At 43.7% G+C, this 64180-nt stretch overlaps 1 protein-coding gene across 3 annotated transcripts; it reads right to left on the bottom strand.

Annotated features, from left to right (window-relative positions):
* Window positions 1–4260: 4260 nt before the first annotated feature.
* On the bottom strand, window positions 4261–40655 carry LOC120052704 (serine/threonine-protein kinase TAO2-like). Of its 3 annotated transcripts, none has more exons than XM_038999767.1 (20): window positions 40187–40655; window positions 31691–31831; window positions 31475–31546; window positions 31162–31263; window positions 31040–31085; window positions 30664–30760; window positions 29086–29199; window positions 28818–28909; window positions 28007–28100; window positions 27707–27788; window positions 27431–27598; window positions 25479–25685; window positions 25093–25221; window positions 24443–24679; window positions 21325–21453; window positions 19618–19821; window positions 9713–9952; window positions 8948–9169; window positions 8395–8577; window positions 4261–8227 (listed from the first exon to the last, which is right to left on the bottom strand). In XM_038999767.1, exons 2-20 carry the CDS (start codon window positions 31820–31822, stop codon window positions 7307–7309), a joined length of 3471 nt encoding a protein of 1156 aa, XP_038855695.1. In that variant the 5' UTR covers window positions 31823–31831; window positions 40187–40655; the 3' UTR covers window positions 4261–7306. The 3 variants fall into 3 exon arrangements, with proteins under 3 accessions (XP_038855695.1, XP_038855697.1, XP_038855696.1); XM_038999769.1 differs by having other exon boundaries at window positions 8957–9169; XM_038999768.1 differs by having other exon boundaries at window positions 40512–40655.
* Between the last annotated feature and the right edge of the window lie 23525 nt (window positions 40656–64180).

Here is a 64180-nt window from a genome sequence, read left to right as displayed (position 1 = left end):
GGAGGATAAAATTATGGTCAGATTTGCCAAATGGAGGGCAGAGGAGAGCTTTGTATGTGTCTGCGTGTGGAGTAAAGGTGGCCTAGAGTTTTTTCCCCTTTGGTTGCACATTTAACATGCTGATAGAAATTAGGTCAAATGGATTTAAGTTTCCCTGCATTAAAGTCCCCGGCCACTAGGAGCTCCTCCTCTGGATGAGCGTTTTCCTGTTTTCTTATGGCGGTATACAGCTCATTGAGTGCGGTCTTAGTGCCAGCATCGGTCTGTGGTGGTATGTAGACAGCTACGAAAAATACAGATGAAAACTCTCTAGGTAGATAGTGTGGTCTACAGCTTTTCGTGAAACTACCTCAGGCGAGCAAAACCTCGAGACTTGCTTAGATATCGTGCACCAGCTGTTGTTGACAAATATACATAGCCGCCACCCCTTGTATTACCAGAGGCTGCTGTTCTATCCTTCCGATAGTGTGTAACCCGCCAGCTGTATGTTATTCATGTCATCGTTCAGCCACGACTCTGTGAAACATAAGATATTAGTTTTTAATGTCCCGTTGGTAGGATATACTTGCTTTTAGTTCGTCCAATTTATTTTCCAGCGATTGTACGTTGGCTAATAGCACGGATGGCAAAGGCAGATTAGCCACTCGTCGCCTGATCCTCACAAGGCACCCCGATCTCCTTCCGCGAAATCGCCGTCTCGTTCTCCTGCGAATGACGGGGATGAGGGCCTGTTCAGGTGTCTGGAATAAATCCCTCTCGACTCATTAAAGAAAAATTCTTAATCCAATTCAAGGTGAGTAATCGCTGTTCTGATGTCCAGAAGCTCTTTTCGGTCAAGAGACGGTAGCAGCAACATTATGTACAAAATAAGTTACAAACAATGCGAAAAAACTAACAAAATAGCACAGTTGTTAAAAGCCAATAAAATGGCAGCCATCCTCTCCGGCGCCATTATAGTTCTGTGTCTCTGTTGCTGAGCTCTACAGAGTGTTTGATCTCAACCTTCAGCTGTCGCTCCTGGATCATCTTCTGCACCTGTGCTTCCAGCTGAGCCCTCCTTTCTCCATACTTTTCCTAGAGGGACGGTGTGTTGAGCCTTGTAGTGTGTCTCAGTGCAGAACTGACTCACATATGCCTACAGAACATCTCCAGGAGTCTGTCATGCTTCTTACACATCCTGTCGTCCAGGCTCTCCATGGGGTCGATCAGCATGTGTCTCTTCAGGGCTGAGGCTGCAGGACGAGTCTCACAGAAAGAGGTTAGACACACCAGGAAAGAAAGAAGTGCCTTGCGCTTTGTCCCAGTGCAGACATCACAGGCCACTTCTCCAGACTTAATAGGGTGCTGGCCTGGGCTGCTGGTAGCTTTCCCTTAAACTGATTTCCTGAAATAAAAGTATCAACACAGATCTGGTCTCCTATCAAAAGTAATTTTACACAGTGGACACTGGCATATGTAATTGCTATCCCAGTACTTTCTGATGCAGGTCTCAGTGAACACGTCCATAGATAGAGCACTGGAACTGCTCTTCAGACAGCAGACTGCTGTAGGAAGCCATGTCTAGACAGAGACCAAAGATGAAATTATAAAGCTATATTACACAATTATAATGCATTTACTGGAATTATTGTTATAACTTGTGATAATACTTTATGAATAAACACATCCAGCCTAGTTGAAGTGATCAATACATTAAACTGGATACCAGTGGAGGCTGCTGAGAGGACGGCTCATAATGGCTGAAATGGAGTGTAATGGCGGGAATACATTTACATTTAAGTCATTTAGCAGACGCTCTTATCCAGAGCGACTTACAAATTTTACCTTTATTTAACTAGGCAAGTCAGATTAGAACAAATTCTTATTTTTCATTAACGGCCTAGGAACAGTGGGTTAACTGCCTTGTTCAGGGGCAGAACGACAGATTTTTACCTTGTCAGCTCGGGGATTCGATCTTGCAACCTTTCGGTTACTAGTCCAACGCTCTAACCACTAGGCTACCTGCCGCCCAGAGTGAATGGAATGATATCAAACACATGAACCCCAGGACCCCCCCCCATTCTTTTGTTTGTTGATACCATTCCATTCCGGCCATTATTATGAGCATTCCTCCCCTCAACTCTCCACTGCTGGATACCAACATTTCGGTGAAGTTCGTTTAGTTTAGTAAAACATTTTGCCTGCTTGACATTTCAAACTGAATAGGGACCAAACTTGAAATGGAATTTTATATTCAACACTCCTTGGCTACGTTAAAGTTTTCGATGTCAGATCTACTGAACAAAATAATAAACACAACATGCAACCATTTCAAAGATTTTACTGAGTTAATTCATATAAGGATATCAGTCAATTTAAATAAATCCATTAGGCCCTAATGTATGGATTTCACATGACTGGGCAGGGGTGCAGCCATGGGTGGGCCTTGGAGGGCATTTGCCCACCCACTTGGCAGCCAGGCCCAGCCAATAAGGAGGAGGTGGAGGTCCTGGGCTGGTGTGGTTACACGTGGTCTGCGGTTGCGAGGCTGGTTGGATGTACTACCAAATTCTCTAAAATGACATTGGAGACAGCTTACAGTGCATTTGGAAAGTATTCAGACCCCTTGACTTTTTCCACATTTTGTTGTTACAGCTTTATTTTCCCCCTCATTAATCTACACACAATAACAAAGCAAAAACAGATTTTTAGAAATGTTTGCAAGTGTATTAAAAATAAAAAACAGAAAAATCACATTTACGTAAGTATTCAGACCCTTTACTCAGTACTTTGTTGAAACACAATTAGCAGTGATTACAGCCTAGATTCTTCTTGGGTATGAAGCTACAAGCTTGGCACACCTGCATTTGGGGAGTTGACACCAGTCTCAACGTCAACAGTGAAGAGGTGACTCCGGGATGATGGCCTTCTAAGCAGAGTTGCAAAGAAAAAGCCATATCTTAGACTGGCCTATAAAAAAAAAGATTAAGATGGGCAAAAGAACACAGACACTGGACAGGAACTCTGCCTAGAAAGCCAGCATCCTGGAGTCGCCTCTTTGCTGTTGACGTTGAGACTGGTGTTTTGCGGGTACTATTTAATGAAGCTGCCAGTTGAGGCCTTGTGAGGCGTCTGTTTCTCAAACTAGACACTAATGTACTTGTCCTCTTGCACAGTTGTGCACCGGGACCTCCCAATCTTTCTATTCTGTTAGAGCCAGTTTGCGCTGTTCTGTGAAGGGAGTAGTACACAGCGTTGTACGAGATCTTCAGTTTCTAGCCAATTTCTCACATTGAATAGCCTTCATTTCTCAGAACAAGAATAGTCTGACAAGTTTCAGAAGAAAGTCTTTGTTTCTGGCCATTTTGAGCCTGTAATCAAACCCAAAAATGCTAATGCTCCAGATACTCAACTAGTCTAAAGAAGGCCAGTTTTATTGCTTCTTTAATCAGAACGGTTTTCAGCTGTGCTAACATAATTGCAAAAGGGTTTTCTAATGATCAATTAGCCTTTTAAAATAATAAACTTGGATTAGCTAACACAATGTGCCATTGGAACACAGGAGTGATGGTTGCTGATAATGGGCCTCTGTACGCCTATGTAGATATTCCATAAAGAAAAATCTGCCATTTCCAGCTACAGTAGTCATTTTCAACATTGTCAATGTTTACACTGCATTTCTGATCAATTTGATGTAATTTTAAACGGACAAAAAATGTGAATTTCTAAGAGACCCCAAACTTTTGAACGGTAGTATAATTATTTTTTTTAACCTGTTTTCACTGTCATTATGGGCTTTTATGTGTAGATAGATGAGGATTTTTATTTTGTCCATTGTAGAATAAAGCTGTAATTTAACAAAATGTGGAAAAAGTCAGGAGGCCTGAATACTTTTTGAATGTACTGTATGGTAGAGAAATGAACATTGAATTGTCTGGCAACAGCTCTGGTGGAAATTCCTTCATTCAGCATGCCAATTACACGCTCCCTCAAAACTTGAGACATCTGTGGCATTGTGGTGTATGACAAAACTGCACATTTTAAAGTGGCCTTTTATTGTCCACAGCACATGGTGCACCTGTGTAATGATCATGCCGTTTAACCACCTTGATATGCCACACCTGTCAGGTGGATGGATTATCTTGGCAAAGGAGAAATGCTCACTAATAGAGATGTAAACAAATGTGTGCATAAAATGAGAGAAGCTTTTTTTGTGCGTCTGGAACATTTCTGGGATTGTTTATTTCAGCTCATGAAACCAACACTTTACATGTTGCGTTTGTATTTTTGTTCAGTGTAATTAGCCTAGCACGCAAAGGCACACAAATGAGTACAAACATCAATCCCTGCAAACAAACTCCACTATCAACTCTCAAATATCTTATAGGAGTGCTGATCTAGGATCAGTTACACCTCTTCGATCATAACAAATAAGATTACATGGACAGGGAGGACTTGATTCTAGATCAGCTCCTCTACGGGCCCTGGAGTGGTTTTCCCCAAGTGAATTTCCTTTTAAAAAGGATGCACAAAATGTCATCTTTACCTTACATCTTTCATGGTTAGTTACACCAACTAATGTAGTTTGTGGGCATTCCTTTGAACTGACACACAATCCAACCAAGTAGGTACAAATGAAGACAGCATCAGGAAGTCACTTTTCCTTTTTTTATTTTTCAAAATGACTTGTGTTTCTGTACAACAAATTCTGTAGCAGACCGCTGCTCCACTTTGTATTGAACCTGAACGTAACTTGGCCTCCCTGTACAACAGTTCTATATCCCACCACACACATCCACTCCTCTTTCTATCAGATTCTCGCTCATCCCCGCCCCACCAACTGAGTTGTATCTCAATAGTCTTATGAGTCCCTCCCTCATCTCTCCGTTTGCAACGATGTGAAAGGACAGGTTAAAGTGAATTTCCACCAAAGTCCTTTCACCTGTGCTGTGTTTCCTATATGCCCGGTAAAGGGGATGAAACAAGGAAAATGAACTACTTTTGACTATTGAGACCCACCCCTAAGCGTACATCAGCACTACATATGGACAGCGACATCACATTCTGTCCCATCAGCTCGGTCTTCATGCCCTAGTCTAAAAATCACAGCCTCTGAAAACGAATCCAGCATGTTCCGTCGTGAACAACGTGTAAACTGAAGTAAACGACCCCAGACGTGTCGAGGTAACTTAGAGGTTAGAGTATCGAAATGCATCACTGGAGAACCAATGTTTCCCACCCCACCATTTTGTTGTAATGTTGGTGCTGTTCAGAGTTGGCAGTGTGAGTTTAGGAGCCAATGGTAGATGATTCTTCTACACATGGGCTCGGTTAGAATACTTTAAAAATGGCTCATTCCTTTCTTTTACTTGACTACTGATGAGTGGTAAGGTGAAAGCATAAGTGGCGACACTTAGCTTCAATCCAATTCTATCCAGAAATAACTCCCGCCTTCCTTTCTGGAAGTTAAGAAACGACAATGTAATATTCATATTCTAAGTTATTTATAATGTATGCACTTCCTTTTTTTTGGCTGTTTATATATTTTTAAAGACCAAATAAATTAAACCAACAAATTCAGAGTATTTTTGGTGGGGTGTAGTAGTGTATAGGATAAGTAATGTAGTGTACAATCAACAAGCTTGGCTGGTCCGTATCAACATGAACCACAAGAAGAGAGGTACAATATGGCACAAAACGTGCTGGATTACAGAGGCTGACTTTAGGAGACACTGTATGGTAGATCTAGAATTCATTATATTGACACATACAGCTAAAAACATGAACGGCCCCGTCCACATTTAATACTGGTTCTATAACACTACAACCTTTTGTGGTAATGCACTGCCCAGTAGACTCCGACCCTGAGACCAGAGGGAATGCTTGGGCAAAGGTAGTGTTTTTTCTTCTCTTTAAAAAATAATAAAAACAATGAATTTCCCCCCCCATAGCGCTCCATAACAGTAACATTGCTCTTACTCCCCACCTAGTGGTCAAAATTGGCAATTAAAACATTTAAAAAAATGTTTTCTTTAAACAAAATTAGTGTGTACAACAAACATTACAACTGCTCTAGTAGTAATAATAACAATAATAATAGCAAACATATCTATTTTCCCTCAAAACTATTTTCCAATTTCTATTCACATGGCAAAAGTATCATTATTATTACTCTACCAGCGTTTCAGAGTTAGTGCTTTTATGTACACTAAGTACAATGTAGGACAAAGATGTTGAACAGTGAACAATCTCCAATTTTACTGTCAAACTTCTGACAGGTATTATATACTTATATGCATTTCTATAAACATGTATGAATACAAATGCTTTCTGTACATCACTTTCATGCATTGAACTGTAATAACTGCTTTATGCACATGTACATTACACACACCTACCAGGCTGTGTGTCCAGGAATGGGTCAAGCATGAAAAAACTAAGCGAGCATTCAGCGCTGTACCCACACACCCACTTTCAGAATGTTCACAGGGAAATTATTGCTCGGCAGTGGCAGAGTTGTCTTGGGTCAGCCGAGCCACCGGATGGCAGTGTTACATTTGTCATCAATTTGAAAATCCTATTACCAAAAAAAAAAAACTTTCTGTAGTTGCCTCCCGAGGTTCAGCTCCTTGCTTCACCACAAATGGACAGTATATGACCTATCATTAACTAGTATGCTTCACGTGTTAGTTTCTGCGTTATTTACATAGTTTACATTGTATTTTATAGCACCCTCTTTCAAATAGAGCAGTATCGCCACAACCATTCATTTCTCTCAGTTTGATGTCAGCAGAGAAATTGCTGTTAAAACTCCCCTTTCCTCCCACTTGTATCCCTTCCATCTGTCTGTGCAGACATAATACTCTATGGTGTCTGTCTACTCTAAGCAGCTAGTCTGCTCAACTGACCTCTACTGATGGCCAGGCCAGTCGGACCATATTGTTAATAGCCCCACCCCCTCCCTCATCTAAACCCCTCCCTCCCCTGAATTTGTGAGAGATGACCTCTTCCAATAAAAACAATCCCCTTGAACAATAGGAACCGTGGACTTGCTTTGGCTCCACCCTTTGTGGTGGTAAACCTGTTAGCACCACCCCCTCCATGAACAAACACTCTTACAGAAGAGAGAGCAGGGACATTCAACCCCCCCGCCCGCCTACACACACACACTACTCACTGCATGGCATATCTCAAACTACACCCTATTCCCAATACGAGGGTTAGGGTGTCGTTTCAGACGCAGCCTCAGAGAAGGGGCAGGCTTGGTTTGTTCTCTTACCGCGCCCCTTTAAGACTGAGGGGTGGAGCCTATCGTTGCCCTTCCCCTTTAAGAGTAGGAGAGGTGGGATCCATTGGAGATGTGCGAGGTGACCGAGGTGCTCCGGCTCAGACCCCCCTCGCCCCCCCCTGCCCCGCCGGGCCCCCCTGAGGCCGTCCTCCTCAGGGGCTGGGGGCTGTTCCTCAGGGCCATCAGGCTGGGGCCCCTGGCCACCAAACCCCCGTATCCCCCTCCCTGGGAAGACGAGGAGGAGGAGGAGGAGGGCGGGGAGGAAGAGTAGAGGGAGATGGGTGGTGGGGGAGGCGGAGGTGGCAGGAGAGCGAGGGACTGGGCTGAGGCGTGTTGGGAGAGGTGGTGGTGATGAACTCCTCCTCCATGGTGGTGGTGGTGGTGGTGGTGTCCTCCTCCCCCCCCACCTCCCCACTCTCTCTCCCTGTCCCTCTCACGGTCCTCGCGCTCGCGGCTCTCTCGGTACAGGTGTGGCGTGCTCTGGTGGTGGTGGTGCTGGGGGAGGTAGTGTTGTTGCTGCTGCTGGTGATGGTGATGATGGTGGGAGGATGAGGAGGAAGATGAGGAGTTGGAGGAGTGGCCTCTACCACTCATGTTCATCTCACTATCCCTCCCCAGGCCGTGAGACGAAGTGATCGACTCGGCACGGCTGAACCCTCCTCCACCGCTGCAGCTGTTCTGGCTACGCCACGAAGGGGGCACCACCGAGTTCTGCACACCATGGCTCCAGTGGCTCCCGGAGCGAGGGACAGGGCGGGAGGGCCAGCCCCCGGGGCCAGAGGAGGGGCTGGGGTAGCCCTGGTTGAAGGCCTCGGCGGGGATGCCAGTCAGCGCCATGTTGCTGAAGCCAAGACGCATGCTCTCCGAGTCAAAAGCCTCGATCTCCCGAGCCTGGCGCTCCAGTAGAGTACGGATACGCTCTGAACGCTCGTTCTGCAGAGACAGCATCTCTTCCTCAATCTAAGAGAGGGGGGATGCAATAAGACTACAAACTGGTTGTGTCCCAATAATTTTTTAAATGGCCTATCCTTTTTGGTGTCATGTATATTGTACATATTCTCTTGCGCACACGCAACCCCCCCCCAACACACACAATCCCTTCAGACACCCCTCCACCCATCTCTCACCCGCTGTTCCAGCAGGGCCCTGCGGATGGACACCCTTTGCTCCAGGTCATTGGCCTCTCTCTCATGCTGGGAGTCTGTGTGGATCTTGATCTTGCTCTGGTAAGCGTTCAGCAGCTCCAACTCCTGCTGCAGCTGCATCCGCAGCACCTGGTACTCCGCTTCCTGGGTCTCATCCAATCGCAACTAAAGAAGGAAGAGGGGGAGGGCTGGACGTCAGTAGAGCACACCCTGGTCTAAATGGACAGTTTGGGGAAGTCTACCACTCAAAATGTGGTATTTGTAGTCCTAATTTGTAATTTTAGTAGTTCTAGAGCTTAGCATGGACGTTGTAGGTGTTTGATGAACTGAAATATGTTGGTATACATTTTTGGTGTAGCTGGTTTAATATGTAGTTGTGTAGTGGGTGTGATCTGCAGTGTGTGCGTGTCTTTGTGTGGGTTGTCTCTCAGCGTGTGTGTGTGTGTGTGTGTGTGTGTGTGTGTGTGTAGTTGTTCTGTAGTATAACGTCTTCGTAATTGTCAGGTGTAGGAGAGGTGCACGGTAGGGTCCTTGCCTTACTCACAGCCTGTGTGGACAGCATGTCGTTGATGGAGTGGTCGTACTGCTCGGCCAGGATGGCCAGTTTCCTGGTCTGCTCCTCCTTCAGCCTCTTGAGCACCGCCTTGTGGTCGGCCTTGGGAGTGCTCTCCAACAGGTGGTTCCTCAGGGCCTTGTACTGACGTGTCTGGATCTTACAAGTGTCCTGGAACTGACGCTTGATCTGGAGCTCCTTGGACTGGGAAGAAGTGAGAGGGGAGAGTGAGGGAAGGGAGAGGGGGAGTGAGGGAAGGGAGAGGGGGAGTGAGGGAAGGGAGAGGGGGAGTGAGGGAAGGGAGAGGGGGAGTGAGGGAAGGGAGAGGGGGAGTGAGGGAAGGGAGAGGGGGAGTGAGGGAAGGGAGAGGGGGAGTGAGGGAAGGGAGAGGGGGAGTGAGGGAAGGGAGAGGGGGAGTGAGGGAAGGGAGAGGGGGAGTGAGGGAAGGGAGAGGGGGAGTGAGGGAAGGGAGAGGGGGAGTGAGGGAAGGGAGAGGGGGAGTGAGGGAAGGGAGAGGGGGAGGGCGGGAAGGGAGAGGGGGAGGGCGGGAAGGGAGAGAGGGGCGGGGGCGGACGTGAGGGAAGAAAGGAGGGGCGGACGTGAGGGAAGAAAGGAGGGGCGGACGTGAGGGAAGAAAGGAGGGGCGGACGTGAGGGAAGAAAGGAGGGGCGGACGTGAGGGAAGAAAGGAGGGGCGGACGTGAGGGAAGAAAGGAGAGAGGGGGGAGTGAGGGAGGAGGAGCCTTACCTTGAGGCTCTTGGGCTGCTGGCGGACCTCCACGGTGTGTTTCTGCCGGAGCTCCTGCTCCCTCCTCTTGTTGTACTCCATCTGGTTGGTGAGCTCCGTCTGGTGCTGCGTGCGGATCAGGTCAGCCCGCGTACGCTGCACCGCCCCCAGCTGACGGAACTCCAGCTCCTGGGTGGACTCGTGGTGCCTCAGCAGCATGGCACACTCCAGGTCCCTCTGGGTCTGCTTCTTGTTCAGGTCCTGGGGGGGAGGGGGGAGGGGGGAGGAGAAAAATAAAAACAGGTATAGGAAGAAAGATGGAGAGAGGGAGAGGGAATGAGAGAAGGTAGGAAACGTGTCAAATAAGTGATCACAATACAATTAAATAGCTTGTCTGTGTAACACACGTCAAAAAAGTTGACACCTACTCATTCAAGTTATTTTCTTAATTTTTACTATTTTCTACATTGTAGAATAATAGTGAAGACATAATTATGCACACATGGAATCATGTAGTGACCAAAAAAATGTTTTAGCACACTTGGCACTCTCAACCAGCTTCACCTGGAATGGTTTCCCAACAATCTTGAAGGAGTTCCCACATAAGTTGAGCACTTGTTGGCTGCTTTTCCTTTACTCTGAGGTCCAACTCATCCCAAACCATCTCAATTGGGTTGAGGTTGGGTGATTGTGGAGGCCAGGTCATCTGATGCAGCACTCCATCACTCTCCTTCTTGGTCAGATGGGACTTACACAGCCTGGAGGTGTGTTGGTTCATTGTCCTGTTGAGAAACAAATGATAGTGGGACTAAGCCAAAACCAGATGGGATGGCGTATTGCTGCATAATGCTGTGGTAGCCATGCTGGTTAAGTGCGTCTTGAATTCTAAATAAATCACTGACTGTCACCAGCAAAGCACACCCACACCATAATCTCCTTATCCATGCTTCACGGTGGGAACCACAATTGCGGAGATCTGTTCACCTACTTTGCGTCTCACAAAGACATGGCGTTTGGAACCAAAAATCTCAAATTTGGACTCATCAGACCAAAAGGAGAGATTTCCACCGGTCTAATATCCATTGCTCGTGTTTCTTGGCAAAAGCAAGTCTTTTCTTATTGGTGTCCTTGTAGTGGTTTCTTTGCAGCAATTCGACCATGAAAGCCTGATTCACGCAGTCTCCTCTGAACAGTTGATGTTGAGATGGATCTGTTACTTGAACTCTGTGAAGCATTTATTTGGGCTGCAATTTCTGAGGCTGGTAACACTAATTAACTTATCCTCTGCAGCAGAGGTAACTCTGGGTCTTCCTTTCCTGTGGCGGCCCTCATGAGAGCTGGTTTCATCATAGCGCTTGATGGTTTTTGCGACTGCACTTGAAGACGCTTTCAAAGTTCTTGACATTTTCTGGATTGATTGACCTTCATGTCTTAAAGTAATGATGGACTGTAGTTTGTCTTTGCTTATTTAAGCTGTTCTTGCATAATATGGACTTGGTATTTTACCAAATAGGGATGGGCTCAAACGCATTAAGGAAAGGAATTCCACAAATTAATTCCATTATCAGCAACCATCACTCCTGTGTTCCAATGACAACAGTCTCAACGTCAACAGTGAAGAGGCGACTCCGGGATACTGGCCATCTAGGCAGAGTTCCTCTGTCCAGTGTCTGTTCTTTTGCCCATCTTAATCTTTACTTTTATTGGCCAGTCTGAGCTATGGCTTTTCTTTGCAACTGCCTAGAAGGCCAGCTTCCCGGAGTCGCCACTTCACGGTTGCCGTTGAGACTGGTGTTCTGCGGGTACTATTTAATTAAGCTGCCAGTTGAGGACTTGTGAGGCATCGGTTTCTCAAACTAGACACTCGAATGTACTTGTCCTCTTGCTCAGTTGTGCACCGGGGTCTCCCACTCCTCTTTCTATTCTGGTTAGAGACAGTTTGCGCAGTTCTGTGAAAGGAGTTGTACACAGCGTTGTACGAGATCTTCAGTTTCTTGGCAATTTCTAGCATGGAATAGTCTTCATTTCTAAGAACAAGAATAGACTGACGAGTTTCAGAAGTTACTTGTTTCTGGTCATTTGGAGCCCGTAATCGAACCCAAGAATGCTGAAAAATCCAGTCACTCAACTAGTCTAAAGAGGGCCAGTTTTATTGCTTATTTAATCAGAACAGTTTTCAGCTGTGCTAACATAATTGCAAAAGGGTTTTCTAATGATCAATTAGCCTTTTAAAATAATAAACTTGGATTAGCTAACACAATGTGCCATTGGAACACAGGAGTGATGGTTGCTGATAATGGGCCTCTACGCCAATGTAGATATTCCATTAAAAAATCTGCCGTTTCCAGCTATAATAGTCATTTACAACATTAACAATGTCTACACTGTATTTCTGATCAATTTGATGTTATTTTAAAATTGATACTTTTTTTGCTTTTCTTTCAAAAACAAGGACATTTCTAAATGACCCCAAACTTTTGAACGGTAGTGTGTGTGTGGTGTGCATGGATGCATGCACGTACATACGTATTTAGACAATTGCCTTGAGACATGGATTGTGTACAGTGGTTCATCCTTTAAAAGTTGCAGCGTACTGCAGCACAGCTTGCGTGGTGCCGCAGAATTCTATGGCAACCACTGGTACTATTAGTGCTAGTTTTACCACCAGAGGGCATCTTTAATTCTCTCTCGGAGGCCTGATGACTCCTTGCGGTACGACTACCTGGTCGTGCTGCTGCTCCAGTTTCAACTGTTCAGCTTGCGGCTATGGAACCCTGACCTGTTCACCAGACGTGCTACCTGTCCCAGACCTGCTGTTTTCAACTCTCTAGAGACAGCAGGAGTGGTAGAGATACTCTGAATGATCGGCTATGAAAATGTATCATTTACTCCTGAGGTGCTGACCTGTTGCACCCTCTACAACCACTGTGATTATTATTACTTGACCCTGCTGGTCATCTATGAACATTTGAACATCTTGGCCATGTTGTGTTATAATCTCCACCCGGCACAGCCAGAAGAGGACTGGCCACCCCTCATAGCCTGGTTCCTCTAGGTTTCTTCCTAGGTTCTGGCCTTTCATGGGAGTTTGTCCTAGCCACTGTGCTTCTACACCTGAATTGCTTGCTGTTTGGGGTTTTAGGCTGGGTTTCTGTACAGCACTTTGTGACATCAGCTGATTTTAGAAGGGCTTTATAAATACATTTGATTGATTTTATAGTCTTCAATAATGGCTGTACAAGACAATTTAAAATGTTTTTTGTAAGAACATAGTATATGGGACTGATTTGAATAAATCTTGCGGTGTTTCTATTTCAAGAAAAATGAAAAACCCTCTGGTTACGTTAGGATGGAACGGAAAATATGGAGCTGTACAACATGACGGTCGGAGTAGGCTACAGTACCTGGCTATTTCGCTAAAGAAACCCTGTGTCGTGCGAGCACGTGGGAGACCGGGGTTCAATTTCCCGACAGGGAGGAGGGAGTAGGCTTGTAAATAAGAATGTTCTTAACTGACTTGCCTAGTTAAATAAAGAGCTTAACATTTCCGCACCCATATGTTTTAATTCTAGTCTAATCAATTCCTAAACGGAGATCCAGTGAAAATAAAAATCTCTGATTTATCAACACCAGTCCCTTTGTCTCAGAGCAGCGCAAAACTAAAATAGTTGTTGTAGGCTTTTGCTTCAAATCCTATTTCTTCTAACTTCAATATGCCCTTTAAATAAATAAGACCTTCACCTGTTTTAACAGTACAATACTCAACACTAATGAGACTCATTTTGCCTCCGGCAGGCCTACAGTATATCGAAAATATGACCTGACTCTCCGCCAAAAATGACATACAGTTGAAGTCAGAAGTTTACATACACCTTTAAAAACTCAGTTTCTCAATTCCTGACATTTAATCCAACTAAGTATTCCCTGTCTTAAGTCAGTTAGGATGACCACTTTATTTTAAGAATGTGAAATGTCAGAATAATAGTAGAGAGAATGATTTATTTCAACTTTTATTTCATTCATCACATTCCCAGTGGGTCAGAAGTTGACATACACTCAATTAGAATTTTGGTAGCATTGCCTTTAAATTGTTTAACTTGGGTCAAACATTTTGGGTAGCCTTCCACAAGATTCCCACAATAAGTTGGGTCAATTTTGGCCCATTCCTCCTGACAGAGCTTGTGTAACTGAGTCAGGTTTGTAGGCCTCCTTGCCCGCACATGGTTTTTTAGTTCTGCCCACACATTTTCTATAGGATTGAGGTCAGGGCTTTGTGATGGCCACTCCAATACCTTGACATTGTTGTCCTTAAGCCATTTTGCCACAACTTTGGAAGTATGCTTGGGGTCATTGTCAATTTGGAAGACTAAGTTTTAACTTCCTGACTGATGTCTTGAGATGTTGCTTCAATATATCCACAATTTTCATTCCTCATGATGCCATCTATTTTGTGAAGTGCACCAGTCCCTCCTGCAGCAAAGCACCCCCACAACATGATGCTGCAACCCCCATGATTCACAATTGGGATGGTGTTCTTTCGGCTTGCAAGCCTCCCCCAATTTCCTCCAAACATAACGATGGCCGTTATGGCCATTTGTTTCATCAGACCAGAGGACATTTCTCCAAAAAGTACAATCTTTGTCCCCATGTGCAGTTGCAAACCGTAGTCTGGCTTTTTTAATGGCGGTTTTGGAGCAGTGGCTTCTTCCTTGCTAAGCGGCCTTTCAGGCTATGTCGATATACGACTTGTTTTACTGTGGATATAGATGCTTTTGTACCCGTTTCCTCCAGCATCTTCACAAGGTCCTTTGCTGTTTTACTGGGATTGATTTGCACTTTTCACACCAAAGTACATTAATCTCTAGAAGACAGAACGCGTCTCCTTCCTAAGCGGTATGACGGCTGCGTGGTCCCATGGTGTTTATACTTGCGTACTATTGTTTATACAGATGAACGTGATACTTTCAGGCGTTTGGAAATTGCTGCCAAGGATGAACCAGACTTGTGGAGATCTATTTTTTTCTTAGGTCTTGGCTGATTTCTTTTGATTTTCCCATGATGTCAAGCGAAGAGGCACTGAGTTTGAAGGTGGGCCTTGAAATACATCCACAGGTACACCTCCAATTGACTCAAATTATGTCTATTAGCCTATCAGAAGCTTCTAAAGCCATGACATCATTTTCTGGAATTTTCCAAGCTGTTTAAAGCACAGTCAACTTAGTGTATGTAAACTTCTGACCCACTGGAATTTGGATACTGTGAATTATAAGTGAAATAATCAGTCTGTAAAAAATTGTTGGAAAAATCACTTGTGTCATGCACACAGTAATGTCCTAACCAACTTGCCAAAACTATAGTTTGTTAACAAGAAATTTGTGGAGTGGTTGAAAAACGAGTTTTAATGACTCCAACATAAGTGTATGTAAATTTCCGACTTCAACTGTATAGAGGATTGGAGAATTCTAAATTAAAACCAAAAGCCGTCTCATGGGTCTCCCGGTGGCGGCCGGCACGGGTATCTGTAGCAATGCATTTTGCATTTTACAGACAGCTGCGCCACTGGGGAGGCCCCATCCACAAAGTATCAAAATACAGAGAAGCGTTGGTAAAGGTATATTGTCCTGCTAATAGCCCATAATGGGCAATTATAATACTGTACATGGTGTCCGGGTCAGCATAACAAAAACATTTCTTTATTAAAAGACAGAAAGAATGTTGGTACTTTTGATCCAAAGCCATGAATGAGTGAGTCACTCAGCTTTATGTAGGTGCCACTATATGACTGTGCCATCAACTTGATAATATAACGATATTTGAGGTTATTTCGTTTTCAAAAAACGAAAGTGAGCGATTGTAATCAGAATAAAAAGGCCAAAACATTTATTTCTGTTTCTAAGAGGGAGAGAAACGCTGGGCCAATTGTGTGCCGCCCTATGGGACTCCCAATCACGGTCGGATGTGATAAATAATAATAATACTTTTTGTTGTATTACTTGTTTTGTCTTTTCTGGTCGATTAAACTGAAATTCCAACCAATCATGGCCGGTTGTGATACAGCCAACCTAACTAAGAAATACATTTGACGATAGATTTCTCCCCCTACCCACCTTCTAGGCAAGTCTATTGTCCAGCTACCTGCTAATAGCCATAATGGCGCTGTACAACGTGACCGTGTGTGTTTGAAAGACTATTTTCCAGTAAACTACAATTTGTTTACCTTCATTAGACAACTTTGTTAAAATATTTCTGTAATTCAGTGATAATATTCCCCTAGTAATTAATTACGGATCCATAACTAAATCAACATCTGTATTTTGAAGACTATTTTTATCATTATTTTATTAACGAAAACATAAAGATGCCATTATTAGTTACATTGTTTTAGTTTGAACGTGCAGACTGGCACTAAGAACAGCGGGAACATTTCCCTAGTCAACGCCATTATTAGTGCAATGCCCCTTAAAGTGTTCCTCTGTGCTACCCAGTGTGGCGGTCCACCCCCCCCTCCCCCATGGGCTAGGTCCGTCTTCTGTGCATGGCTCTGCGGCCCATCCCCTGCCTTCGTGCCTTGAACCTCACGCGCTTTCAGTAGATACAGCTGCAGAACTGCAAGGCAATCCCAAGGTGTGCCACTCGGGAGTCATGACCAATAAATATATATTGTCTTGCTAATAACAGGGTTAATAATACATCTGTGAGAATATCCAAGGGGATTTTATATAAATTCTTAAATTAATAATAATTGCTTTGTTTAAAAAATATATATATATATTTTGGAGATTATTTATTTACTAATTTGTAAATAAAGCCAGTTAGTTATTTAGAATGATTTATTTCTGTTTTTAGAGGGAAAGAAACCAAAAACCTACAGTCATCTCACGGGTCTCCCAGTCGAGACCGGCACAGGTATTGAACCAGCATCTGTAACACAGCTTGCACTGCTATGCAGTGTCTTAAGACCGTTGCGCCACTCAAACGCTGTACAACGTGACTGGTCGGGAGTGGGCTACACTACTACAGTAAGAGAAAAATAATCCTAACAAAATAAAATAAAAACCTTAGTCTAACAACACTTTTAGCAAGTAATACTGAAGTCGTGCACAATTATCCGTTTCTATTTAGGTTTATGTCGCCCATTCACTGTCAGAGACACAGTAGGACCCAAAAGCATAATCAGTGCTCTAACTCCCTCTTGCGCTGGTCTGTAGCAATGAAGTTACCTCTAAGTACTGCGGGGGAGGGGTTAGAACACTGAATACGCTTTTGGTATTTAACCCCTTTTATGGCAAGCCTAAACAAGCTCAGGGGTAAAAAATAAGTCGCATGCACTCACTGTGTGCAATAATAGTGTTTATTTAACATGATTTTTGAATGACTACCTCATCTCTGTACCCCACACAAACAAATATCTGTAAGGTCCGTCAGTCGAGCAGTGAATTTCAAACACAGATTCAACCAGAGTTTTTCCAATGCCTCGCAAGGAAGGGCACCTATTAGTAGAGGGTAAAAAAAGCAGACATTGAATAACCCTAGCAGCCTAAAGTTTGCCTCTCTCTGTTTTCATTTAAAGTTACAATATGTCACTTCTTGGGTGCCTGACCAAATTCACATGGAAATGTGAGTTATTGTTCTGTCATTCTAATTGAAAGTAAGTTCTAGAAGTGGTAGATCTGTTCTGTGTGCCATTTCTATGCTTCCGTTAAGTTTTGTTTTTGCGTCTTTTACTTTCGATTTTTTACACTCGTTTCAAACAGGAGAAAATATATTTGTAGTTATTGAAAATATATTACATAGTTGCCTTCGGAAAGTATTCAGACCCCTTGACTTTTCCCACATTTTGTTATGTTACAGCTTTATTCTAAAATGGATTAAATAAAACTATTTCCTCAGCAATCTACACACAATACCCCATAATGGCAAAGTGAATACAGGTTTCAAAATGTTAAAAAACAAAACAGAAATACCCTATTTACATAAATATTCAGACCCTTTGCTATGAGACTCAATTTAGCTGAGGTGCATCCTGTTTCCATTGATCATTGTTGAGATGTTTCTACAACTTGATTGGAGTCCACCTGTGGTAAATTCAATTGACTGGACATGATTTGGAAAGGCACAAATATATAAAGGTCCCACAATTGACAGTGCATGTCAGAGCAAAAACCAAGCCAGGAGCTCAAAGGAATTGTCCGTAGAGCTCTGAGACAGGATTGTGTTGAGGCACAGATCTGGGGAAGTGTACCAAAACATTTCTGCAGCATTGAAAATCACCCAAAACACAGCGGCCTCCATCATTCTTAAAATGGAAGAGCCCTAGTGTTCCTCTGTGAAGATGGGAGAACCTTCCAGAAGGACAACCATCTCTGCAGCACTCCACCAATCAGGCCTTTATGGTAGAGTGGCCAGACGGAAGCCACTCCTCAATAAAAAGGCACATGACAGCCCGCTTGGAGTTTGCCAAAAGGCACCTAAAGACTTAGACCATGAGAAACAAAATTCTCTGGTCTGATGAAACCAAGATTGAGCTCTTTGGCCTGAATGCCAAGCGTGATGTCTGGAGGAAACCTGGCACCATCCCTACAGTGAAGCATGGTGGTGGCAGCATCATGCTGTGGGGATGGTTTTCAGCGGTAGGGACTAGGAGACGAGTCAAGATTGAGGCAAAGATGAACAAAGCAAAGTACAGAGATCCTTGATGAAAACCTGCTCCAGAGTGCTCAGGACCTCAGTCTGGGGTGAAGGTTCACCTTCTAACAGGACAAAAACCCTAAGCACACAGTCAAAACAACGCAGGAGTGGCTTCGGGACAAGTCTCAATGTCCTTGAGGCCCAGCCAGAGCACGGACTTAAACCCAATCGAACATCTTTGGAGAGACCTGAAAATAGCTGTGACTCTCCCCATACAACCTGACTGAGCTCGAAAGGATCTGCAAAGGATAATAGGAGAAACACCCCAAATACAGGTGTGCCAAGCTTGTAGTGTCATACCCAAGAAAACTCAAGGCTGTAATCACTGCCAAAGGTTCTTCAACAAAGTACTGAGTAAAGGGTCTGAATAATTATGCAAATATGATATTTCAGTTTTTAGCCCAAAAAACTGTTTTTGCTTTGTCATTATGGGGTATTGTGTGTAGATTGTTTTTCCTCAAACAATTTAATACATTTTTGAATAACAAAATGTGGAAAAAGTCAACGGGTCTGAATACTTTCCAAAGGCACTGTATGTATGTATGTATGTATGCATGTAGCTCATACCTATTCATGTATAACTTTATGACCTGGATTTCCTGTCTTTGAAATTAATTTATTTTCATTTGCGCTCGTTAGCATATTTAGCAAGCAGCCTCTATGGAAATGTGCTATTACTTGTACAAATTTTGTTATTTGTTAGCATTCTAGTAATAGACACCCAATGGGCTTTGTGTTTTTTGGCACCCCCTTGTGTAATAAGGCAGTAATACCGTAAATCCTGGGATGAGAGAAGGATGGAATGACAATATGAAAATATGGCGAATCACACAACTAAATCGAGGCAACAGTTGAATTAGATGTGACTTTGAAAAATTGCAAAATTGCCTATCAAATAAATGTTTTATCACATTAGCCATATTAGTTTTGGGAAGCCCAATTGATTCTGATTTGAGGCATATAAAGTTAACTTATGCTTGAAGTTGATAATGTTGGGGGGAGGTTCTAAGGGATATGCTATATGGTGATGGACAAATCTGCCAATTAAAACCGGCGGCTGTTTTCGCCGCTCCTGCCATAAGCTTCCATTCAACTTGATTTAAGTTCAGATCTGAGGCGTTGTGAAACCAGATGGTTTGACAGAGAGAGAGAGCCGGCTGGTGGACAAGACCTCTGAGCAGGTCAATCTCCCCCAGTAATATACCTATACTATAGGTACTACAATAGGCCTGCTATACCTCTCTGAGTAGGTCTTGTTCCAGGTTGTGTCGGGCCAGCAGCATCTTCCTCTTGTACTGGCGACACTGCAGCTCGTAGTACTGCCTCTGTCTCCTCAGCAGCCCCGCCTCCTCCTCTGCCTGCAGCTGCTGTAGACACTCCTTCTGACGCACCAGCCATTCCTGCTTCTCCCTCTTAGGGGTCGACTGGTTCTCATTCAGTTCCTAGTAGAAACACAAGGGGAAGGGTTAGAGGGTGACACCATCAACTCATCACAACACAGGGGGAAGGGTTAAAAGGGTAGGGACGTGACAAATGGCTCAAAATTCCACGTCAATTCACAATGCAGAGTAATGGTACTAATACGCATGTATGAACACTAGGGCCGGGCTATTAAGTTACATGTACCCCAGTCATATACCCTTGAAAGTGCCACGGCTATTGCATGTTTGTCTGTCTGTAAGGGTACACTAAGGCTTTTTAAAATGCAGACATAAAAACCTTCTCTGGAGATCGTTTCGAGGTGCCACTGAACAGGCATTTTACTTGTCTGTAAAGGAATGCCGCTATTGAAGCGGAACTAACGTCCATCACTTGGTGATCAGAACTGTCAATCAAATTATCTCAAGCTGCCTGCATCTTCCATAGCAAGCTAGCAAGGAACGGAGGGAGAGGGGCACAGTATAGGCAGGTCGGCCACCAGACAGACGGAGTCAGGCCTAGTGCACGGTTCTATCTATCGGCAATCAAAAGCTGTATCTCGCAATTTTTTGCACTAAATCAACTTCAGTAGAGCAGGGCCTATCAATGAATAGGCTAGGGGAAGAGACCGAACACACATTTGCATCATTAGCGAAGACAAAGAGCAGACGAGCCAGCTGCACTGTGATTAAACATTTGTAGGAGGGAAAAAAAACAAAGTTTTAGCCCTTAGGAATTTTTACTTTAAGGATCCCAATTTCATTTAGACGTTCACACCCCTAGTTAAAGGCTGACACCAGCCACCCTTGCTTCTCCCTCTTAAGGGTCGACTGGTTCTCATTCAGTTCCTAGTAGAAACAACACATGGGGAAGATTTAGAGTAGAGATCATCAACTAGATTCAGCCACGTCCCGATCTTTTCTTGAACGGATGGTCGGGGGGACCGGAACAAATAATTTGTAGACTGCAAATTAACCGCAAGAAGCCCAAACAGATACAATGTTTGATTAAAACGTAATAATTTAGAATCTTGCTTACATTTGTATATGATGACTTGTTTCTCTATTATGCGTTGGACTACTTGGGAACAGATTTCTAAATCAAAAAATGTAGAACCTGGAGCTGATTTCCTGGTGTTTTTACAGTCTTATGTGAAAGAAGAAAAAATACATTTGTTTTATATTTTGCTCAGAAAAATTAGAGGGCCCAAATAAAATTTGGCCTGTGCGCCACCAGTTGGGGAACCCTGGGTTAGAATGTGACACCAGCCAATCAAAACAACACATGGGGAAGGGTTAGAGGGTGACACCAGCCACTCCTGGGTCAGCCCCATGTGACTACAATTGTACTGTTGTCCTGTATGGTTGTAATAAGGTAGTCGTGTGGTTGGAATAAGGTAGTCGTGTGGTTGGAATAAGGTAGTCGTGTGGTTGGAATAAGGTAGTCGTGTGGTTGGAATAAGGTAGTCGTGTGGTTGGAATAAGGTAGTCGTGTGGTTGGAACATGTGGATGGAATAAGGTTGTACCTCTTTGAGCTGGTCCTTGCGCTGACGGTACTGGCGTTTCTGAGACTCCAGTAGACTGGTCAGCTCTTTCTTCTGCTGGCTCAGGATATGCTGCTGGAACTTCTTCTCCTCAGCTAGGGCTGCCTTGGTCTGGGGAGAGAGAGAGGGAGGCATTTGGTATTATATTAGGATCCCCATTAACTGTTGCAAAAGCAGCAGCTACTCTTCCCGGGGTCCTCACAAAACACAATAGCTTTTTTTAAAGCTTACATATCAATACATACACAAACTATCTAGGTCAAATAGGGAAGAGGCGTTGCTTTACCCGTAGTTCCTTGCAAAATTGGCTCTATATAATACTGTACACTTTCTTGATTTTGTCCTGGATTTGGGGAATGAAAAGACCCCCGGTGAGGTCAGAGCTGTTTGTAAGTGGCCTACGCAAACAATTTGGGATTTTCAACACGTTTCTTTTAAAAAGAAGTGATGCAATCAGTCTCTCCTCAACTCTTAGCCAAGAGACTGGCATGCATAGTACTTATATCAGCCCTCTGATTACAATGAAGTGCAAGACGTTCCGCTCTGTTCTGAGCCAGCTGCAGCTTAACTAGGTCTTTCCTTGCAGCACTTCACAAGACTGGACAATAATCAATATAAGACTAAACCAGAGGCTGGAGGACTTGCTTTTTGGAAAGTGGCGTCAAAAAAGCAGAGCATCTCTTTATTACAGACAGACCGCTCCTCATCATTACAACCATTGAATCTATATGTTTTGACTAGGGATGCACGATATATCGGTAAGCATATCGGACAATATTAGCTAAAGATGCCAACATCGGCTCGATGTCTAGTTTAACGCCGATGTGCAATAACGATGTCAAAGCTGGCGTGCATACCTATATAACGTAGGTAGATGACGCCACAAAAAAATACAGAGCTACACAGCATTCCTAACCTAGCCCACAATGTCTGCCGTGTGGATCTATTTAGAAGTTTCAAAGGAAGATAACAAAAAGGTAATATGCAACTAAGCGCACACTTTCAACAACTAAATAAGTTCAAGTCAAACAGTCATTTGAAAGAGTAAGAAAATATCATCGAGACATCCATTAACGGCAAGATAATGGAATTCATTGCCCTTGATAATCAACCGTTCTCTGTCGTGGATGATGTTGGCTTTTGCCGACTGGTCGAGCACCTTGAGCCCCGGTACACACTACCAAGTAGGTAACAGTAATGTTGAAACGCACATCCATGAGCTACTTGCTATGGGCGTCACTGCTATAAGCTTCACGACTGACATTTGGACCAGCGATGTCAGCCCCATGAGCATGCTGAGTCTGACAGCACAGTGGGTCGACGAGGATGTCGTACTGAGGAAAGCCGTATTGCATGCTTGAGAATGTGCTGGATCTCATAGCGCTGCTGCCATTTAAAATGGCATTTGTGAACATGAACACACTCCTAGCTCCACTCAAACTACTGACTCGAGAAATAAGCTTATCAACTGCGTCTGTAGCAGACGTGATACCCTCTGTCATGGCATTGAAACGCCTGCTCAACAAAACTGCCAACACAGACCATGGGGTTAAAACTTGCAAAAGTACTCAAGGCTGTCAAATGTATTTATAAAGCCCTTCTTAAATCAGCTGATGTCACAAAGTGCTGTACAGAAACCCAGCCTAAAACCCCAAACAGCAAGCAACGCAGGTGTAGAAGCACGGTGGCTAGGAAAAACTCCCTAGAAAGGCCGGAACCTAGGAAGAAACCTAAAGAGGAACCAGGCTATGAGGGGTGGCCAGTGCTCTTCTGGCTGTGCCGGGAAGATGTTCAAATGTTCATAGATGACCAGCAGGTCAAATAATAATAATCACAGTGGTTGTAGAAGTTGCAACAGGTCAGCACCTCAGGAGTAAATGTCACACTAACTTTACAAAATTCAAACTTGCAATGCTTTTCTTTCATTATTTGTATTTTTATACCTGAATACGATGGCTCACTGTTCGTTGTTGGCATTTCCTGTCTAAGTTTTCCTAATTTGCCAATAAAGTACTCATTAAAATAATTGGCAACATCAAATGGTTTTGTGATGAAAAAGCCATCTAATTCGATAAAAGATGGAGTTGAATTTGTCTTTTGCCCATAATTTCATTTAAAGTACTCCAAAGTGTTTTCCCCATCATTTGTTATATCATTGATCTAGGCTTCATAATACAGTTTCTTCTTTTTTGTTGTTGAGTTTAGTCACATCATTTCTCAATTTGTAGTAAGTCAGCCAGTCAGATGTGCAGCCAGACTTAGCCACTACTTTTGCTCCATCTCTTTCACCTCATCAATCCATGGAGCCTTAACAGTTCTAACAGGCCTCCCGGGTGGCGCAGTGGTCTAAGGCACTGCATCGCTGTGCCACCAGAGATTCTGGGTTCGAGCCCAGGCTCACAGCCGGCTGCGACCGGGAGGTCCATGGGGCGACGCAGAATTGGCCCAGCGTCGTCCGGGTTAGGGGGGGGTTTGGCCGGCAGGGATATCCCTGTCTCATCGCGCACTAGCGACTCCTGTGGCGGGCAGTGCACGCAGGTCACCAGGTGCACGGTGTTTCCTCCGACACATTGGTGCTTCCGGGTTGGATGTGTGTTGTGTCAAGAAGCAGTGCGGCTAGGTTGGGTTGTGTTTCAGAGGACGCATGGCTCTCAACCTTCGCTGCTCCCGAGTCCGTACGGGAGTTGCAGCGATGAGACAAGACTAACTACTACCAATTGGATACCACGAAATTGTGGAGAAAGAAAAAGGGGTATAAAAAACTGTTCTAACAGTCAGTTTCTTAACAGGTGCATGTTTATCAATAAATTGGAAGAAGCAATTTCATAAATGTATCAAGTGCAGTGTCTGGATGCTCCTTATTAATCACATAAGACCAACAAATATGATTTTTTTCATGCTCACAAGTCTCACAGCAAAATCTTTTGTATGATCTCTAATACACTATTTTAGGTCCAGCTTCTGGAACTTTGGCCTTCCTGGATATAGCCCCAATATTGGGATGAAGGGAGAAAAATACTACATTCTGTTCATCTGTTTCTTGCCCGGTTTGACCCCCTCTCCTAAACCCCAACTTTCCTCCAGTCCTGCCATCCCTCACCTCCTTCTCCAGGATGGCCTGGTGTTTCTTGCCCAGTTTGTCCCCCTCTCCTCCGAAGCTGTTCCTCTGGTTCTCCAACTCTTTGTCTAGTCTCAGCTGGTGCTCATCCATCTCAGCCTTCAGCTTGTTCTCCAGGCCCATCAACTGTTTCTGGTGCTGCCTCCTCATCCTCTTATAGCCGGACATCTGCTCCCTCAGCGCTGAGCCCTGCTCGTGCTCCTGGATCTGACGAGTGACCTGGAGAGATGGAAGGGGGGGGGGTTGAGAGAGTGGGGAGATAGAAATGGGAGGAAAAGAGAAAGGGGAGGAGAGAGAGAAAGGGGAGGAGAGAGAGTGGAAGAAAGAGTTTCAATAGTGTTTCAATAGTATCTGACATCTTTGAGTTTTCGATTGAGCCTGCCTGGAGAGAGAGGTGGGCGGGGTTTCCAGTTGTGGGACTGTTCCATTGGATCGCAGGCGAACTCAATCAAGCTTAGGCAAAGTAGCTGTAAGAAAACAAACAAGCGTTCATAGTAGTATGAGAGAGGGGTTAGGGGGTTGTGTTAGCAGTCGTATCAGAGAAAGAGAGGTTTAGGGGTTAGCGTTTGCGGTCATGTCAGAGAGAGTGGTTAGTGGTTGGGTCAGAGAGAGGGGTTTGGGGATGTGCTCACCAGGGAGGCCGTGCGGATGGTGGCGAAGTGGTCCCGGTTGCGGTAGTAGGCCCTGCGGCGGGCGGCTGACGAGGGCTGCTGCTGGTCTATCTCTGGCTGGTATGGGTCATCATAGATATTATCCTGACCCTGGGGGACAAGGAGAGAGAGAAAGAGAATTCAGGAGAGGGAAGTTTAATTAATGTCCACAAACAATTGCACACACCTGACATATTTACCACATACACACACCACCATATTCTCTCCCTCTAGCACACACACCACACACAACCTCTCTCAGACTTACAGCAGGGTGGTGTATAATGAAGGAGACTTCTCTCCCTCAGTCATCATAGCCATCTCCCCCCACCGCACCCAAACCCCATTCACACCTCTCTCAGACTTACGGTAGGGCGGTGTATAATGGAGGAGTTGGAGGTGACTGTGTGCTCTCCCTCGGTCATCATGGCCATCTCATTGCTGTCGTCGGAGCCGTCCGCCAGGCTGTTGACCGAGGAGCTCTGGGAGCTGGCGGAGATGGACATACTGGGCACAGACTGGGAACTCTCCATGCTGCCCACAGTGCCCGTACGCAGCAGGTACTGCTCCACCTCCTGGGTGAGAGGGAGGGGGAAGGAGAGAAGAAAAATAGAGACATTATACACAGACAGGCAGGCAGATACGGACAGTCAGAAACAGGCAGAGAGAGACACAGGCAGGCAGAAAGTTAACATAAGATACAGTGCCTTCAGAAAATATTCACACCCCTAGACTTATCCCAAAATGTTGTGTTACAGCCTGCATTTAAAACGGATTACGTTGAGATTGTCTCACTGGCCTACACACAATACCCCATAGTGTCAAAGTGTATTTGTTTAGACATTTTTACAAATTAAAAATTAAACGATGAAATGTCTTGAGTCAATAAGTATTCAACCTCTTACGGCAAGCCTAAATAAGTTCAGGAGAACAAATGTGCTTAACAGGTCATACGTTGCATGGATTCACTGTGTGCGATAACAGTGTTTCACATTATTTTTGAATGACTACCTCATCTCTGTACACACAAACAATTACTGAAGGCCCCTCAGCTAAGCAGTGAATTTCAAACACAGATTCAAGCACAAAGACCAAGGAGGTTTTCCAATGCTTTGCAAAGGAGGGAACCTATTGGTAGATGGGCAAAAATAAAAAAGCAGACATTGAATATCCCTTTGAGCATGCTGAAGTTATTAATTACACTTTGGATGTATCAATACACCCAGTCACTACAAAGATACAGGCGTGTTTCCTAACTCAGTTGCCGGAGAGGAAGAAAACCGCTCAGGGATTTCACCATGAGGCCAATGGTAACATTAAAACAGAGTTTACATGGCTGTGACAGGAGAAAACTGAGGATGGATCAACATTGTCATTTAGGTTAGTGTTGTGGATTAACTACAGAGTGAAAAGGAAGCCTGTACAGAATAAAATATTCAAAGACATACATCCTGTTTGCAATAAGGCACTAAAGTAAAACTGCAAAAAATGTGGCAAAGAAACATAACACTTTGTATTCAGGACAAAGTTATGTTTGGGGCAAATCCAACATCACTTCATATTTTCAAGCATGGTGGTGGCTGCATCGTGTTATGGTATGCTCGTCATTGGCAAAGACTAGGGAGTTTTTTAGGATACAAAGAAACGGAAAAGAGCTAAGCACAGGCACAATCCTAGAGGAACACCTTGTTCAGTCTCTATTCCAACAGACACTGGGAGACAAATTCACCTTTCAGCAGGACAATAACTTCAAACAGGGCCAAATATACACTGGACATGCTTACCAAGACGACATTGAATGTTCCTGAGTTAGTTGACGTAAATAGGCTTGAAAATCTATGGCAAGACTTGAAAATGGCTGTCTAGAATTTATCAACAACCAACTTGACAGAGCTTAAATTATTTGTTTAAATAATAAATGTGCAAATAAGTGATCCAGGTGTGCAAATCTCTTAAGAGACTTACCCAGAAAGACTCACAGCTGTAATCGCTGCCAAAGGTGATTCTAACATGAATCAACTCAGGGGTGTGAATACTTATGTAAATTAGATATCTGTATTTTATTTTCAATAAATCAGCTAACATTTATAAAAACATGTTTTCACTTTGTCATTATGGGGTATTGTGTGTAGATAGTGGAGAAAAAAAAGGTTGTAACAACAAAACGTGAATAAGTCAAGTGGTATAAATAATTTCTGAAGGCACTGTAAGTGATCAACCCAGATCTGCCCTAACAAGTGTGCCCCATAACTCCTCCTCCCCACCATACAACCAGAGGAGGTCCATCATGGACCTTACTAACATGGGGGGGAGCCCCTACCTCCTCCTCCTCGCCTCCCTCTGGGGTGGGTCCGTTGTGGGCTTCGTGGAAGAGGATCTTCTTCATCTTCCTGTACTGGAGGTTGTCCAGCTCCCGCACTGCGTCCTTGGTCCTCGCTATGAGGTCCATCACCGCCGTTAGGGGACGCTCACGACACAGAAACCGGTGCTACAGACAGGGGAAGGAGGGGAAAAAGGGGGGGGGGGGTGTGCAAAGAGTTAGAGAGAGAAACTGAGGAAGAGGAAGAAGAAAAAGGTGTGTGTGCTGCACTCTTACATTCAGCAACACATCAGAGATAGGCCTGTCTTGTGGAATCTTCTGTAGACAGGAGTCCACAAAGTTACGGAAATAATCAGACCTACGGCACGAGAGAGAAGAGAGTTCAGTCAGAGAGAAGACAGAAAGAGAGCTGATGAGTGAAAGAGAGCTGGTGAGTGAGCGAAAGAGCGTTAAGAGACAACGAGACAGTGATGTAAAGGAGAGATTCAAAAGTTCAAGAGTTAAGCAAGAGAGGTTAGGTGAATGACAAACGGATAAGGGAGTGGAGAAATGTACATGAGGAAGAGTGACGCTCACCAGTGATTGGACGCTAGGATTGGGCTCTCATTCTGGGCGATGTGGTATAAGGCACTCATAGCATTCATATTGAACAGAGGAGGCTTCCTCTCCGCTAAAGAAAGAAAGAAAGAAAGAAAGAAAGAAAGAAAGAAAGAAAGAAAGAAAGAAAGAAAGAAAGAAAGAAAGAAAGAAAGAAAGAAAGAAAGAAAGAAAGAAAGAAAGAAAGAAAGAAAGAAAGAAAGAAAGAAAGAAAGAAAGAAAGAAAGAAAGAAAGAAAGAAAGAAAGAAAGAAAGAAAGAAAGAAAGAAAGAAAGAAAGAAAGAAAGAAAGAAAGAAAGAAAGAGAGAGAGAGAGAGAGAGAGAGAGAGAGAGAGAGAGAGAGAGAGAGAGAGAGAAAGGGTATAGAAAGAAGAGAGATCAATCGAGAGAAGGAAAGGGAGATAGAGAGAAAGTGACCAAGTGATAGAGAGAGAAGGGAGAGAGAGGACATGTTAGCTAACAGCCAAAGCAGCTTAGTGCTGAGTCTCTTAAATCCCAGTAACAATGCCGGGACAAACATACACAACATAGACTATTTCCAACTCCCAGGGGTTAGGGATTTGGTCAGACCACTCAGACAGGGGTCACACTGAGGGCCTGGGGTCAAAGTTCACTGTGGAGCCATTTGCCAAGACACCTTCATATTTCCTATATTATACTACATTGTTAGATCTCTTTCTTGATGTGGTGTCCAAGGGCGACATTCCCTCTCTACAGTACCATAGAGATTGTGAATAGTTTGTTGCCATGAAGATCCTAGAGAGTGGTTTCTTGCCATGGCGATGCCTACCCAGCTCTATACAGGTGATGCCCAGAGACCAGACGTCCACCTTGCCGTCGTACTGACCCTCGTCCATCGCTAGGATCACCTCCGGAGCCATCCTGGAAAAAGAGTGAACCATCTCCTTTATAATCAGCCACTGGTTAAAAAGAGTGTACCATCCCTTGTGTGTAGGGCAGGGGGTGGGGGAGGATTTGGAGATTCACAGGAGAAAACCAGCAGTACTTTGGCCCACAGGGAATTGAATAGTCCACAGTTTGCGGTTCTAGCTCCTCACCAGTAGGGGGTTCCTACAAAGGAGTTGGCGGGGGCAACAATGGAGGCAGAGCCAAAGTCTCCCAGCTTCACCTGGCCAGGCTCTGTCAGGAGGATGTTCCCCGCCTTCACATCCCTGAGAGGAGAGATGTTAACACAACGTTAACAGCGCAGAGACAACGACGTTGAACATATTCACTTAAACCAGGGTTGGGCAAACGTTTTGGCTCGGGGGCCACAACGAGATTTCAAAATTCAACGGAGGGCCACAGAGATTTTATAAAGGGGACCGATTTGTTTGTCAAAATTCATTTGCGGGACAGAAAAAGGGCAGCTATTTGAAAATAAATAAATAATGTATATATAGTCCACAGTATATAGGTAAATTATAATTTCTGCATACTTTCTATACAATTGTAGACACTCAAGAGCGGCCTTGCAATAGTGACATACCCTATATAGCATATATGGTATAAAAGAGGCCAGGGCCCGGTTTCCCAAAAGCATCTTAAGGTTAAGTTCCTCGTTAGAACCTTCATAGGGGAATCGTTAAATCGCCAAGCAATTGTTATTAACGTTGTACATGAAAATGCTCGTAATCTAACGCCTACCTCAGACCACTTGTAGAACAGCTAATTGTGTCATTACATGCTTTTTTTGCCCTCCCGAATCACTTTATACACAGATCTCAGCTAAAACAGAATCACATGGTTTATCCACCTCTCTGCCTGCGAAAAACTTCAGAACAAAGTTGACTACAAATACGTTGCCAATGTCTTTGCAATTGATACAAACAAGCAACGTATAAAAATATGCTTAGAACGAAAACAGAGTTGAATGCACAAAAATATAAACAGTAAGCTTATAGGCCTATTTCAATTATATCAAAATACATTTCATGTTCAATCAATCGAGTTTTATTTTGCTACTTGTAGGCTACCGTCTATAACTTGTCTCAATATATTATGTGCGTAATGTGCCAAATCTGTGATTTTTTGCCTTTTTATTGGGTAAGCATTAGAGTAAACTGCCTCAATATTTGCAGCCGTAGGTGGTAATCTCTTTCTCTGCGTCAGTATTGTGAAATAACTCAAATGTTAAGGAAATATTTGAATGGAGAAAGCTGTTCCGAGAGCAGCGCTCCTTTTCCTTCGATCCTATTCGTGACAACACATGCACCAACGACGCACTTGTAGTGGTGTTTTGGAAAACTCATGTTACGTCTTCGGCCGTTGTAGGAAAGATCCATTGTTAAAAACACTTGTAAGCCCAAGTTCCATCGCTATTGGGAAAATGAGCCCAGGCTATTAAGGCCACAATGGAATGATTATCCAACGACGGCATGATTATTGAAACGGCACTGAGTAAAATCCCTGAGACGTTACTGAGATATTGTAGAACCAATGATGACAGACTAGACTGAAAGACATAGCATTGAAAACGGAACAGGAATTGAACAGCCAGAATTGCTCTAAGACACTGCACAGTGACAGCATATGGACAACACAGTAGCATGGACCAAGAGGTCGTAGTAGTTGTTTGACTAAGTTGCTTTGGATAAAAGCATCTGCTAAAATGGCATATATTTTTATAATATTACCTATGGATCATGTTGTGGGAGTGAAGATAGGCCAAGCCCAGTAGTGCACCATGGGTAATAGCAGCTATTTCCACCTCCTGTAGTGGCTTCTTGTGAACTACAGACACAGAAAGACAGACACACACAAAAAGACAGAGACACACAAAAAGACAGAGACACACAGAAAGACAGAGACACAGAGACACACAGAAAGACAGAGACACACAGAAAGACAGAGACACACAGAAAGACAGAGACACACAGAAAGACAGAGACACACAGAAAGACAGAGACACACACAGAGAGAGTCTAGTTATAAACAAAGCTTCAAAAACATGCTAAACACCCTTAAACATGACTCAAAATAATCCCTGCAGTTGTTCTCTGGTGTACTAACCTTCTAGAAGATCGGAGGCTGAGCCTAAACAGTACTCCATCACCAGCTGAGAGAGAGAGGGGACAGATTATTAGTAGACACTCAAATAGTGTACTGGGGGCACACACACTGCTAATACTGACCCATGCTGTGTGTTCTCTGAGGTAGCATCCTCTGTACTCGATGGTGTTGGGATGACGGAGCTTCTGGAGGAACTTCACCTCCTTGATGATATCCTGCCATTTCTGAGGAGAACGACGAGAGAGCAGGGGTTAATACCAAACATCAGGCCACAGGGAATCATGGAAAATAGACAAAAAAGTTGATTATTTAGGGACAATTCTAATCCATTCTTGAAAAGCCTGAGGGTCCTGAGTGTGCAGGCTTTTGTTCCAGCCAAGCACTAACACATCCATTTCTATTCATCAACTTAAGTGTGCGCGCGCCTAGGCTCACCTCGTTGGACTGCTTGCCGGTGTAGGACATCTTCTTGATGGCCACCACCTCGTTGTTGCGCACATCTCGGGCCTGTCGGACACAGCATCGAGAAGGACAGACACACTTCATACAAACTCTCAAAACACCTTGTTACACACTTTGATAAGGAGAGCGAACACACACACACTTTCTTAATCAAAACTCTCCCCTCCCCCTAATATAAGGTCCCCTTACGAAGTAGACGGCCCCGAAACTGCCATGGCCGATCTCTCGGAGGTCAGCGAAAAGCTTCTCGGGGTCATCTCTGTAGAAGAGCTCAGCCACATCCGGGTCCTTTAGATTGCCCGCCCGCACACTCGAGGGCATAGCCAGGGCCTGGTGGACAGAAAGAGAAAATTAGGAGGGAATTCTTTTTTTTTTTTAAGGGGGGTGAAGGGGGAGAAAGGTGGATATGGTGGGAAAAGAAAGTGAGAAGGACAGAACAGAGAGTGGAAGAGAAAATGCACGAGACAAGGTAGAGAGAGAAGAAGGGTAGTGGAATAGAGGAAGAGGTAGAGAGAGAGAGAGAAAGAGGAGTAAAGAAGGGTATAGAGATAGAAAGGCAGAGAACAAGTGCGGAGAGAGAGAAACCGAAAGAGGGGGAGGTTAGTTCTCACAAAGTGCACTTAATAACAAACCCATATTAAAAATGTATAAAACGCGTCTCAACCTCGGCAGAGAGTGCTAGCGTACATATTATGGTGATGGATACACAAACTTTCACTACAGCTCGCATGGCATGTGCGCACACACACTTAACAGTCCCTCTAACTGTAAATCAAAGTGCTGTGAGAGCAGAGACATGGTTTACTCATAACTTAAGGCGCTACACATAGGATTGTATTTTTATTTTTGCATTGTAATTTCATAAAATGGCCATAATATATCTGCAGTGATTGTGGAATGATAGTGTTTCACAGTATTACTTACACGCCAGTGTTGTGATTGGCTGGGATATTCGCCTATTGATTTCTCCCACTGTTAAACTGGGAAAGCTGTTTTGACTTTGTGGCTGTGTTATCTAGTGGAAATCGCTCTCATTTGCTTGTTGCTAAAATTATACACTGCTTGCTCAATTTCAGTTTCTGTGAGAAAACAAGCAATGAATAGCGTAGGGAATCATTGTACCATCTAAATCGCTAGAAACATATTTCCAATAGCAGATATTGTTTTACAGCTGTTTGAAGCTGGTGGACCAACACCGAAAGTAAAAGGCTCAAGCCCAGAAAACACAGCCACAAATTCAGAACAGATGCCGCCAAGGAGTGAGAAATCATTAGGCGATTATCACAGCCAATCACAACACTGACAGGTAAGTAATACTGTGAAACATTACACAATTACAGCAGATATATTATGGAAATTCTGGAATTACAATAAAGATCCTGTTTGCTACCTATCAACACGGACTGATCCTTTTCAGTTGAACTTCCACCTGACAGGTGTGGCATATCATGAAGCTGATTAAACAACATGATCATTACAGGTGCTGGGGAGAATAAAAGGCCACTAAAATGTGCAGTTGTGTCAAACAACACAATGCCACAGATGTCTCAATTTGAGGGAGTGTGCAATTGGCATGGTGACTGCAGGAATGTCCAACAGAGCTGTTGTCAGAGAATTTAACATTAATTTCTCTACCACAAGCCGCCTCCAACATCATTTTAGAGAAATAACAGTACGTCCAGTACTGTGGCGGTCACGAAATTTAGTCAGCCGATGATTGTCAAGCAAATAACTGTTGGTCTCAGGGGAATTGACCGTTAATAACAAACACATTTAGTATCTCCTGGCTTTCACATATACCCTACAAGCCACCGATGTAGACTTTTGGAACATCTACAGTTTAGAAAGTCAAATAAATCCATGTAATATAGCCTACACCTGCACAATAAATCAATTATTTATTTTAGACATGTCTAAAGAAACATGATATGAAAAAAATGTAGTCTATTTCAGAAGAACAGAAAAGCATACTCGGAGTTGTCCTTACGTTAGGTCCTGATCTGGCTATGCCAAATTGCTGTGGGTTACAATAGCTCAAGATTTGCTTAAAGTGGCATTTTATAGTAGTGACGCACCGATATGACATTTTTGGCCGATACCGATATCCAATATTTTCCTTGCCAAAAAAACGATAGCGATATTAAAAAAATTTGCGGCCTTTTAAGCATTCTAGTACAGTTAAATAGTTAACGCACACACATGGACGCAGCGGTATAAGGCACTGCATCTCAGTGCAAGAGGCGTTACTACAGTCCCTGGTTTGAATCCAGGCTGTAACACATCCCATTTTGAATATTCCCCAAAATGTGCAACCCTAACCACTAGCATCAAAAACCTTTACGCAATGTGGCTGACGCAACAGATCAAAACTTTTAGCTTAAAATGTTGATAGCCTAATAGTTTATTTCTTCACATTATAAGCGCAGCAATGCACACATGGGAGTAGGCTATAAGCACAAATGTTCTATTAGCTGGAACACCCCATAATCAAAAGTGACCTGCTTTTATTATAAAAGATGCATTAAGGTGAAAATGATCTACCCCAAACTTGATACTCACACGCTGCTTATGCCAGTTAGGCTCTACACCCCTTGTAAAGGAGATTAATGTGTTTAATTTAAAGAAGTTATTGGCCCGTTCGGTTGTGACACAAACCTTATCAAAACATAGGTCTATGGGTGCGACTATGATTCGAAAAAGTCACACAAAAAAGGAATTGATATATAATTTAAAAGTGACAGACTAATATTGTCACCCATCAGACTATTGTTGATTTAATCTCGTCTTTACATATACTAAATAATAATAACATTAAAATAAATAGTTGCAGTCAGAAGTTTACATACACTTAGGTTGGAGTCATTAAAACTTGTTTTTCAACCACTCCACAAATTTCTTGTTAACAAACTATAGTTTTGGCAAGTCGGTTAGGACATCTACTTTGTGCATGACAAGTAATTTTTCCAACAATTGTTTACAGACAGATTATTTCACTGTATCACAATTCCAGTGGGTCACAAGTTTACATATACTAAATTGACCGTGCCGTTAACCAGCTTGGAAAAATCCAGAAAATGTCATGCTTTAGAAGCTTCTGATAGGCTAATTGACATAATTTGAGTCAATTGGAGGTGTACCTGTGGATGTATTTCAAGGCCTACCTTCAAACTCAGTGCCTCTTTGCTTGACATCATGGGAAAATCAAAAGAAACCAACCAAGACCTCAGAAAACAATTGTGGACCTCCACAAGTGCGGTTCATCCTTGGGAGCAATTTCCAAACGTCTGAAGGTACCACGTTCATCTGTCCAAACAAAAGTAAGCAAGTATAAACACCATGGGACCACGCAGCCGTCATAACGCTCAGGAAGGAGACGCGTTCTGTCTCCTAGAGATGAACGTATTTTGGTGCGAAAATCGCAAATCAATCCCAGAACAGCAGCAAAAGGACCCTGTGAAGATGCTGGAGTAAAACAAGTCCTATATCAACATAACCTGAAAGGCCGCTGAGCAAGGAAGAAGCCACTGCTCCAAAACCTCCATAAAAAAAGCTAGACTACAGTTTGCAACTGCACATGGGGACAAAGATCGTACTTTTTGGAGAAATGTCCTCTGGTCCAATGAAACAAAAATAGAACTGTTTGACCATAATGACCATCGTTATGTTTGGAGGAAAAAGGGGGAGGCTTGCAAGCCGAAGAACACCATCCCAACCGTGAAGCACAGGGGTTGCAGCATCATGTGTGGGTGCTTTGCTGCAGGAGGGACTGGTGCACTTCACAAAATAGATGGCATCATGAGGATGGACAATTATGTGGATATATTGAAGCAACATCTCAAGACATCAGTCAGGAGGTTAAAGCATGGTCGCAAATGGGTCTTCCAAATGGACAATGACCCCAAGCATACTTCCAAAGTTGTGGCAAAATGGCTTAAGGACAACAAAGTCAAGGTATTGGAGTGGCCATCACAAAGCCCTGACCTCAATCCTATAGAACATTTGTGGGTGGAACTGAAAAAGCGTGTGCGAGCAAGGAGGCCTTACAAACCTGACTCAGTTACACCAGCTCTGTCAGGAGGAATGGGCCAAAATTCACCCAACGTATTGTGGGAAGCTTGTGGAAGGCTACCCAAAATGTTTGACCCAAGTTAAACAATTTAAAGGCAATGCTACCAAATACTAATTGAGTGTATGTAAACGTCTGACCCACTGGGAATGTGATGAAAGAAATAAAAGCTTATAAATAAATCACTCTACAATTATTCTGACATTTCAAATTCTTAAAATAAAGTGGTGATCCATTTATGTCAGCCAGGTAGGCTAGACTCTTGTTGTAAAGATAAGCAATGTGCTTAATATTAGGAAAGTTCTGAAACAAATATAGTATGCCTAGCCTATAGAAAGCTGATGGGATCCTCTTTTTAAGCGAGACCATCACTCTTTTCTCACGCAATTGCATAGCCTATAGAAATGTTGAGCAACTTGAGCTCATGGGCTCTCATGAAATGTTTGATTAGATTTCTGAATACAGTTACCTTGACGTCAGAGTGATTAGAGGGACAATAGAGTGCTGAGTGACAGGCAGTTAGCAAGTTTGGTAGGCTACTAATGACCAGCCGAAAAATCAGCTTGTAGAAGCCTAATTACCGTGACTAAACGGTCACATGGTATTTGACTGCCTTCATGACCGCCGGTGAGGCGGTAATACGGTAACTGTAACAGCCCTACGTCCAACCGGCCTCACAACCGCAGACCATGTGTAACCCCACCAGCCCAGGACCTCCACATCCGGCTTCTTCACCTGCGGTCTCATCTGAGGTCAGGAACCTGGACAGCTTATGAAACTGAGGAATATTTCTGTCTGTAATAAGGCCCTTGTGGGGAAAACTCAATCTGATTGGCTGGGCCTGGCTCCCAAGTGGGTGGGCCTATACCCTTCCAGGCCCCCCCATGGCTGCACCACTGCCCAGTCACGTGAAATCCATAGATGAGGGCCTAATTTATTTTAAATAGACTGACGTTCTTCTATGAACTGTAACTGTAAAATCTTTGAAATTGTTGTTTGTTGCGTTTAAATTGTTCGGTATATTTTATAATTTCTTAATTTTTATTTTATAAAAATGACATTCCCCCCGCCCGTGTTAAATGTTCAATTATCTAAAAATGTGTAAACTCAGATTCTTATTTGCATGTTGTAGCTTAGACCCTATTTTAAATCATCTGCGTTTTGTTACAGTGGGGAGAACAAGTATTTGACACACTGCCGATTTTGCAGGTTTTCCTACTTACAAAGCATGTAGAGGTCTGTAATTTTTATCATAGGTACACTTCAACTGTGAGAGACGGACTCTAAAACAAAAATCCAGAAAATCCCATTGTATGATTTTTAAGTAATTAATTTGCATTTTACAGAAATTCATGTTAGCAGGCAATATTAAACAGCGCTGTTTATGACTTCAACCCTATCATCTCCCGAGATTAGACTGTCAATACTAAAGTGCCTATAAGAACATCCAATAGTCAAAGGTATATAAAAATACAAATGGTATAGAGAGAAATAGTCGACGCGTCATTTTTCCTATAATAACTACAACCTAAAACTCCTTAACTGGGAATATTGAAGAACTGGGAATATTGAACCACCAGCTTTCATATGTTCTCATGTTCTGAGCAAGGAACTTAAACGTTAGCTTTTTTACATGGCACATATTGCACTTTTACTTTCTTCTCCAACACTGGATTTTTGCATTATTTAAACCAAATTGAAAAGTTTATTATTTATTTTAGACTAAATAGATTTGATGTATAATATTAAGTTAAAATAAGTGTTCATTCAGTATTGTTGTAATTGTCATTATAATATATATATATAAATAAAAATCAGCATCAGCTTTTTTTGGTCCTCCAATAATTGGTATCGGTGTTGAAAAGAGATTTTTGGTTCCAACCGCTGTGTCTTTGTGAGACGCAGAGTAGGTGAACGGATGATCTCCACATGTGTGGTTCCCACTGTGAAGCATGGAGGTGGTGGTGTGATGGTGCTTTGCTGGTGACAGTGATTTACTTAGAAATCTGCAGCGATAACGCCATCCCTTCTGGTTTGCGCTTAGTGGGACTATCATTTGTTTCTCGACAGGACAATGACCCAACACACCTCCAGGCTGTATAAGGGCTATTTGACCAAGGAGAGCGATGCATCAGATCACCCGGCCTCCAACCAATTGAGATGGTCTGGGTTGAGTTGGACCGCAGAGTGAAGGAAAAGCAAGTGCTCAGAGCCAACAAGTGCTCAGTATATGTGGGAACTCCTTCAAGACTGTTGGAAGAGCATTCCAGGTGAAGCTGGTTGAGAGAAGGCCAAGAATGTATGAAGCTGTCATCAAGGCAAAGGTTGACTACATTGAAGAATCTAAAATATATTTTGATTTGTTTAACACTTTTTTGGTTACTACATGATTCCATGTGTTATTTCATAGTTTTGATGTCTTCACTATTATTATACAATGTAGAACACAGTAAAAATGTAAATCCTTGAATGAGGTGTAAACTTGACTGATACTGTATATTTTTTAAACAAATATTACAATAGTTTCACAACCATGTTTGTAAGCTTTTAAAATGACAGAAAACTCAACTGTTCATCTTGTCCAGTGATGAAGACATGGATGTCTCATGGTATGGTGGAGTATGCAAAATGGGTAGACTTTGAGCACCTTTATCTCCTGAATGTTTTGGCATTCAGGTCCAAAAAGTAACTTTCTGACCAAATCTTCCACAGGCAAACATGTATAGAAAGTTAAGTTTGAATCAAAAGGGATGCTGTCAAAAAGTGATTGAATTCAAATGGATTTACCCGGCACCTATATTTCCCATTCATTCAAGATTGATTTCTGACCTGCAGATATCTAATAGATTTGCAAATGGTGTGGAATATCATGACATGTAGCCTAACCACCGGACAAATTTAAATTTTGATGATGAACTATCCCGTTAAACAGCCAAGTCCCTATTCAAACACTCTTCAAATGCCTCCTCCTTCCTCCCTCAAAATAATAATTGATCTCACATGGTTGTATAGGTGCGAGCATGGCCTTCCACCTTCATGACATGTGAGATCAGTGATTAGCCTATTTCAAGGAATAAAGAAAGTAAGGATGCATAAGTCTTGGTTGGTTTTGAGTGTGACCGCTGGAGAGAAAAGAGCAGAGCTAACGTAACCAGCTCCAGTGATTCAGTCTGGAGTGAATGCATCAAGACATCGCCCCAGGGCCCCCACTGGGCTTGGGATGCTCTCTTTAAAGCAAACCTTTAAACTAATGTGTGTGAGACAAGTGTTTGTGAGTGTGCAAGAGTGTGTAGAGGAGTGGGGTGTGTGTGGAAAGGACATGCCATGTCTGTACATTATATGGACTGTATGGTCTTTATAGAAATCCAGTGAACCAAACCCACCGCTTTAGAGTAAAATATTCAATATGCTACGCTGTTACACAATAGCAGTCTATTGGTGCTCAATTCGAGACTTATGTTAGCACAGAAGACCTACATCTTGATCTAGTTAACTGCGATGTCATCAGTGGCTGCACGGAGCATATCACCGATAGGTGTTGTCAAGTAATATAGGTGTTGTCAAGTAATAAACACTAGGGAGATATTGAGCTGTTGTGAATTCATGGCCTATAGTTTTGGATTGAAATTGATCCAATTCTCCAACGTTACACTAATTTCCATTCCTATTTTTCCCCATTTTGTTCTAGTATGTATTCACCCTTTTTACAGTGTGATGTGAATCATAGTAAAGTAGGTAGCTAGTAACTAAACTGTGGATAAATGAACGTGGAGGACTGTGCATTCAAATCTGCTCTAGCCATGTAGCTAGAAAAACTAATTCTGGAAGAAAGGAATTGGGTCATGGAATGCTTGGCTACAATAAAACCATAATGTGTCATTCACTTATTTCTATGGTGTCATGGAATATAATTAGTCTTGAGTGACAGACAGGGTTCAAACCCGGGTCTCGCCCTAGGTTGAGGATGGGATATACAGTATTTTCAACTAGGACCCAGGCTTGGCCTTGCCTCGCAATGCACTTAATTTGTATTTTTATTTAACTAGGCAAGTCAGTTAAGAATAAATTCTAAAATACAATGAGTCTCACTCACTTTCAACTTTGTTAAACTACACGTGTACAAGTCAGTGTATGCTCAAATAAGTGTGGTCATTTAGATAACTATCTAGCTAGTTATCCATATTAGACAATGTCATAGTTAGGATGATACTGTAAAGAAACAGGCAGGGTGCAGGTCTCGAACCCTCGTCCTTCTAGCCCGAAGTCCAGCGCGCTATCGACTGTGCCCCAAAAGCATGCTCAAGCGGCAGGGTCGTTACAATACATTATTTTTTTGGGCTCAAGCATGTCACTGTCAACTGCTCTTAAGTTTAGTATGTTGGCTAATTAGCTATCCATGGATGTCTGCAAACACCATACAGTCGTTAGTTTAGCTAGCTAGTTAGCTGTGCCTTGCCAGCAACGGTAGTTAACGTTAGCTGGTTAGCTAGCTAGTCAATTCATAAGTAACCTATTTTGATGCTGAATACACGCTAAGGCCAGAATCGCAAACTGGCTAAATAGCGCTAAGACGTACGGCTAACTAGCTACCGTTGTTGACAATAAATTGCAACACTTACCACGGCTTGTTATGATCCCGCTCTAGCTACGAAAAATATTAATTCTCCAATACTAGTAACGTTAGTGGTGGTCTCTTCAACGGGGCGTCTCAAATCGACGTACGATTCATTGTCATCGATTTCCTTCTCACATACATCCGACGACGAATTTGATTTGTTCTCAATGTCCTAGGCTGGCTATCGGTAGGGCTGAGCATAAACTGTCTAACTGACTAGCTACTTAATCCGTCCCGAACTGGTTAGCCACTAGCCAGTTAGCTTAGCTGGCTAACTACTAGCTAACGTTAGCTGTATACGGGGTGCGGCTGGTCTTCTTCCACCTCACCTGCTCCCTTTCCTTTCATATCGTATTGTATCACTACATCCGTCTTTCCGCCAAGTCTCTACAATTTCTAATATGCTTCTCCCCGTCAGTGTTTTTCTGTCTCACCCCCTTTTTTTGTTCAGAAAAAAAGCCAAGATGGCTGTGAGTGGGGCGGGAGCGGAAACCGGAAGTAAGGCGCATGGTTGTCAAATATTTGTATAACTAAATCTCATTGTTCTATCTGTGTGGGTGGCTTCTTCTTATTCGTGTCCGCTTCCGGCGCACTAGACGCTGTAATGCGAATTGCTGCCTTTCTCAGGCTGGAGAGTGAAATATACACCTGTAGGTGCAGGCAGGTGGACTAAAGAAACAACAACAACTTGCTATTTCGCCCTGCCTGTCATTTGTGCCCAAAATAGCTACAAGGAAAAATGTGGTTACACATTACACCCAACTCAGTCAGCTCACCGAAAAATATCCTCCTATCCTCAGCATACTGTCTGCAATATAACACAACATGCTTCAGTCTCTACCTCCCCACATTCCTTACACTTTCCATCTGGGTTTTTCCCCACTAGCAATCCACAATGCCCCAACCTCAGCCTTGTCTAAAGAAGCCCATTCCTCATTTCCCTCCCAAGATACATATAAGCCTCACATAATTCTGGATTGAGAAAAACTGCCTACCCCCCTCGTCTCTCTTCCACTCACATTGCCACTCCTGGGTCAACCCCTCTGCTATGATGCTCCTACATTCCATCCCCCTTAACGGGACCATCACATCTACCTCCTCACTCTTCAAAGCAGCCTTCGTCACCATGAGCTGGGACCCACAGAAAACCTACCTTACACCCTTTCTGCCCCACCTTATTAAGAGCCATCAACAGCTATATTATCAGGTCTGGGCGTGCATTTGACTTCCCTTCTCTCAGCGCAACCAGATTAGCAGCAGAGTTTGAACACAAATTACCCTTTTAGGCCCCACCTCTTCCACCCATCCCAATGACCACTCTACTGCTTGTATTTCAGCAGAGAAGAATGACGCCCTGTCAGACAGCCGCCTCCGCTGGTGTATCTGAAACTGGGGAACATGCATCCCAAACCCTGCTGTCCCACTGCCTGGATCCTATCAAATCAAATCAAATGTTATTGGTCACATACACATGGTTAGCAGATGTTAATGTGTGTGGCGAAATGCTTGTGCTTCTAATCAAATCAAATTGTATTAGTCACATGCACCGAATACAACAGGTATTACAACAACCTTACAGTGAAATGCTTACTTACGAGACCCTAACCGACAGCGCAGTTTCAAAAAATACAGATAAGAATAAGAGATAAAAGTAACAAGTAATTACAGAGGAACAGTAAAAAATAACAATATATACAGGGGGTTAGTTGAGGTAGTATGTACATGTAGGTAGAGTAAATTAAAGTGACTATGCATAGATGACAACAGAGAGTGGCAGTGGTGTGGAGAAGGGAGGGGGGGCAATGTGAATAGTCTGGGTAGCCATTTGACTAGATGTTCAGGAGTCTTACGGCTTGGGGGTAGAAGCCTCTTGGACCTAGACTTGGTGCTCCGGTACCGCTTGCCGTGTGGTAGCAGAGATAACAGTCTATGACTTGGGTGGCTAGAGTCTGACAATTTTCAGGACCTTCCTCTGACACCGCCTGAAATAGAGGTCCTGGAGGGCAGGAAGCTTGCCCCCAGTGATGTACTGGGCCGTTCGCACTACCCTCTGTAGTGCTTTGCGGTCGGAGGCCGAGCAGTTTCCATACCAGGCAGATGCAACCAGTCAGGATGCTCTTGATGGTGCAGCTGTAGAACCTTTTGAGGATCTGAGGACCCATGCCAAATCTTTTTCAGTCTCCTGAGGGGGAATAGGTTTTGTCGTGCCCGCTTCATGACTGTCATGGTGTGCTTGGACCATGTTAGTTTGTTGGTGATGTGGACACCAAGGAACTTGAAGCTCTCAACCTGCTCCAGTGCAGCCCCGTCGATGAGAATGGGGGCGTGCTCAGTCCTCTTTTTCCTGTAGTCCACAATCATCTCCTTTGTCTTGATCACGTTGAGGGAGAGGTTATTATCCTGGCACCACACGGCCAGGTTTCTGACCTACTCCCTATAGGCCGTCTCGTTGTTGTCGGTGAACACACTGTTGTGTCATCGGCAAATTTAATGATGTTGTTGGAGTCGTGCCTGGTTGTGCAGTCATGAGTGAACAGGGAGTACTGGAGGGGGCTGAGCACGCACCCCTGAGGGGCCCCTGTGTTGAGGATCAGCATGGCGGATGTGTTGTTACCTACCCTTACCACCTGGGGGCGGCCCGTCAGGATGTCCAGGATCCAGTTGCAGAGGGAGGTGTTTAGTCCCAGGGTCCTTAGCTTAGTGATGAGCTTTGAAGGCACTATGGTGTTGAACGCTGAGCTGTAGTCAATGAATAGCATTCTCACATAGGTGTTCCCTTTGTCCAGGTGGGAAAGGGTAGTGTGAAATGCAATAGAGACTGCATCATCTGTGGATCTGTTGGGGCGGTATGCAAATTGAGTGGGTCTAGGGTTTCTGGGATGATGGTGTTGATGTGAGCCATGACCATCCTTTCAAAGCACTTCATGGCTACAGACGTGAGTGCTACGGGTCAGTAGTCATTTAGGCAGGTTACCTTAGTGTTCTTGGGCACAGGCACAATGGTGGTCTGCTTAAAACATGTTGGTATTACAGACTCGGACAGGGAGAGGTTGAAAATGTCAGTGAAGACACTTGCTAGTTGGTCAGCGCATGCTCACAGTACACGTCCTGGTAATCCGTCTGGCCCTGCTGCCTTGTGTATGTTGACCTGTCTAAAGGTCTTACTCACATCGGCTGTGGAGAGCGTGATCACACAGTCTTCCGGTAAAGCTGGTGCTCTCATACATGTTTCAGTGTTATTTGCCTCGAAGCGAGCATAGAAGTAGTTTAGCTTGTCCGGTAGGCTCGTGTCACTGGGCAGCTCTCGGCTGTGCTTCCCTTTGTAGTCTGTAATGGTTTGCAGGCCCTGCCACATCCGACGAGCGTCAGAGCCGGTGTAGTACGACTCGATCTTAGTCCTGTACTGACGCTTTGCCTATTTGATAGTTCGTCGGAGGGCATAGCGGGATTTCTTATAAGCTTCCGGGTTAGAGTCCCGCTCCTTGAAAGCGGCAGCTCTAGCCTTTAGCTCAGTGCGGATGCTGCCTGTAATCCATGGTTTATGGTTGGGTATGTACGTACAGTCAGTGGGGACGACGTCATCGATGCACTTATTGATGAAGCCAATGACAGATGTAGTGTTCTCCTCAATGCCATTGGAGGAATCTCAGAACATATTCCAGTCTGTGCTATCAAAACAGTCCTGTTTTGAGCGATGGCCGAGCGGCGTAGGCAAGGTGCAGTAGATGGGATAAGATGCAATAGATGGTATAAGATACAGTAAATACATATGAGATGAGTAATGTAAGATATGTAAACATTATTAAAGTGGCATTGTTTAAAGTGACTAGTGATTCTCTATGTAGGCAGCAGCCTCTCTGAGTTACTGATGGCTGTTTAACAGTCTGATGGCCTTGAGATAGAAGCTGTTTTTCAGTCTCTTGGTCCCAGTTTTGATGCACCTGTACTGACCTCGCCTTCTGGATGGTAGTGGGGTGAACAGGCAGTGGCTCAGGTGGTTGTTGTCCTTGATGATCTTTTTGGCCTTCCTGTGACATCGGGGGCTGTAGGTGTCCTGGAGGGCAGGTAGTTTGCCCTCGGTGATGCGTTGGGTGTACCGCACCACCCTCTGGAGAGCCTTGCGTTTTGAGGGCCGTACCAAGTGGTAATACAGCCCGACAGGATACTCTCAATTGTGCATCTGTAAAAGTCGGTTTTAGGTGACAAGACAGACAAGACAGACAAACCTCCTGAGGTTGAAGAGGCGCTGTTGCGCCTTCTTCACCACACTGTCTGTGTGGGTGGACCATTTAAATTTGTTTGTGATGTGTACACAGAGGAACTTAAAACTTTCCACCTTCTCCACTACTGTCCCTTTGATGTGGATAGGGGGGGTGCAGAGGGACTGCTGTTTCCTGAAGTCCACGATCATCTCCTTTGTTTTGTTGACGTTGAGTGAGAGGTTGTTTTCCTTACACCACACTCCGAGTGCCCTCACCTCCTCCCTGTAGGCTGTCTCGTCGTTGTTGGTAATCAAGCCCATTACTGTTGTGTCGTCTGCAAACTTGATGATTGCGTTGGGGGCGTGCATGGCCACGCAGTCATGGGTGAACAGGGAGTACAGGAGGCACCCTTATGGGGCCCCAGTGTTGAGGGTCAGCGACGTGGAGATGTTGTTTCCTACCTGATAGTCCTTTAGGATCCTTTTGGCAAACTCCAAGCGGGCTGTCATGTGCCTTTTACTGAGGAGTGGCTTCCATCTGGCCACTGGTCGTAGCTGAATCAGAATTAGTTAGGTAACATAGATAAATAAGATGTTTTATTTATTTTCATACTATGCTTACTTTATACTTGTCATTAGAATGTCTTCTTTTGGACTATACTGTTGGCAGTTGCATTTTCCTATCTCCTCTAGGGAAAAGTCACTTGGGGCCCAGAGAGGGGAGAGGTCAGGCTTGTCTTTTACATGTCTGGTAATATGCAGAATATCAGAAAGGGAGAAGTCACGTTTGAACATTGTCTTGCATATGTGAATATATCTGTGAAACCATGTGAAGGGCTCCACTATGTCTGTACTCCAGTCATACCCTCCTTTTCCCATTGGGGGGAGGAGTATGGCAGTGTCTGGAACCATTATACCACCCCTCTGATGTGAACTTATCTTTCATAGTATATGACCTAGAGGCTCACTCCCCTCAGGGAGCTTGTCCAGGGGTGGGTTGTATTTGAGATGGGAGTATCTCGAATTGACAATTGATATATGCCATTGGATGAGGTAATGTTTTGGTAATATGAAGTACCAAGAACGAGAAGTAGAACCTCGTCTAAGAGACCAAACTGAACGATAATTTATAGCTAATGCTATCTGGCTATGGGATACTCCTCTTTCAAGTAAAAGGCTCTTTGTGAAGTTCCTAAGATCTGTGGTTCGTCATGTGAGTTGAGAGGGGTGTATCTTGGCTATAAAAGATACTAAAAATTGTTTTCTAAGCACTCAGAGAATTCATTTATAGACACTGAATTGACCTGAGAGTCAAAGGGCTATGGTGAAGCTCATATAAGTAAAGATGGAGTTTAAAATATAACTCTGACTTGTGTGTGGTGTCATGATGTTGCCTGCTTGGGTACTGCAAACCCCATCCCCCTCTCCCTGCCTCTCCCTTTCCACCACAACCCATGCGGTGATCACAGAGAGGTCGTAAATTCCTGAGAATCTCCTCATGGCCCAACAGTATTAGACAGAGGGTAAACTTTCAGAACAAAGGAATTCTCTTCCACCTCACAGAACTTGAGGACCCGCCCCTGAGCCAGTTGGGTCAGAGACCATGGGACAGTCCCTCTCTGCTATCTGAATAAAAGCCAACTCTAAGAAATTACCATTAAACCATGTTTTTCTCCATTAGGAGGAGAACGAAGGTTGAGTACCATTGCTGAATCTTTAACCATACCACGTGGTTAAACTCTTATACTAATAATAACAAGTCTTTGATATTGACTACTAGTCTGCAGCTAGGAATTCGGTATCATTGAACGCGAAGAAAGACAACCGCCGAAACATCCATTCTATAACGAATGTCACTCTGAACTCTCCACAATAACTACGACAGAAGGAACTCCAACATATATGACGCCCCCTGTGAGGGATCTAAGATAGAATTAGACTCTGCTGTGTAATTGTACAATTGTACAAACAGACTGCTTTCTATAAAAATTGGTTGCGTGTGTGTATTCCTATTTGAAGAGGCTACATTGCGCCTGCGGTAGCGGTCTTTTAGCGTCAGAGCAGTGAGTGGTAAATTCCAGATTTAGTCCGTTAGGCCAAACGGTACTATTTCTGTCGGTACTATTTCTGTCGGTCAATATTAACTTCTAGAGCCAATAAGGTTAGAAATTAGAAGATATTCGTTCGGTGACCGAGCCGGAGTAATTTGTCAGCCTACCACACTAAACCAGTGTGGACTGACTACAGGCATAGTTGTATTTATGTACCGTGTCGCTCCGGTCAACATAACGCAAGCAAAGTAGGCCGAAGGGTTTAATGTGAGACGTCACTAGTAAACCTACCCTCTCCATGGCGAGAAGGACCCTATTTTTGCTTAGAACGTGATATTTTTGAACAACATAGGGTAAGTAAGCACGAGGTGGGAAATCCACGGGTTTTTACTTTCTGTGCGCTGTTTAAATTCCTCAGCCTCGCGCGACGGAAGTCCCGCCCTTTGTACTTCCGTTTGATTTCAGCATTCTGCATCACTGGTGGTGAACAATCGCAAGTACAGCTCTTAAAAGAAGTGGCGAATATCCAAACGTGGATCACGTTTAAATAATCCAGCAATCTCAATTGTTTGGGTCTCATTCAATTTATTTATTTAAATTGTCGGACATACCTTTCTAGGTTCTTCCAATTAAATGAGACATCTGAAACTTCTCATATTAACCTAGATTAAGCACTTCTCAGGTTAATTAAAGTTTAATTCACAAATTGCCTATACAGGTTTGATTTATCATTAAATTGATCAATCAGTAAAATTTGGGTTTTTCAAAACCCATTCAGTAATCCAGTACTGACAGAAGCCCCGCCCCAGCGGGAATCCCATGTGGTTTCGGCCTTAGGGAGAAGTGCCACAGTGTTGAATGTGCCCAACATTTGGTCTACTGTTTACACTTATGATATCCAATCAACAGAGATTTTATGGATTATCGTCTCATTCAATTTAATAAGTTAAATTGTTGAACATAATTTAATGTTCTTCCAATCAAATGAGACACTTTTAAACTTATCATATTAACCTAGATGAAGCCACATCTCATGTTAATTAAAGTTTAATACCCAGATAGCCTACACAGGTAGGATTAATCATTGGCATTGATTAATTAATTCAATTTGCTTTTGTAAATTCATTCACGTCCAACTTCCACATTACTGGTACAGTACTGGTAGTTCGTCAACATCTATAAATAGATTAAACTTGTCTTTGCAGCTTCCAATATATTCCAAAACCAAGTTTAGGAAAATTAGGAAAAACATTTTTCCTTTCAAAATGTTCTAATAATGTGCAAGCAATCAGAGGGGGTAATCCCCACCCGCCCGCTAATTAGTGAACCTCCACCCGCAAATGTATTGATCTCTGACCTCAGCAGCGATACCAACACTAATTATGCCCTTAGTGGAAAAGCAGACAACACTTTCCAAAATCAACCATCAGGCGCAGGCCTCGTAAAGGTTCTCTCCAGTCTAGCCCTGATGTCTTGCCACCCGAGATTGGCATCTGTCCAATACCGCAGTGCACAGCCGAAGCACGAGCAGGTGATGGTAGACATGGAGGGACAGGTGGAGAGAACCGGGAAACTAATGACAAATGCAGAAAATGGAAAAATTCTGCTAGCTATGGAACTGCGCTTGAAAACTGAACAATTAAATAAAATTGCAAAAACGTATGACGATGAACAAGCACAAGCTCTTCAACAAAATCGTTTTCTACAGGAACAAAATCAAATGCTACTGGAACAACTTGATTTATACAAAACTAAATACGATGATGTCCACGCCAAACTAGATAAATCTGAAGAGTTATCTACAAACAGGAGCGCTCAACTTGATAACATGCATGCAGTTATGTTGAACGTTACTCAAAATAACACGGTTCTACTCAAAACGCTGCAGACCAAAGACGATCAGTTAATGAACATAATGACAAAGTTGGATGACAAATCAGCAGAACTCATTGAAGTCGCTGACCAAATGAATGATGAGAGAACTCAGGTGATGAAGATGGAAATATTGATTTCTAAGCAAGCAGCGGAAATCTCATCACTGAATCTCTCGCTCCGTACTCGAGACCTCTATTTGCAAACCATGACAGATAAGTTTGAGACCGAAAGGAGCAAGTGTGACACTCACGTGTCCAAAATCAGTACTCTAAGCGCTCAAGTGGACTCTGCAATGCAGCAGAATACCACCCTTAGGTACCATCTGGATGAAGTCCAGAATGGTCACGCTCTACAGCGCGACTACCAATCCAAGCAACCGGAGCCCTGTACTCACAGGAGTAAAGACGATAGGTTTCAGACCTTGCCTCCCGGATGTGTCCCTCAGTCTTCTCCTCTTGGCCATTCGGCACTGAGTAATATTGCACCTCTTGGCCAACAACAACAAGGCTTGGCTTCTTCTCTTGGCCTTTCGGCCCCAATCTCTCCACAGGATGAAGCCAACCCTCTCCGCCCGCTTGGCGCGGAATACCTTGACAAACTCGTCAAGTATTTCCCCACCTTTGACCCCGTTCCAGGTCAGCCAAACGATACTGAGACGTTCCTAACTGACATAGAGGACGCGTTGGATGGCTACCCGAACGCTACAGGTTCTGACAGGGTTTACCTGTTGAAGCGAACGTCAAATAGACACATGACAAGGTTCATTCGTCTACAACAGCAACACGTGCTAAATGACTACGCTAAACTTGCCACAGCTTTGAAAGTAGAATTCAGTGGTTCTGCGACTCGCAAACACAATAGCTGGCTATTACCGTTACACAAGCTCGGAACGAACACCCACAAGCTTACTATCATAGGCTTCGTTCAGCTTACTTTGGCCTACTCACTGAAACAGGCATGGAAGACCTGTTACCTTTTAAACAAATGTTCCTGTCGAACATGTATCCTACCTTCATTACCTACTTGGGCCCTGCCGCCCACGTTGGCTTGCCTATCTTACAGAGAGCTTGCAAGCACAGCTTTTGAGGCATCAAAAGTTCACAACGCTAAGAGCCCTGACCACTCGGTTTTGAAGTTTGACCAGGAGCACTCACTCCAGCTAGAGGGTGCATTATCAGGTATTGGAGCGTTGAGAGATGACGCACAACAACAGTTTCTACCACAAAACCATGATTCCAATAACCTCCGCGGTCGAAATAACTGTAAAGTACGTCGCAATCAACACGACTACCGCTACAATCGACCTGTTCGCTACGTTCCTGCACCCAACCCACAAAAAGTGTCAGAGCACAAGGGTAACAAAGGGTTGAAGGACAATCAAAACGTAGACCAATGTTCTCCAGAAGTTCCACTACGGGAAGAACTAAAGCGAGAACAATTTGAGAAAAAGGTAAAACGCTTCGTTAAAGCCAAGCCCACTCAAAATCGGAAAAGTCAATCTGCTTCCACCTTGAACAGAAATGGCACATCACGTCGTTGCGAACAATCACTCCACTTTGTGGGGAATATGTCCACTAACCACGAATCTAAACGCCCGTACCTGGAAACAGTCCTGGAGGACTGCTTAACTTGTCATGCCCTAATTGATTCGGGTGCGACAATATCACTCATCTCTCAAACATTGTTTGATGATCTAAAAAGGTCTTTGAAGCCAACTAAACGTTGGTTAAAAGTGGAACGATGCGACACTACACTTTGAGGGGTCACTCAGACTACCTCGCCTCTCACATTGAGAGTCATGCTGAAACTACACTTCAAGGACGTATCGCTCATTCACCCTGTGTATGTCACCAGCCTCGAAACCGTACCCCTGCTACTTGGAGCACACTTGATGGATCGGTTACTCCCATTGATGGATTGGAAAACCAACCAGGTATGGTCACAGGCCACCCTGCCTTCTCCACTGACCACACTGTCTTCCCCTAACGCTAGCTGCAACGCAGTCAGTCACGAGGGATATCTGTCAAAAGCACCCCTTGGGAAAAAGACGTTTAAAAACCTCTTGGGGCAGAATCCGATCCAAGGAGATATTACGATATCTCGACACATTCCATCAGCCAACCTGATTGACCATTCTTTTCATGATTTCGAGCCAACTGTCTTTGTTAATAAGCAACTTCCCTCCTCCGTGCAGTTGTGCAATACGGTAGTTGAGATGAACTCCTCTTGCCCTTCAGACATTTCCGCAAGCACTGCGGCCGTCTCAGCAAGAAAAACATTGATGCGCAGAGTATACTCTGCTTCCGATGATACACCTTCCTCTTTGTTGGGGACTGTCAACCCTTACAATGACACTAATGGCGTCAGTCCAGCAACTGACCCGATGATTCCCACTGGTGAAACACTTTGCGATATCACAGACCGATATCCTCGTCTCAGTTCGCAGGTACTGAAGAGGTTTCCACACGCGGACGCGGTGGTGACTGACATGCCTCGACAGCCACTGAGCGTTTTGAAGCACAAACACCAGGAGATTTGGTTGAAAGGTTACAGCCATTCTCATAACAACGCGGCCGCTGACCACTCGTACATCGGGTCCGATCTTTTCATTTGCGCCTCGGACACCAACACCACCCGCTGGTGGGGGGGTCCCGAGACACAAAGGGGGGGAATAGTAGCCCAGACCCATGATGAGCCTCATCGAGGCCGGTGGGGGGGTCAAGACTACGGACAACACCGTACGAGGCCGCCAGAGCATAAATCAAATCTAGTTGTAAACTCCCCGATGAGAACATTGAGGAGCAGACAGGCCCCTAGACGGGGATTATCTTAGAGCACATCTAAAATAGTACTGAGGTGTACCGCACTGGTCGTAAAGGAAGTCCAGTGGACTTGTCCACCTCCAAAACAAATGGCAAAAATAATCATTCCTTGCCATGTGTAGGTTCAACTACAATACAACTAGTAAAATGCTCCAATCATGTGTTCCGGTAGTATAATATTTCAAAATAAATCGGTAGGATAACTGGTCCCTTTGAGCACCAGTACCAATACCAGCAACAGTCAGTCTAGCTACAATCAGTAAGGAGGTTAGAGATCTAACCAATCAAATTACCCTTGACAATAGCGACATAGGAGTCACTCAGAGTGCAACACAGGGAAGGGAATCTCCAGTGCACTCTTCCAATGGTTAACACACATGCCACTAATAAATAGAATCCTTCATTCAGGAGTAAAATTATTAGAATCATTAACCATGATCACACCACGTACGACTGGTCCAATACTTAAAGAGTACTTCCGTCGTGAGGTCAGCTCCTCCGTGGATAACATAGCTATGAAATAGACTTCATACCTATCACCACTACAATAGTGGAAGACACAGTGACTTAGTAAAAACTACTACAGACTCCCTCGACACCAATTCTGACTGACCTCCAGGCATCGACCTGAAAATTACCTGACTACGTCAGACTCATTCTGAACAAGTTGTAATCTGCCAGGATACTTGGTTTTCTTCCCTTGACATGCGCGCTTGTTTAAGCATAAATGCACATGAACAACGGAACATCCAATTAGGATTTATGCTAGGATCACTTAAGGGTCCAAGCAAAATACCAGCCTTAGTAAAGTTGAACATTTACTTCTAGGCCTTTGTCTCTACAGCACTCACCAGTTTTCTTCCCAGAAGTCCATAGGTCATCCCTGTAGACTGCCCAAAACTAGTGCCTTACAGCTGTAAAGTTATCATATAGTTATCAACTTAGGATAGTGCCTAAGCAACACACCAAGTAGGAAAACCCTAGATATGGCGTTAGAGACAATGCCATGATAGTCATTTTGCCAGAACATTGGACGTATATAGAATACAGTCCAATTAGATTATTTTTGTGTGAGAACTATATTTTGTATTTTTTTGTTTGTTTATGCTTTCATTCCTTTTCGGTTCAGTTCCTTTGACATTTAGGAAGTGATAGAGCCATAAACAACTTCCCCATACAACATTCACTTAGTGCCACAACGCCGCTCATTGGGGAATGAATGTAATTATATATATATTTCATGAGTGTGTGTGCGTTGTTAACATCTGCCTAAGTTACTGCTCAGATCTTCCAGTCTGGACGACAACCAGACGACGGGTCCGGAACGGCGACCCCAAATCCTGACACCCACGGCCCATCCTCTCTGACAGCATGCCCGCTGTCAGAGAGCCTACCAAGGTAAACCACCAAGGGGGGGACCACAACGGCGATCACCAACCAGGACATCCCCTGGCCCTCCCTGGGGTACTTTGCAGCTTCCAGGGAACCTACCAAGGTACATCACTAGAAGGGACCGCAACGGCGATCACCAACCGGACATCAACTGCCATCCTTGTGGTGGACTGCTCCGCTGTCAGAGAGCCTACCAAGGTAAACCACCAAGGGGGGGACCACAACGGCGATCACCAACCAAGACATCCCCTGGCCCTCCCTGGGGTACTTTGCAGCTTCCAGGGAACCTACCAAGGTACATCACTAGAAGGGACCGCAACGGCGATCACCAACCGGACATCAACTGCCATCCTTGTGGTGGACTGCTCCGCTTTCAGAGAAGCCTACCAAGTTCAACCAACAGAGGGGACTGCAACGATGATCTACAAACAGGACACCACGTGTTCATGATTTTATGTTGATTTGTAACTTGCAGGACAAACAAGATCCAAACCACCAGGGGGGGTATGTCATGATGTTGCCTGCTTGGGTACTGCAAACCCCATCCCCCTCTCCCTGCCTCTCCCTTTCCACCACAACCCATGCGGTGATCACAGAGAGGTCGTAAATTCCTGAGAATCTCCTCATGGCCCAACAGTATTAGACAGAGGGTAAACTTTCAGAACAAAGGAATTCTCTTCCACCTCACAGAACTTGAGGACCCGCCCCTGAGCCAGTTGGGTCAGAGACCATGGGACAGTCCCTCTCTGCTATCTGAATAAAAGCCAACTCTAAGAAATTACCATTAAACCATGTTTTTCTCCATTAGGAGGAGAACGAAGGTTGAGTACCATTGCTGAATCTTTAACCATACCACGTGGTTAAACTCTTATACTAATAATAACAAGTCTTTGATATTGACTACTAGTCTGCAGCTAGGAATTCGGTATCATTGAACGCGAAGAAAGACAACCGCCGAAACATCCATTCTACAACGAATGTCACTCTGAACAATCCACAATAACCGAGACAGAACTTCACTCCAACAGAAAATAACTTCTCTCCAGCGATCAAGGCGACACACACCGAGCGTAACTATATATATTGATTGCAATTGTTCCCGAATGAGTGAGCGTTCATGTGTAAGGATTAGCATGTCAATTGTTATAATTATGGACTCTGTAGTGAATTCTTAGTCGAACACCATTTTTCCTTTGTCTAACAAGCTGCCATGCCGGTATAGCCCCCTAGGGCCTATTTCTCCCATCATTTCATGTAACCCTTTAGAGTTTGTTTGTTTGTTTATGCATTTCTGTGAATTAATTAGTTAGTAATAAATAAATGATTTAAGACAATTGATGTATGGATGACTCATAGTGAAGACTGGGTTCTTGCAGATAATCAACAATTTACGACGTTTGGAATGAGACTAACGTGAGGTAAAGTAAATAAATCATTAATTAGAGGACTATTGATCAGATATGAAAATATCTGAAAGGTTATATTGGGAAATTATAACTTTGTAATCTAATAACTTTCCCTGGTGCCCTCGAATTCATAGTTAATTAGTTACGTTATTACTCAAATGATCGCGTAATCCCTAATTACAGGAATCTTTGATAAAAACTATAAGTCTTCAATTTAACGATAGCAAAGACACGACAGTGGTTTGTAAACTCTTTCCATTTAGTAATACAGGAAATAACCACGACACCACTCTATAAATGCCTGATGGTGGAGTACTGCAGAGATGGTTGTCCTTCTGGAAGGTTATCCCATCTCCACAGAGGATCTCTAGAGCTCTGTCAGAGTGACCATCGGGTTCTTGGTCACCTCCGTGACCAAGGCCCTTCTCACCCAATTGCTCAGTTTGGCCGGGCAGCCAGCTCTAGGAAGAGTCTTGGTGGTTCCAAACTTCTTCCATTTAATAATGATGGAGGCCACTATGTTATTGGGTACCTTCAATGCTGCAGAAATGTTTTGGTAACCTTCCCCAGATCAGTGCCATGACACAATCCTGTCTAGGAGCTCTCAGAACAATTCCTTCGACCTATGGCTTGGTTTTTGCTCTGACATGCACTGTCAACTGTGGGACCTTATATAGACGTGTGTGCATTTCCAAATCCTGTCCAATCAATTGAATTTACCACATCAAGGACGATCAATGGAAACAGGATGCACCTAAGCTCATTTTTGAATCTAATAGCAAAGGGTCTGAATAGTTTACATTTTTATAAAATGAGCAAAAATGTATTAAAACCTGTTTTTGCTTTGTCATTATGGGTTATTGTGTGTAGATTGCTGAGCATTGTTTTAAATGTAATCAATTTTAGAACAAGGCTGTAACATAACAAGATGTGGAAAGAGTCAATGGGTCTGAATACTTTCCGAAGGCACTTTACATGTAGGTAGGGGTAAAGTTATAGATAATAAACAGCGAGTAGCAGCAATGTAAAAAAAGAAGGGGGGGGGGGGGTGTCAATGCAAATAGTCATGGTAGCCATTTGATTAATTGCTCAGCAGTCTTATGGCTTGGGGGTAGAAGCTGTTAAGGAGTCTTTTGGACCTAGACTTGGCGCCTTGTATAGAGGTCATGGATGGCAGGAAGATTGGTCCCAATGATGTACTGGGCCATACGCACTACCCTCTGTAGCGCCTTACGGTTGGATGCCGAGCAGTTGCCATACCAGGTGGTGATGAACTGGTCAGGATGCGCTCGATGGTGCAGCTGTAGAACTTTGAGGATCTGGATCTGGGGACCCATGCCAACGCCTATTCCTGAGAGGGAATAGGCGTTGTCGTGCCCTCTTCACGACCGCCTTGGTGTGTTTGGACCATGATAGTTTGATGGTGATGTGGACACCAAGGAACTTGAAGCTCTCGACCCGCTCCACTACAGCCCCATCAATGTGAATGGGGGCGTGTTTGGCCCTCCTTTTCCTGTAGTCCACGATCAGCTCCTTTGTCTTGCTCACATTGAGGGAGAGGTTGTTGTCTCTGACCTGCTCCCTATAGGCTGTTTCATCATTGTTGGTGATCAGGCCTTCCACCGATGTGTCGTCAGCAAACTTAATGATGGTGTTAGAGTCGTTCTTGGCCATGCAGTCGTGAGTGAAAAGGGAGTACAGGAGGGGACTAAGCACACCCCTCTGAGGGGCCCCGAGTTGAGGATCAGTGTGGCAGATGTGTTGTTTCCTATCCTTACCACCTGGGGGGGACCGTCAGGAAGTCTAGGATCCAGTTGCAGAGGGAGGTGTTTAGTCCCAGAGTCCTTAGATAAGTGATGAGCTTTGTGGACATTATGGTTTTGAACACTGAGCTGTAGTCAATTAACAGTATTCTCACATAGTTGTTCCTTTTGTCCAGGTGGGAAAGGGCAGTGTGGAGTGCAATTGAGATTATGTGGATCTGTTGGGGCGGTATGCAAATTGGAGTGGTTCTAGGGTTTCCGGGATAATGGTGTTGATGTGAGCCATGACCATCCTTTCAAAGCACTTCATGGCTACAGATGAGAGTGCTACGAGGCGTTAGTCATTTAGGCAGGTTACCTTGGCATTCTTCAGCAAATGGGACTATGGTGGTCTGCTTGAAACATGTGGGTATTACAGACTCGGTCAGGAAGAGGTTGAGCATGTCAGTGAAGACACTTGCCAGTTGGTCCGCGCGTGCTGTGAGTACAAATCCTGGTAATCTGTCTGGCCCTGCATTCATTTAAACCAACATAAATGGAGGCAGGCGATAGTGGCTCAAGTAACGTTGTCTGGTATCAATAAAGGCCAATCATGTCTGTTCACGAAAGTTCAGGTTTTCAATGGTTTTTGTAGTAAGAGCCAGTGGGGGGACACTAGTGACTCATTGTTCAGATGTGAGCGGTGAGTGTTAAGGCAAAAAAGTTTCTATAATCCACAATGACTTGTTGAGTGCGATCGAAAGGAATTCGCCCCAGCTGGGAGTCTTTACTGGTGCGGATGGAACGAGAGGGGGTTTCTGTCCCAAAGCAAGCACCAGTTAGCCTGGAGCTAGCCTGGAGCTAGTCCCTTCTCTCGGCTAGCCAAAGATGTCCATCAGATAATTTCCTGGGTTTCTACACCTCTTCTGCCAATTGGCCTGGACCCTTTGCTGCCGACATGGAGCCCCGCCAATCCATCACGACTGGTCTGCCGACGTAATCGTCCGAGGGAGTTTAACAGAGTCTCCCATTGCGACGTCCCCCTGAGGCCCATCTGCTATCCCCGGCCTGCTAGCGGTCTGAATCGCCGTGCCTCCAGCTCGCCTAGCTACTCACTGGACCCTATGATCACTCGGCTACACATGCCTCTCCCTAATGTCAATATGCCTTGTCTATTGCTGTTTTGGTTTGTCATTTCTTATTTCACTGTAGAGCCTCCAGCCCTGCTCAATATGCCTTAGCTAGCCCTTATGTTCCACCCCCCACACATGCGGTGACTGCACCTGGCTAAAATGGTGCCTCTAGAGACAAAACCTCTCTTATCATCACTCAATGCCTAGGATTACCTCCACTGTACTCACATCCTACCATACCCTTGTCTGTACATTTTGCCTTGAATCTATTCTTCCGCGCCCAGAAACCTGCTCCTTTTACTCTCTGTTCTGAACGCACTAGAAGACCAGTTCTTTTAGCCTTTAGCCGTACTCTTGTCCTACTCCTCCTTTTTTCCTCTGGTGATGTAGAGGTTAACCTCTTGACGCTAGGGGTCATATTATTATTATTTTTTAAAGAACGTTCCCAAGGTAAATGGACTATTTCTCAGGTCCAGATCGTAGAATATGCATATAATTTACAGATTAGGATAGAAAACACTCCAAAGTTTCCAAAACGGTCAAAATATTGTCTGTGAGTATAACAAAACTGATTCTGCAGGCGAAAACCTGAGAAAATATAACCCGGAAGTGATATTTCTTTTTTTAATTCTGTGTTTCCTGGCCAGTCTTTTTTCCATTTAAAGGGGTATCAAACAGATTCCTTTTCCAATGGCTTCCTCAGGCTGTGACCAGGCTTTAGACATAGTTTCAGGCTTTTATTTTGAAAAATGAACGAGATCTTTCAAAAGTAGTTGGGTGTCCTCTGAATAGTGCCTGCGCGCCAGAGGGGAGCTCTCCATTTTGCTTTTCTCTCTCATTGAATAGGTTATGGTCCGGTTGAAATATTATTGATTATGTTTGTTAAAAACAACCTGAGGATTAATTATAAAAAACATTTGACATGTTTCTACGACCATTACGGATACTTTTTGGAATTTGTCGAACGGAACAAGGCTTTGGTTTTCTGAACATAACGCGCAACCCAAATGGCGTTTTTTTGTGATAAAAGTAATATTTATCGAACAAAAATAATATTTGTTGTGTAACTGGGAGTCTCGTGAGTGCAAACATCCGAAGATTATCTAAGGTAAGCGATTAATTTTATTGCTTTTCTGACTTTCGTGACCATGCTAATTTGGGGCTAGCTGTTATAGCATTGATTGCTACACTCACAAAAGCTTGGATTTCTTTCGCTGTAAAGTATATTTTCAAAATCTGACACGATAGGTGGATTAATAACAAGCTAAGCTGTGTTTTGGTATATTTCACTTGTGATTGCATGATTATAAATATTTTTAGTTATATTTTTGCATTTGGCGCCCTGCAATTCTAGCGGTTGTTTAGGAAAATGATCCTGTAAAAGGGATCCGTAGCGCAGAGAAGTTAACTCAGGCCCTGCAGCCCACAGCATCACTGCCATTCCCCAGGTGCTCTCATTTGGTGACTTCTGTAACCGTAAAAGCATTGGTTTCATGCATGTTAACATTAGAAGCCTCCTCCCTAAATTTGTTTTATTCACTGCTTTAGCACACTCCGCAAACCCGGATGTCCTAGCCGTGTCTGAATCCTGGTTTAGGAAGGCCACCAAAAATCCTGAAATTTCCATCCCCAACTACAACATTTTCCGACAAGATAGAACTGCCAAAGGGGGCGGAGTTGCAATCTACTGCAGAGATAGCCTGCAAAGTTCTGTCATACTATCCAGGTCTGTGCCCAAACAATTCGAGCTTCTACTTTTAAAAATCCACCTTTCCAGAAACAAGTCTCTTACCGTTGCCGCTCGTTATAGACCCCCCTCGGCCCCCAGTTGTGCCCAGGACACCATATGTGAATTGATCGCCCCCCCCCATCTACCTTCTTCAGAGTTCGTACTGTTAGGTGACCTAAACTGGGACATGCTTAACACCCCGGCCATCCTACAATCTAAGCTAGATGCCCTCAATCTCACACAAATCATCAAGGAACCTACCAGGTACAACCCTAAATCCGTAACCATTGGCACCCTCTTAGATATCATCCTTACCAACCTGCCCTCTAAATACACCTCTGCTGTCTTCAACCAGGATCTCAGCGATCACTGCCTCATTGCCTGCCTGTGTACTGGGTCCACGGTCAAACGGCCACCCCTTATCACTGTCAAACACTCCCTAAAACACTTCAGCGAGCAGGCCTTTCTAATCGACCTGGCCCGGGTATCCTGGAAGGATATTGGCCTCATCCCATCAGTATAGGATGCCTGGTTACTCTTCAAAAGTGCTTTCCTCTCCATCTTAAATAAGCATGCCCCATTCAAAAAATGTAGAACTAAGAACAGATATAGCCCTTGGTTCACTCCAGACTTGACGGCCCTTGACCAGCACAAAAACATCCTGTGGCATTCTGCATTAGCATCGAATAGCCCCTGTGATATGCAACTTTTCAGGGAAGTCAGGAACCAATATACTCAGTCAGTTAGGAAAGCTAAGGCTAGCTTTTTCAAACAGACATTTTCTTCCTGTAGCACTAATTCCAAAACGTTTTGGGACACTGTAAAGTCCATGGAGAATAAGAACACCTCCTCCGAGCTGCCCACTGCACTAAGGATAGGAAACACTGTCACCACTGACACATCTACGATAATCATTTTTCCACAGCTGGCCATGCTTTCCACCTGCCTACCCCTACCCTGGCCAACATCTCAACACCCACTGCAGAAATTGTTGCAACCCCTATTACTAGCCTATTCAACCTCCCTTTCGTATCGTCTGAGATCCCCAAAGATTGGAAAGCTGCCGCAGTCATCCCCCTCTTCAAAGGGGGAGACACTCTAGACCCAAACTGTTATAGACCTATATCCATCCTGCCCTGCCTTTCTAAAATCTTCGAAAGACAAGTTAACAAACAGATCACCGACCATTTTGAATCACACCGTACCTTCTCCACTATGCAATCTGGTTTCCGAGCTGGTAATGGGTGCACCTCAGCCACGCTCAAGTTCCTAAACAATATCATAACTGCCATCGATAAAAGACAGTACTGTGCAGCCGTCTTCATCAACCTGGCCAAGGCTTTCGACTCTGTCAATCACCGCATTCTTATCGGCAGACTCAATTGCCCTGGCTTCTCAAATTTCTTGTTAACAAACTATAGTTTTGGCAAGTCGGTGAGGACATCTACTTTGAGCATGACACAAGTCATTTTTCCAACAATGTTTTACAGATACAGTTAATTATAAGTGAAATAATCTATCACAATTCCAGTGGGTCAGAAGTTTACAAATACTAAGTTGACTGTGCCTTTAAACAGCTTGGAAAATTCCAGAAAATGATATCATGGCTTTACAAGCTTCTGCAAGTATAAACACCATGGGACCACGCAGCCGTCATACCGCTCAGGAAGGAGTCTCTGTCTCTTAGAGATGAACGTACTTTGGTGTGAAAAGTGCAAATCAATCCCAGAACAGCAGCAAAGGACCTTGTGAAAATGCTGGAGGAAACAGGTACAAAGTATCTATATCCACAGTAAAACGAGTCCTATATCGACATAACCTGAAAGGCCGCTCAGCAAGGAAGAAGCCACTGCTCCAAAACCGCCATAAAAAAAGCGAGTCTATGGTTTGCAACTGCACATGGGGACAAAGATCGTACTTTTTGGAGAAGTGTCCTCTGGTCTAATGAAACAAAAATAGAACTGTTTGGCCATAATGACCATCGTTATGTTTGGAGGAAAAAGGGGGATGCTTGCAAACCGAAGAAGACCATTCCAACCGTGAAGCACAGGGGTGGCAGCATCATGTTGTGGGGGTGCTTTGCTGCAGGAGGGACTGGTGCACTTCACAAAATAGATGGCATCATGAGGATGGACAATTATGTGGATATATTGAAGCAACATCTCAAGACATCAGTCAGGAAGTTAAAGCTTGGTCACAAATGGGTCTTCCAAATGGACAATGACCCCAAGCATACTTCCAAAGTTGTGGCAAAATGGCTTAAGGACAACCAAGTCAAGATATTGGAGTGGCCATCACAAAGCCCTGACCTCAAACCTATAGAAAATTTGTGGGCAGAACTGAAAAAGCATGTGTGAGCAAGGAGGCCTACAAACCTGACTCAGTTACACCAGCTCTGTCAGGAGGAATCGGCCAAAATTCACCCAACTTATTGTGGGAAGCTTGTGGAAGGTTACCCGAAACATTTGACCCAAGTTAAACAATTTAAAGGCAATGCTACCAAATACTAATTTAGTGTATGTAAACTTCTGACCCATTGGGAATGTGAAGAAATAAATAAAAGCTGAAATAAATCATTCTCTCTACAATTATTCTGACATTTCAAATTCTTAAAATAAAGTGGTGATCCTAACTGACCTAAGACAGGGAATGTTTACTAGGACTAAATGTCAGGAATTGTGAAAAACTGAGTTTAAATGTATTTGGCTAAGGTGTATGTAATCTTCCAACTTCAACTGTAAATGGGAAATGTACACACACTTCAGTTCATATGCATTGACTGTAAAACCTCTGCTGTGCAACAACAGCTTTCTTCCTGGTCTGTCAGCATGCTCCTTTCTAATGATATTACTCCCTCTCCACCTGAAATGCAATAACAACAGAAACATGAACTTAGCTAACTAATAAAAAACTAATGTGTACATATACATGCCTATTCTTTATTAGCCAAATTGCACCAAAACAGGCTCTTTGCTACTTTTTCAGTTACCAATTCATCAATAAACAGTCAGGGGAACAAACTTGTTTGGCAACAAGTGTTTAATAGTCAGAAAGTATTTAAAATATATCTAGTAAATACAGTATTTGGTTTATTTTCTAAAACCATTAGCTAGCTATATTGATGAAGGTGGAAGTTAGCTCTTCCCAAGTAGTTTCAATTTAGCTCATCCAACAGGCTTAAGCTGCAGTGAAACAGAGACAATACCCATGTAAATCTTGGTGGAGCAAACTCCAAAAGCATTTTTTAGAAGCATGCCAGCAAAGCCATTACACAACACTAAATAATACATTAATTGCACTATAATGGTGACAACTTCTGCCCACAAACTGTTAGGGCCAACAGCAGAGCTTTCTTTTCAGCACCATGGAGTGAATCCTTACCACCACTACACCTGGCTATCAGCGGTCAATGTCTGGCAGCAAAACAGTTCATTCAGCCTCATTTAATGCATTTCTAAAAAAACATAGCTGATATGGCTGACTTGCTTAAACAAATGTGGTTTCCACTGACAATTGAGATGTACAAACTATGGCATAAGGGAACGATGAGCAGATAAGAGGCAATCCGTAATTTCGATTTAGACATTAATGAGCAAGCTACAACAGACATAGTCAATATAACTATCTGCTCAGCACTTTTGAAATGCACAGCGACAGAATTCAGAACGTGGGCCTGTCATGCCAAATAATGTCCCCCGGCCAAATAGTGTCCCCCTCTAGAATTCGATAAACTATTGGCGTCCGTTGCTATATCAACGTTGTGATGACCTAAAGATTAGAATTTTGGATATCATTACAGCCTAAATGACGTTAATTTCATCATCGCTATGCAAACAAGACGGATTACCTCAACAATTTCGCTGTTTAAACAAGTTTTGTTTAGCTAATACAATGAAAACATGAATTCTAACTACTTTTTGGTACCTTGTTAACATTACAACATGAAATCCACGTTGCTACGTTTCGGGAATGGCAAAGAAAACGTGTAATCTGCTTGACACATTAAAGTTACTTACCTTACAGATCACGAAATCAGTTAATTTCACTCCATTCATACGCAAATCCGTGTGATTCATACACTGGCTTGTCTGGCTGTCATCTTTTAATTTTAACCTGCCCTTCCCTTGTCTACACTGAAATAATATAAATCCAGTAGTCCTCTATGAGGATTCATTCATCTATCTCGCATAGCTCATTGGTACACCCTTGTGGTTGAATATATATGTATCTATTATTATTAGTAGTAGTATTAGTAGGTTCTAGGAAACAAAAATAAATCACGTGGAACAAATAAATACAATCAAAGGATACCTTACCATTTACAATAATGAACACCTTATGAAACAGCTGTGAAAACCAACCTGCCAATATTTAAGATTTTAATACAAAAACTTTGAGCATTCTTTGGTACAGTTGTGTCATTAATTTATTTTCACAGATTATTTTTTGTACACATGGCAATCAGACTGAAATATTTAATTCTGGTGTGTGGAATAAAGAGGTGGGTGCTGTGCGGTTAGGAGGTCCTGCCTGTCACTTGTTCTCAACAGGCAGTCTCGGAAGGGGGACTTGATGAGGGAGACTGCGAAGTCCAGGCACTGCTGCTCTCTTTGCTCTGAGTGTTTTCAGTGCTAGTGTTTTTAGTTAATCTGTGTATCTCACATATTATATGCCCAGTATGATACGGCTAGCAAACTTTATTAGCAGATAATGACAACAACAGTAGCTTTAGGTGATGTAATGAGATGGAGGGGGGGATGGGATGAGTGGGCAGATTGTTGGGCAGAATTTCATCTGGAGGGAGAGGAGAGAGAGAAAGAGTTAAAGGATGAGGAGAGAGGAAAGAGGCAGAATCAAGAGATGCTTAATCAGGTGCTGCGGCTAGTTCTTCCTGTCATTTGTTCTCGACAGGCAGCCAGTCTCAGCCAGGGGTTCAATAACATGGGCCTGGTTTAGTTGGAAGCCCTCTCACCACGTCAAGGTAAAGGCCGAGAGAAGGAATTAAATCATGTTTAATGAAGGCATTTAACCCCATACTCTATCTTTGTAGTGTTTGACCTGATGGGGCTTGGATAGGTGTAGCAATATGGTGATGACTCAACCCTGCTGTGTAATGGACTCTGAGAGACTTCTGCCATATTACGTACACAAATCTAGAACCTCCAGATATGCAAACACTAACTAGAAACCAATGTCCAGTTCCATACCAACCCTGGCCTAAAATTTGATTTGGAATTGGACACAAAAGATTAATGGCTAGGGAGTAGGGGTTTAGGACCAGTAAGGAACTGGGCAACTGAACAGTCAATTGAAAATTTTACTTGCAGTGAATACATTACCCGTACTCCTTTTTTTGAGATCCTGCTGTGGGGAAACCAGTCTAAGTCTCTCCGGGTGCTCATTCACTCTGGGGCAGATTAGTTTTATGGACGGTACCCTGGTATCAGACCTAGGCATCCCCACAACTCCTCTCCGTTCCCATGGACGCTAGGGCACTGGACGGCCGCTCCATTGGAAGAGTCACGCACAGCACAGTTCCCATTCATCTGCGGGTATCTGGAAATCACAGTGAGTCTATACAGCTTATCCTCATTGAATCCCCTCACGTCCCTGTTGTCTTGGGATTTTCTTGGATCCAAAAGCACAA

This window comes from Salvelinus namaycush, chromosome 8 (assembly GCF_016432855.1).
Source record: "Salvelinus namaycush isolate Seneca chromosome 8, SaNama_1.0, whole genome shotgun sequence".
Classification (NCBI taxonomy): domain Eukaryota; kingdom Metazoa; phylum Chordata; class Actinopteri; order Salmoniformes; family Salmonidae; genus Salvelinus; species Salvelinus namaycush.
This window is presented reverse-complemented; position numbering and strand designations above follow the sequence as displayed.

What these genes read in the sequence shown, in the direction of transcription:
- LOC120052704 (XM_038999767.1), bottom strand. Translation starts at nt 31,822, where the DNA reads ATGCCCTCGAGTGTGCGGGCGGGCAATCTAAAGGACCCGGATGTGGCT. An exon ending in TCAGAGAACACACAGCATGG is followed by an intron (nt 31,086 to 31,161) that starts GTCAGTATTAGC and finishes TCTCTCTCTCAG; the next exon opens with CTGGTGATGGAGTACTGTTT. An exon ending in TCCCACAACATGATCCATAG is followed by an intron (nt 29,200 to 30,663) that starts GTAATATTATAA and finishes CTCTCCTCTCAG; the next exon opens with GGATGTGAAGGCGGGGAACA.